This window comes from Euphorbia lathyris, chromosome 2, assembly GCF_963576675.1.
Source record: "Euphorbia lathyris chromosome 2, ddEupLath1.1, whole genome shotgun sequence".
In the NCBI taxonomy this organism is placed as follows: Eukaryota; Viridiplantae; Streptophyta; class Magnoliopsida; order Malpighiales; family Euphorbiaceae; genus Euphorbia; species Euphorbia lathyris.
In genome coordinates, this window is record NC_088911.1 from 137,164,606 (window position 1) to 137,236,694 (window position 72,089).

The following is a 72,089-nucleotide window of genomic DNA, read 5'->3' on the forward strand; positions in this document are numbered from 1 at the left end:
ATGTTGGGCATGTTAAACATGACACGAAAGCATAAACTATTAACTAGAAAGCATAAAACTATCATAAGGAAACAGTAAAGACACAACTAAATAAAAGTGCGGAAATAAATAAAAGTGCAGAAATCTAAAGGTAAATTCTATCCGTTTATCCCCTCCTCACACTTTATACATGCATTTACTCCCAAAAATGAATGAAAGTAAAGTGTAAAAGATAAGTGAAAAGAGACGGATAGAAATACTCCATCAGCCTTGCCAATCCCAGCCATTTTGTTGAGCGGTGAAGTTTATGAACCGCTCTAACTATTGGTGTCACTGGAGTGCATCCACCCTAATTCCTTGCAAGTCATGGTTTAGGCTTGCAAGCCTTTCAGTGTTTTGTTGGTGGAGGGACATGGAGTGTGTGATCCCTACCTCAATCCGAGCATTTTGCTCTTCGATTCCAACATTAGATGCCTCTAGTCTCTCAAATCTTGCCATGATGGAATTCATGTCCATGTTTTGAGGTGGAGGCGGTGGGGTGCCTGTCGGATGGATGGACCGGCTAAGGTGCTTGCCCTTGCACTCTGGTCTGATGTCCTTGCAACATTCACCTCATCAGGATCAACATGTTCATTGTAGAGGATGCATTCCTTTGTAATGATATGGGCTTTTTGAAAAAATTCAAAGTTAAGCAAAGCAGTCTCACAACAAAATAAAAGGGCAAGTCTATATTTACACCCAAGATAATGGGCAAAGTGAGTCACAAAGTGCCTGAATCCTAAGCTAATATGCAGATTGCCCAATAATTCATTCATGAGAAAAAAAATACTATCATAGGCACGTTAGCAACAATACCCTCTTTTAGACAGTGAAGTAAGAAGGGTTCTATGTCTGAAACCTTGTCACTATCGCCCTTGCTAGTGATTGTGTAACATATGAACTTATGCATAAAGCACCATGTGGGGTCAATAATATACTTGCTTTTAATTCCATAGGACCTCGACATTGTACTTGAGGAGATGTGATGCCAACACAAAGTGTGGGGAGGTTGTTAGCACCATATTATAGAGTTTTAGGTATAGTTGAGGCCTCATTTATGTGCTTTTATCACCTCTATACCCTGGTTTATGGTGTCTTCTCTCTATTATCTGTCTGATGTATGCTTTGAGTTGTTTTAGGAACGATCGAGCAAGAAATAGAGTAAAATGGAGCAAAAAAAGACTTAGAGAAAAGATAGTGCTCGACGAGTAAAACCATTGTGCTCGGCGAGTAACCTCATTGTTCATCGAGAGCAATCATCAAATGAGCAGTTAAGCTGTGCAAGTCAAAAGCACAAGTAAACAGTTATCAAAACGTGAATTAGACATGTTACTCGACGAGTAAAGCTCCTTGCTACTCGACGAGCAACATTGAAAATACTGATTTGTTCCTACTTCAACTCTAACTCGGGTGTTCTATTCTGAATCCATCTCAATCCTCATAGTCTGAATCTAAAGTTGAAAGAAGACCTAAATAGGCCAGTGATAGGAATCAAAGCACTATAAATAGAGGCTTATGCTATGTAGTTTGTTATTCAGTTTTCATTATTAGTTCAGTTTAGCTTTAGTTTACTTCATAGTTCATTTTAGTTCGTTTTTACATTCAAGTAAGTTCAGATTCGAATTTTGTATAATCAGCTAAGGCACATCCGTTCCTTAGTTGTAAGATATCAATATCGGTTGTCTTCATCCTCTATTCATTCTTTTACTTATTGAATTCAAGTTCTTTTCATCTCGTATTCCATTATTCATCTTGAATCTTAATAATGTATTCGATAAACATGGGCTCACCCTCTATACATCTTTCCCCCATTCTGTGTTTTAACTCAGACATGTGCTAAATCATCTTTGGCTAAGATTAAGGTGAACCGTGTTTAACGAGTATGGTTTAATTAAGCTATTGTTTAAAGTGTGTTGTGAAAAGTATTAAACGAAAGATATAGTTAGGATTGTTTTACTCATCTTATGCTAAGAAACCTAAATAAGTAATTAGAAAAATGAGTTGAATTATCAAACCTAATCAAGTAAATAATTCAACCGAGTTACCTAGTTTTACCTATACCTTAACTGGATAGTACGACTTTATAGTCTAAGTTACAGCTTAGCTTTAGATTTCACCATAATTCATGCTTCTTAGTAACTTAGAGATTTTGCCTAATAGAGTTAGTAATTTTAGGATGAGATTACTATCTTATTAAAGAAAGCTACAATCTTGAATTCACTCTTTATTGCAACACAACATAGTTTATTACTATAGGAGTTAGACACGGAGATCCAATATCTTAGCCTTCCACTCATTCATTAGACAACCGAATATAAATCTTAGCTTTTTAGTTAATTTCAGTATTAGATTAAACAAACAAACCAATCAACTTTACTATTCTTTAGTTAATATAGGATTCTAGTCGAGTAGGGAATTGAAACATAGTCTATGTGGGATCGATACCGTTCTTAGGAACATTTACTACTTGAAACGACTTGCTCTCTAGAGTTAGGTATATTCTATAGCTATCAACATCCTTACTCAAAAGAGACGGATTGCCTTACATATATATATAACAAACCATATAATGTCTAATTAATCAATATTTAACATACCTTAATTATATCCTAAGAAGAATGTTGTCACACAATTTAATAAAATTTCTGACATCATTTTATGACATACATATATCCATAGCACATGTAATAAATCAAAACTCTATATAAATACAAAGAAGAAAAAAACAAAAAATGTTCCATTGAAGTAACATAGCTACCCTATTTATATACATATGTATTTTAGAGAGATTTGAGAGATCTCAAAAAAGACTTTGTATATTTTCTTTGTTTTTATACAAATAGAAAAAAAAAAAATTAAAAATGTTAGTAGAAAAGAAGAAGGTTTTAATTAGAGAATACAAAGAAGAAAGAGATAGAAAAGTGGTAGGGAAGCTTGAGAGGAATTGTGAAATAGGGACCAAAAAAGAGGAGGTCTCTATTTTCACCAACATCATGGGAGACCCTTTACGTAGAATTAGGCTCTACCCTCTTCATGTTTTGCTGGTAAGTTATCTTTTTGGTCCTTGAAGTTTGTAGATATGATTAATTTAGTCCACATCGAAGTTTATGTATTAGAAGTTGATAAACTTTTAGTGTTGAAATCGATTGTATTTGGGGTAGTTTGTTGAAAATTAAACTTCGATTTGGACTAAACTGATCACATTTCATGTTTTGCTGGTGAGTTTTATCTTGGTCCCTGAAGTTTGTAAATATAATAAATTTAGTCCAAATCGAAATTTATGTATCAAAAGTTTGACAAGTTTTTAGTGTTGAAAACGATTCTATTTGAGGTAGTTTGTAAAAATTAGCAAAGTTGATACATAAACTTTGATTTGGACTAAACTGATCATGCTTGGTGGTAGGTATTGTGTTTTGATGATAGGTATCAAATGGTCTACAAACTTTGTAGATATTTTCAATTTAGTCCAAATTGAAATTTATGTATCAATGGTTTTTAGTGTTGAAAACGATTGTATTTGGAGTAATTTGTCAAAAATTAGCAACGTTGATACATAACTTTGATTGAACTAAACTGATAATGTTTGCTGGTAGGTATCAAATGGTCCTTGAAGTTTGTAGATATGATCAATTTAGTCCAAATCGAAGTTTAAGTGTCAAAAGTTGACAGATTTTTAGTATTGAGAGCGATGGTATTTAAACTAATTTATCAAAATTTACCAATTTTAATACCTAAATTTCGATTTGGGCTAAAGTGATTATTTCTGTTTATTTTAGCGGCTATTTTGAGTCTTAATTCATATATTAATCATTAAAGGGAGAAAAAAGTTTCCTTTTTTGGAATATCCAAATCTTAAAATAGTAAAAAAGCTTATATATATATATATATATATATATATATATATAAACTTGTCTTTCCTTTCAATCTACTTGCCTTTTTCTTATTTCTTTCAACTCCTTTTCCATTGTGTTCTTCATAATTAAGATAATTATGTTTTAATTTGGGATTAAAACAGGTAGCAGAGCTGTGTGAGAATGGGGAAATTGTGGGTGTGGTTAGAGGGTGTATCAAGTATGGCAAGACTGAATTTGGAGCTAAGAATGTGAGATTTGGCTGCATTCTTGGCCTTCGAGTCTCCCCTAATCATCAGTACGTACCTTATTTCTTGATTAAGTCGTCGATCTTTAAATTTTCGTACCTTAATTCTTGATTAAGTGGTTGATCTTTAAATTTTAGACATTGAGCTCTTAATTAATTATAAATTATATATTAAGTTTTTGGTGACATTTTAGAGATTTTGGTATTTTTATCTAAGATTGTAGGATATGGTATGTAATTAGTTTGACATTTAGTCAACATGGTAGTTCATACTTTAAGTAGAATGCCTAACCTTTTATTTCTCATTTTGTACCAAGATTTTGGAGTTTGTATTTTTTTAAGAATCATTGTCTTGAGGTTTATTGAATTCTAATTTTCTCTCCTAAAAAAAAGGTTCTGGTGATAAAAAAAAGTTAATTTTGAATAATATAAAACTGGGTTAACAAAAATTATTCATTTTATTTGAAATCGGAATTTATATTTCTAATGGTTCGAAAATAGTTTTTTTTTTATATGTCTGATGTAATTATAAAGAAACGGTAAAAACCTTAATCTAAACTATTAAAAAAAAATCCAATCTTAGATGTAATGAAATGAGCAATACTCTTTAAGATGAAATTAGATGTTTATAACTAACTAATTTAACTAATAATGACTTAATGTGTACGATTACAATTGATTGCAGACTTCATGTGCCAAATTAAAAGACCAGAGACTCGATGAACAAAAATAAAAAAGTTCATAAACTTAAAGATGCTTAATTAACAACAATAAAATAAAATTAAGGACCTAGTATGATTTTTGCAGAATAATATGTATACATATGGAGAAAAATATTGAGATATTGAGCCATCTATCATTTATAAATTCACATATTAAATCTCTCAGGTGATCAAGAAAGTTAGGTTTTAATATAAAAATCGGTTAATATAACGTTATTCATTTTATCTACAATCAAAATTTATGATTTTAATAATTTGAAAGAATTTTTTTTATATTGATATATTAGCACAGATAATTATAAAAAACCTTAATTTAAACCGTAAAAAATACAATTTTAGATGCAGATGAAATGAATAACACTTTTAGTATACGTTACCGACTAACTAATTTAGCAAGTAGAGGCTTAAATGTACAATTATTATTGACAAGGGCTCAATGTGATAAAATTTGAAAAGTTCACGTACCTCAAATTTGGACCTTTGAATGTATAAATTGTTACAAAACTCTATCGGTTTAAACAAGTTTGGAAGACCTAAATCATTCGGTAAATTACACTCATGGCCATTGAATTTTATTTATTTTTACAGTATGACCACTAAGTTTTAAAATGTAACATAAAAATCACTTAGCTTTATACTTTTTAACATTATGGCTTCTAAATTTCAATTAACGCCTCAAAATAACTGTTAATGACCTCAAAATGAAAATTTAACGACTTCAACTTTAATACTTGGACATTTCCATTTTGAGGTCATGAATGATCATTTTGAATCGTTAATTAAAGTTCACTGACCATAATGTTAGAAAATATAAAGTTAAATAACTTTATGTAACGTTTTGAAGTTTAGTAATTATACTGTGAAAATGAGTAAAGTTTAGTGCCCATAGATGTAATTTACTTTAAATATTGTAAGCAAGTTGAGAAAGCTAATAGATCATTTAAAATAATTCGGATAGTCAATAAATCATTTTAAACAAGTTTAGAAGGGTAACGAGACACTTTGGCCTGTCAGAATTTTTTGGACCTTCAAGTTCTATGATATGTTAAGCCTATTGTGCATGCATGTATGTTTTATATCTAGTACTTAAATCTTAATTTACTTTATTTTTTATTTTTTTTTTGTTGATATTTATAGCTTAATATTATTGTTAATTAATTTTTTAATATAAAATATATATCAGTTAGTCCGACTGGATTGGGCTGGGCTGGATTTGAGAATTATTTTTCTTACTTTGACTCAACTTGATGCAAATATAAAGCAAAAACCATTATTAGGTTTCTGATCTGGTTTATTATGCTCTTGGTCTTTTATTCATTTATTTTTTGTCTCACTAAACCATTACTTACCAAATTAGTAAGTTGTAAACATCTAATTCCATTAAAAAGACGTTATTAATTTCACATGTATTTGAAATTATATATAAAAAATATTTTTCACAGAATTAAGGTTTTTATGGTTTCTCTATAGTCACATTACACATCCAAAACTGCTTTCATACGGAGAAAAAAATATGAATTTCGAATGCAAGTGAAATGAATAACACTCTGTTAACCGAGTTTTATGTTCAAAATTGATTTTTTTGGTCATCAAGGGTTTAATGCGGGAAAAAATAAAAGATCAAGACTTAATGTATCTAAATAAAAGATCAACGACTGAATGAACCAAAGAATGAAAGATCAGAGGCCTAATGATGCTTTTTGCCTAAATATAATACGTGCTACATTGGACTTGAGCAAGATAATTTAATATAAAACCCGACTAGAACCCGGCCAGATCCAGCCCGGCCATAAAGAGGTCTAATTAGGCTATTATTGTTAATTAATTTTTTGATATAAAATATAGGGTAAAGTACGAAAAAAATGCTCATGGTTTGCCTTATTTGCAAATAGAGGTCCGTGGTTTAAAAGTTTGCAAATAGAGATATGTGGTATGCTTTTCTTACAAAACAAAGTATTACAATTATACAATTAAGTTCTGATTACAACCAAAGACATTTTTATCTTCAAAAAAATTATTCTGTTTTGCTAATATGTAAGAATAATTTTTTTTTAAGATAAAAATGTCTTTGGTTGTAATCAGAACTTAATTGTATAACTGTAATACTTTGTTTTGTAAATAAAACATACCACAAACTTTTATTTGTAAACTTTTAAACCACATACCTCTGTTTGCAAATTGAGCAAACCACAAGCATTTTTTTTTTGTACTTTTCCCTAAAATATATATGGTTGGGCTCGGCTCGGCTTGAGAATTATTTTTCTTACTTTGACTCAACTGATGTAAATATAATACGTGCTGCATTGGACTTGAGCAAGATAATTTAGTGTAAAATCCAATTAGAACCCAGCTGGGTCCGATCCGGCCATAAAAAGGTCTCATTTTAAACAAGTTCATTAGTCAATAAAGCACTTTAAACAATTTCATGAGACTAACGAACACGTTCTCTTCATAATTGCAGAAGGATGGGGATTGGATTAAAACTAGTAAAATCAATAGAAGAATGGCTAATTGAGAAAGGAGCAACTTACATATTTGTAGCAACAGAAAAGAAAAACATTGCTTCAACAAATCTCTTCATTTCAAATTGCAATTACACCCCTTTCACTTCCCTCATAATCTTTGTTCAACCCACCAAAACTCCCCTCATTAAAACCAACAATGACAACAACAACAACAACAATTTCTCTCACATTAAAACAGAAAAACTCCAAACACACCAAGCTATTTCCCTATACAACACCAAATTAAAAACCAAACACATTTATCCAACAGACATTGACTCCATTCTGCAAGAAAATCTCAATCTTGGCACTTGGGTTTCTTATTTCAAGGAAGAAGAATGGCTCTTTCTGCACGAAAACGGACACGAACACGCGAAAACCCCGAGTTCTTGGGTGGTTTTTAGTATGTGGAATTCATGTGAAGGTGTAAGAAAATCTAGTGAGTGTTTTAAGATTTTCCCATGTTTGAAAGTGTTAGAGAAAGAGCAATTTGGGTTTCTTTTTCTGTATGGGATGTATGGAGAAGGGGAAAGATTGGAGGAACTTATGAAATCTATATGGAGTTTTGCAACGAAAATGGGGGAAAATGTGAAGGATTGTAAGATGATTATTACAGAATTAAGTGTTGGTGATCCTCTGATGGAGTTTGTTCCTCATGATTTTTCATCTATGGCTTTTATTGATGATCTTTGGTACTTGAAGAAAGTTAGAGATGATGATGATGATGGTGATCATTTTCATGTCATGGGAGAAATTGGTAATGTGTTTGTTGATCCTAGAGATTTTTAATTAGGTTTAGTTTGCCCTTAATTATTATTATTGTTATGTTCCATGTAATCTTGAATTAGAAAGCTATAGATTTCTATTTATTTTGTAGTTGTTGAGAAATTCTATTATGATTCGTGTTTTATTCTATTTAATTTGTTGTATAATCGATTCATGCTGTAATATTTCGACTTTAGTTTTGGTCATTTGGTCCGATTAATGGGATTAATGGGTTTGAGGTCGTTCAAATGACCTCTCTTTCAGTTAAAGTTTATTGTGTACGTTGAGATTTGATTTCGAGATTTCTAACTTAAACAATTTTGGATTTTAATACTCTGAGCCAACCTTAATTATTCGTATTATTATTATTAGTATAAATTGAAATTCTGACATTTTTAAAAGTTACAAATGTCAGCTATTTACAATCCCAGAATATTGCATTTAAGAATGATGATGGTGACAGAAATTATTTGAATCCCACGTTGAAAATGGAAAGAAATTAATTAGGTTATATTAATAAAGTATGTTTCTAATACATCTAAATGTGTTTTAAAATCGTGAGACTCATGAAATTGGACTTGAGCCAAAACGAACAGTGTATACATATTAATGAGCCACAGTGTTATAGTTGTTAGTAGGGCCAACTAATATTAGTAAAATGTGTTTCTAATACATAGAGACACATTTTAAAGACGGACAATATCGGACCACATTGTTACAATTGGTATCAGAACCGACTCTTCACGTACGATGTGTTAATCCGGGAAGCTTGTGGGCATGTAATGACCCAATCTGAGGGGAAAGCGCCGAGGTGAAATCCTAACCAAGGTTGTGACCTTAAAAAATGAAGATAGAAGCATGAATGAATCGTATATACATTTCAAAACCGTGATTTGAATCAAAATGAATAATATCTACATGTTATTCAGCTAGACTAAAGAGATTCTGCCCATCTCCTATATACTAATTATCATAATCATTACTGCAGCTAACTATGTTGCATGGACACGGGTATGGACAGACACAAGAAACATTATTCTTAAAACATAACCCTCATTAAAGAGCCTTCGGAAAAAAATGAACAAGGACACAAATCAGACATGAGCATGGACAGGGACACGGAAATGGACACCGGAAGCATTATTTCTAAAACCTTCATAAAAGAGCCTTCAAACAAAAATGGATAAAGACTCAAATCGTACATAGACACGAAACGTAGAAACTTTGATATGGTAAATAATGATTCTGGCCCTAGTAAGCTTATAACTAGAACCCAGTTACCTAGGCCCATTAAAGACCAAGCATCAGCACAACCCACTTAAAAGGCTCTCTTCAGAAGGATGGATCAATGAGGCACGTGAATCAGGAAAAGCTTCGAATTTCAAAAGGCACGCTCAATATTGCTTAAACACGGAATAATAGAGTCTGAAGCCAATGGAAAGCTGACATGTGTACATAACACAAGCCCACTTGTAAGTAATATTTGCCTATTCATAGTTTAGAACTCAGAGCTACAGGTACGTGATTAATTACTCATTCTCTCTTACTCAACTGCTTTCAAGTTGGTATTCTTCTCTAGATACCTCACTGACTTAAGCATCTGAGAGGCTTTGCCAGACTCCGACCCCTATCTGGCCGTTTATTGTATCCTCAGATCACTGAAAGCTGTTTACAAGGAAGATTCTGATATTCCGATATCAGTTACTAAAGAAAAGTGTCCATGCAACATTGACAACCAAAGATTAAAAAATAGTGTATATATAATTTCTTTCATCTTTACCATAGAAAGAACTTTACAAATTGACTTTGTGAGTACAAATTCTTCACTGATTTTCAGAATATGACAATTAAGTAAGTTAATTACATTATTGGCTGCATATTCTTCTTTTCAAGACTTGGCTTTTGATAATTTAGCAGCACTTCTTTTATCTGATCTCCATATTCTTCTTTCTGACACTATTTTCCATGGTTTTGATGTTTCCAAATCCAGCTGAACATCCAACTTACTTGGATCAAGTGATAACCTCTGTTTTATAAAAGAATTTAAGTCCATTTCACTTCCATTTTTCATCACATTGCCATCAAAATTGCTAGAAACACCACTAGTAATTTCTCCAGACTTGTTTCTCAAAGATTCAGTAGTGTCTGGATTCTTATTCATGTTTAAGAATCTCTTTATGCTGTCGAGTGCTGGATCGATCATGTCGAAAACCCCCGAAACCCATGATGCATCATCCACAACTTCAGTCCTCTAATATCATGTAAACAAAGGGTTAATTCAATTTAAAAAGACACCTTAAAGGGTGGGATTGACTCGCACATATAAAGAGTTATATAGCTCTCTTATATCGCAATGTGGAATATTTAACAGAAACGTTTCTGGTCACATTTTCATAGTTTAAGAAAATTGGAAACTTGTTTTTTAGAATTTGAAAACTTGTTTCCTGATATGTAAAGTGTTTTCAGAAGTGGATTAATGGTAATTACATAATCAGAAAATCTCCTAATATTTTCTAATATCATTATAGTGAAAAATTCTCGTTTTCACTCCATTATACAACTTGTATGTATATATATATATATATATAAATTTAAATATATATCCTTATAATTTAAACTGACTCATATACTTAAAATATTTGGGCTGTGTACTTGTCCAGATTATCTAATTGGCCCTGAACTTTGGAGATATCTCTTTAATACTCTCAACTTGCTTAAAATATTTAATTAGCCCCTTAATCCATGTGACAGAACAATAGAAAATTTGGACAAGTTAAAACATATATCACTTTAAGTACGATTCAAGAGGCTAATAACTTAATAAGTCATTGTAACTACTTCTTGGGTCAATAGGTTACTTTAAGCAAATTTAGGAGATCAATAAGTGATTGTAAGCAATTTAAAATATTTAATGAGACATCTCCAAAGTTCAGGGCGAATCGAATGATCTGGACAAGTACACAGACCCCTGAAAAGCATACCTATTCCTTTATTATTTACACATTTTCCCCACATTTTTGTTTCTTATACTTTTTTATAAATATAGCTTCTCGGCTTTCATTTCTGTTTTAGTTTCTACATCCGTTTCTGTTTCCATTTAACATATCATGAGTGCTAGGAAGCACCGATACTTCTAGAAGGTTAATGTACGAGTGTTGGATACTCTGGGAACACGCACCCGACACTCCAAAATAACTCTCTTCTTTTTTTCGTTTTTTAAAATGGGGACACTTCATACTCAAATGTAATGTTAGGGCAGAAAATACAACAGTCAAAAGAAAATTGCAATTACTAACCTGCTGAAAGTAAAGGTTACGAATTTCTTCAGCACGATCAGAATTTCCTTGATCCTCCTCAAATTGAGCCCATGTCATCCATGTTATGTAGCTCTGAGAATTTACGTTCAATGACGTTCTAAACAATCTACGGGCCAATGATAAGTTACCAACTCTTTGTTCTAAAACACCCCAAGCCTGCAATTTCATAGTAATTATACACATACACATTAAGTTATGGAATAACTGCAAAGATAGGTTTTGTATATATTCAGCTTTTCCAACTTGCAACTAAATGGTGACAGATTTAGGATTCACTTACAGGGGTGCTTCTGGTGGTCTTTCGTGATTTTATGGGTGCTAAATTGATATTTTTTTAGTGTTTTTACATAAAAAAATCAAAACCCCATGCACAGTTTTCATGGAATTTTCGTCGTTTTCCGGAGATCAGTGGATGCTCAAGCCCCTCTGAATCCGTCCCTGTAAACGTCTAATGATTCCATAAACTTTCAAAACGAAACTTTTGTTTAAGGCTTGATACATCCCCAGCCCACTCACTGTATTTGTCCAGAAAACAACTACTACTATACTTTGGAAACGTGCTATTTTCCGTTTGAACTTAGACCCTCCTAATTCCACTGCCAGAACAAGTGGAGATTTTGGACAATTTAAAGTGCATATCACTTCAAACAAGTTCAAGGGCCAATAGATTACTATAAGCAAGTTCAAGGAGCCAATTGGTTACTTTAAGAAAGTTCAGTAGTCAATGGATCATTTTAAGCAAATTCAAGAATAAATATGATGTTTTCAAAGTATAGAGTTGACTTTTCTAGACAAGTGCAAAAGACTAAGATGTATTAAGCATTTACTTAATCTTCCATGGCTAACCCTTTATTTCCATGTTTCAGTAGGACACAACACAATACTTACAGTTTAAGCACGTTGAAGTGATAAAAAGGTCATTTTAAACAAGTTGAGATGGCCGAGAAATGTTTTAAGCAAGTTGAGGTGACGGAAAAGTCATCTCAAGCAAGTTGGTGTAATAGAAAGGTAGTTTTAAAAGTTTGAGTGCAAGTCGGAAGAATTGAATATGTATTAAGCCGCAAAGATAATTAGACAGAGCAGAAGATAATATTGTCTCCTTATTCATTACCTGTAAACACCTAGCAGCACTTTCACTGTTGGAATTAATTGAAAGAGCTTTCTGGTATAAATCTCTAGCAATGGGAAGATTTCCTTCTTTCCATTCCATCCATCCCCAACCCTAAACATTTTGAGATTCTAATTAGTCCATTATTCTCCAACTATTATAAATGGAAAAGAAATGTCATAAATTTTAAATTCATAATGAGAAAATAATACTGCTTAACTTTGATTTCATCTATAGTCCTTTTGTCTGAAAACCAACAAATACATTTACCGGAAATGCCACGTGGATGACACGTCATCAAAATCTTGCCAAGTGAAAATAAACAGCGGCATGTCATCCACGTGGCAGGATTTTGATGGCATGTCATCCACACGGCATTACCAATAAATATGTTTACCGGTTTCCGGACTAAAAGGACCGGCTATGGAAGAAACCAAAATTAAACGGGGATTGGGTTTTAACATTTCTGTCCCATTTCTGATTGTTGAAGGACCGTAACCCGGGTTCTTAAAAATGCAGGATAAGATGTCTTACAATCCATACTGGTTGGTGCCTTGGGTCCAATTCAGATGCTTTCCTAAATAAAGCTCGAGCAAGATTTGCAGTAGAGTGTTTATACTCCAGCAAAGCAAGAGACTGAAGTAGAACAGGATCCCTTGGATTGAGTGCATGACCAATCTTGAAGAGTTTTCTTGCCATTTCAATGTTGCCGATATTAGATTCAAAAACTCCCCATACATGCCAAGCAAACCTATTCTTAGGGCTAGCTTGTATAGCTTTCTGCAAAGATGTTGATTCAGAAAGAATGGGAAAATTATAGTACACGTCTATTAAGAAACAATATACATGAGAATGTATTCTAAACTTGTAAAAATATAGGCCTAATACATTTGTTGCCCTGTAATACGCTGCCCCCTGAATTTTTAGAAGTTCTAAATGTCCATATTATTGTCCAATTGTATTCAATAACCCCTATTTCTCAATAGAATTGATTGGATGTAGAAAATGGGAGACACGCTCCGTCATGTGTCAAAGTGATTGCCACGTGTCAAAAAGAAAATAATAGACAAATAATTAGGAGTTTTTGAAAGTTTACGGGGCAGTTGAAATTTTGGGGTTATTGAATGAAATTGGACAAGAATAGAGATTATTGAATTTAATTGGACAAGAATAGGGTCTATTTGGAAGTTTTGAAAGTTCAGAGGGTAATTAAAGTTTTAAGCCAAAGTACAGAAGGCAACAAATGTATTTAAGTCAAAAATATAATTTGACTTTAATCTCATTCGTTTGATTAAGCAATCAAAATCCCTATGATTAAGGAATACAAGCTGTACAAATCTGTAACAAAAGACATTACAAGTTCTGTTCAACACAAGTATAAACAATGAAATAGGCCTAATATATCACTACTAGTCCGTCCAAGTTAAGCATATTGGACTTCCAAACTTTGAAACAACCGGTTAGCCTTTTGAAAATGTTTGAAGTGATGTGACTAACCCTCTAAGTTCTACATGGAAGAGAAAAATGGAGATTTGGAGAAGTTAAAACACATCAATTTAAGTAAGTTCAGGGGGTCAATATGTCACTTTAAGCAAGTTCAGGGAGGTCAATAGGTCACTTTAACCAAGTTCAAGGTATCAATAGATTACCCCAAACAAGTTCAGGGTGTTAATAGGTCACTTTAATCAAGTTTAGGGTCCAATAGGTTACTTTAATCAAGTTCAAGGAACCAATAAGTCAATTTAAACAAGTTCATAAGGCCAACGGGTTACTTTAAGCAAATTTAAGAAGCTGATGTGACATCTCTAAAGTTCAAGGAGCCAATCACATTACTTAAGTTGTCTGATGTATTAAGCCAATAAAATATATTGAGGGATGAAAGAAGAAACTGCAGATCTAAATGAGTAAATGAAAAAAAGACCATGGCCATATAAAAGAATACCTCAAAAAGTTGCCTAGCAGCAATGTTGTTTTCCAGTTGCATCTCCACTTGTGCCCATGCCTAATGACAAATTAATAGAATGTATTGAATACTCTGTTGGAGAATTATAAGATAAAATACTGAACTATAGTACTACTAAGATTATGCGCTTTAACTTTATGTGTGATATAAAAGTTCTTGAATTTTACATTATTATAACATTAAATTATTAAAGTATAATCAAAGAAAATCCATTTAAAAAGATTCATGAAATGATGACCTGGCCATAATTTATGGTAACATGGATTAAAAAAATATTTAATGATAAAGTCAAACTTGTCCAGTTATCATTTCGTTAATTTTTTAAACTGATTTTCTTTGATTTGGACTTTATTATTACAATCATAGTTGTTAAATCGAGATTCGACTCGTGACTCGAAATCTCATTTCACGAATCGGGACTCGTGAATCGAATCGAATCGTAAGATTCGGATCAAATTCAAAATGCTATAAAAAATAAAATATTAATCATATTTAACTTTAAATATTAGTCCAAAAATGTAATTTTAATATCTAAATAGAAATTATAAAAGAAAGTAGAGACAGACCGAACATGGAAAATAGAAAGAATAAAGAGTAGAAGAAGATAATAATAAATAAATAGAAAAGAAGAGGGAAGGTTTTGGAATTTGTAGAGTGAAGAGTCATCTAATTGAAACTATTTGTGTTTCATAACTTGTGTACGTTTTTTTTGTTTTGTTTTTATAAAGTGAATAGTCATCTTCCTCTGCTGTACATTTTTTAGTTGTTAAAAATTGATTTTTTTTTTTTAAATGGTGGCCTGAATTGACCGACTCGGGTGACTCGGTGAATCGGCCGAATCGGTAGTGACTCGGCCGATTCATGAAGCTTCCGAGTCGTACCATAGATACGACTCGAATTCTTCATGAATCGAATCGAATCGTACGAATCGACTCGTGACTCGTACGATTCTAACAACTATGATTACAATAAGACATAACTAGCCCCACGTACTTGTTCAGAAAAGCCAATTGCCGCCATATACTTTGAAAACATCCTATTTACCCCTGAACTTGATGAAACTGGCCTATTGACCCCCCAAAGTCCATGTGGCAAAACAAGGGGAGATCTTGGCCAAGTTGAAGTGCGTATCACTTAAAGCAAGTTCATGGCACCAATAAATCTTTGAAGCAAGTTCAGGGGGCCAATGGTCACTTTAAAAAAATTGTCAATAAGTCACTTTAAGCGTTTAGGAAGTAAATAGGACCTTTCCAAAATATAGGAGGGAAGTTAACTTTTATGTACAGGTACAAGAGGGCTAGAGATGTCTTGAGAGCATCTCCAAGAGACTATTAGTCTCTCTCTAAAAATAATATAAACAATTAACTCTTAGCCATTTAAGACATTAAAATACATATCATCTCCAACAATTATTCCTAGTACTGACTCTTTATTTGTTTTTTTATCATTAGAATTACTATGCATTGATATATTCACCAATAATGAGAGGAGATATACTCCTCGATAATAAATTATTAATAGAGTGGGTTAGGAGGCGAGAGAGGCTACTCTAGAGAGGGAATAGAGACTCTTAGTGATTCGAAGAGGAACTAAAAGGCTCTTGGAGTTGGATTTTGCCACAAACTCCTCAAAATTTAACTTAAAAGTCTGACAAAGGAGTTTCTTGAAGATGTTCTAAGCCTTGCAATAACGTAAAGTTCGAAGAATTTTATATCATGAAATAAAGTTTACCTACTATAATATTAATAACAATATAGTTCAGAGCCATGAATTACCCGAGAATTATATCTAAGACAAGAAGTTTACTTTGCAACAAATGAGGATAATTAGCTAGGATGCAGAGAACTTACAAGCCAACTGGCACAACTTCTTGGATTACACTTAGTAGCTTGTCTGAATAATTGACGGGCTTGCTCAAATCGCTTTGCTTTAGCTTCCAACATTGCTAGTGTTTGGTATATATACTCATTTCCACCACTAAACTTAAGGCCTTTACCAAGCAATTGTCTTGCTTTCTTAACATTCCCCTGTTTTAGCTCTAGAACTGCCCAACCATGCCAAGCAGCAACATGTCTTTTGTCAGCAACTGTGGCTGCATCAAACATTTCCCTGGCTCTCCTTATATTTCCCATCTTATTTTCCATAACAGCCCAACACTGTTACAATTCACATGCACTTGTTAGCTTTAAACACAATCCTGTACCCATATCACTGGTATCACTATTGTTAATATATAAACAAGACAGAATCAATAGGCAATTTGTACTTAGGCAAGCCTATATGTTATGCATATTTATCTCACTAAATTCAATTAAGAGTATTATGTTTCAGTATTGACGTACTGTTAGATTTCCACATTACTTAACTAAGGAGCTATATGGCTACTTATATATAAGAGGCAATCCTCCTTCATTGAGGTATCTTTTTGGGGGTGAGTTAAACCTTTATTTACATAGTAACGGAGCCATATATTCAATGTTAGATCATCAGTTGTCAGTTGATATTTGCTTAGAATGTTCTAAATGGTCTGGACCATGTAATACACAAGAATAGATGGAATAGAGTAAGAGACTACATGAATATATTTTACTTAAGAACAATACATATATATACAAAGTTCTCCTTCAATCAAGGAGACATTGTAGGCCCACAGCAGCCTACAACAGTTCTATACCAGCCTAAGCATGCTTTAGTTGACTTAGGTATGCTTACATTTATCACATTGAATTATTATGTAACAGTCTAGGCGTGAGAAGAGTGTGGTAGATATCCCACATTACTTAATTAGAGACTTATTTGACTCATATATGTGAGGGCAATCCTCTTTCTTTGAGTTTTCTCTTGGGTGAGTTGGGCTTTATTTTTATTTACATGATATCAAAGGCTTGTATTCAATATTGGGTCTTCCAGATGGTTCCGGGTGTGAGAGAGTGTGTTAGATACCCCTTATTGCTTAATTATAGGCAATCTTCTTTAAGGTACTTTTTGGAGCGAGTTAAGCCTTTATTTTACAGGTAGGAAAATAAATAACATCACAGCCAACACTAATTGCCTGTTTCTCAATCCCCAACATCACGCCAATTGGTTCAAAAATCAAACTAGATTTTGATTCCAATTTCAAAACTAGACAATCTTCTCATGGAACATAAGAAATAAATTCAGGAGTGAGCTAGTCAAACAATTTCTATTCAGTCTCTCACACAATATAGAAGTAATGAACACAAACTAGTAATCAATCAGTATCACTGAATAAAGATGATGGATCTTTCAATTCTCAAACTTGTGTTTACCATTAGTAAAGCAATTGAAAATCTGAATTCAAGGCATGTAGATTAACTACGACAAGATTCAATTTTCAATGTCAAAACCTAGAGAACGTAAATTTGAAATCACTTACCTGCCAAATGTAGGCATTTTCCCCTTGAGTTGCCTGGCAACCTTTCTCATACACAGCTCTAGCTTCTGCTGTTTTTGATTGCTTGTTTAGTATCTTCCCCAATGCAACATATGCCCTACCATCTTCCGGCCAATAACTGATACACTTCCAAAACCAAGAATACAAAATTCAATTTCAAAGACGGTTATAACACTTTTAAATAGTGAAACTCAGTCCTAACTATCCAAAAATCTAATCCAAACTCTATTTAACAAATTCCTAATCACTAATATCAAACTCCTCCTAACACACTAATATCATGTTAGTTTTGTGAAATGTACTTATAGCCTTTATTAAAGATAAGATGTTAAAATATGAAATGTAATAGTCTACGATTTACTTAAGTTGTTTAGTCCATAATTTTTGTTCTATTCAACAATTTAGTCCTTATAAAAGGATTAGTCTATTTAATAATTTAAATATTTCAAGACTAATTTTTTGAACATGAAGTTAAAGACTAAAAAATCTATTATTAAAATATGAAGACTAAGCAGAGTGTTAAGTAAAAATATGAAACCTAATAAATTATTTATCCAATTTTATTGACATGTGAAAGTATGAAAAAATATAATAATAATTTTTAATAAATGTGTTATTTTTAAATTTTAAATATCTAACTCAAAAATTTGAATAACAATTTTGTGTGAAGCCAAAAATAATAAAACACTATATATCATTAAATTTGTGTTATATTAGTCAATCTCGAATTAGTGTTAAAATGAATCAATCTTAATTTACGTATCATAATTGTGTTAATCTAATCGAATTAATGTCGAATATGTATCGTGTTTTCGAGTCACATACAATTTAATGATTTTTAAAAATATATGAGGATACTATATATCATTTTTGGTTTAATATCACTAAATGATCGGATCATGTAAGAAATTGATTTGATATTCTGGTTAAAACAAAAATAATAATTTTAAATATTTTTGTTATTTTACGTCATTTCACCTAAAAATTAACATTATACTTTGTCTATTTCACGTTATATAATGGATTCGTGTGTACTCTAGACTAAGAATTTCCTAGATAGAAATGTTACACAAATAATATTCTTTTATAATTAAATCGATCATTTAGACCGAGATTAATACTAGTTCCTATATTGAATTTAGACGGAGATTAATACTAGTTCCTATATTGTAGAAATTCTCAGGTTCGATCTCGAACTAGCTTAAATGTTTAAAACAAATAAAATAAATTTAGTTCATATGTACCTTTTCAAGTATCTCTTCTGCTTCCACATATCTATAACGCCGCGCTAGAACCTTGGCCTTATACAAAGCCAAGTCCATATTCACTATAAGAGGCTTCGCCTGAGAAGAACCTGAATCCACTCTCTCCGGTTCAAAAATCGGCAATTTCTTGGCAAACTTCTCGAGACCGGAATCGATGATACCTGACGACTTCTTCTTCTTCTCCTCCTCCTCATCGCCACTCCTTTGGCCGGAATCTTCGCCGGTAACCTCCACATCTGGCCTGCGGACAACGAGCAGATCTTCCAAAGAATTTTTCTCCGATTCGATACTGCTAACATTTTCTTCACTTAATTCTCTGCTTTTCGACGGTGATTCGGGGGAAACTGGTGGCCTTTGATCGATAACTGGAGAGAATTGCTTGGAGGATGACGGAACTGTGACGATCTGCTTCTTGGTGAGGCTTTTAAATGAGAATTTGGGAGTGCCATTGATGTATTTCTGTTTAGGGTTTTGAGAAGAAGTGAAGAGACTGAAACTTGATTTTGAGGTGGAAGAAGCAGTAGTAGAGGGAGGAGGGAACAAATGCATTTTTTTTCTTTCTAATTTCTGATTAACGGATAAAACTGTTCCTTTTTTGTATGGAAGAGAAGAATGTTGGCGGGATTTATGGAAATGACCGGTATAACCTCCCTTTTGTTTTAGATGGTGATTTTTTTTTTGAAGAGCTTAAAGTGTGAAATTTGATTTAATATACATATATAGAAAATATTTATTTTTTATTGTATAATATTGTTTGTTTTTTTAGAAGAAGGATAATTATAGAAAAATAATATGTCTTGATATAAATAAAATTACAATCCAAACTTGAATCTACATCTCAATATCATAGATCGTGATAAAATAATAATATACATTATTTGAGACTGTTTTTGACACAACAATAAGAAATACACACCATCTAGAGAATAGACTTTATAGGCCCTGTTTGGAAATTAGCTGTTAGCTGATTACATTAGCTGATTTGACTAGTTGTTTGTGTAGACCTGTTTGGTAAAAATTAGTTGATTGATAATAGCGGTTTGTGAAAAAAGACGAATAAGGGTATTTTTTTAATACATAAAAATATACATAAAATAATTAGGGTTAAAGAAGTCCATTAATTTTAATATTGCAAAACGCTAATTGAAAAAGCTCCTAAAAAGAGCTTTTTCTAAATTACTGTTTTCATCCTAAAACTCTCTCCACCAAACACTCCAATCAGCGGTTTCAGTAGTCAAACCGCTAAAGTTGGTTAAAACCGGTCTTTTTATCCCAAAACGCTTTTTACCAAACAGAACCTATGTCTTTTTTTCTACGACTTCATGGTAGTTCAATGAGCCAATCTATATAATGATAAATCAAAACTCTTCTATTTTTCGATGAAGTAAAATATGACAACACTTATATATAGACGATAACGGCTCATATAATGAGACACACAACCACCTACAAAAGAAAAAAAAAACAGAAAACTATAAATAAAAAAGAAACGACAAAATCTAATACAATAGATCAATAAAAAAAAAGTATTCAAAGAAGAGACTTAACAAAAGAAAATTTCAAAACCTTAAAAAAAAGATTTTTTTTATAGTTAGGTTTAAATAGCTATATTAGTATAATTTTGTTGGTTTTTATGGTTGAAAATTTTAATTCAGTTCTTTTTTTTAAGGCTTAATACATCGTTTGCCCTTTGAATTTGTCCAAAAAGTTTGATTGATCCCTAAACTTTCAAAATATCCCGCTAGCCCCCTGAGCTTGCATAAAATGCTCAGTTAGCTCCATGAACTTGCATAAAACGTAATCAATTAATCACTCCATTGTAAAAGAGTAAGTTAAATGCGAAATATATGTTGTACGTGCCTTAGAAAATTATTACATAATTCACAAAATAGATTAAAACATGTTAAAAATGAAGTTCTTATTTGTTTAGTTATAAAACATTTTCTTCTCTAATATTAGAATCGCATACCCTAACCTTGGTCGTTTTGTTTTTTTAAGATGCGTGCAACACATCTTCCATGTTTAACTTACTTTTTACAATCGAGTGATTAATTGATTACATTTTACGCAAGTTTAGGGAGCTAATTGAACATTTTATACAAATTCAGGCCTATCGAGACACTTTGAAAGTTCAGGGAGTCAACTAAGTTTTTAGGACAAGTCAAAGCCCTTCTCGAGTGAGTTTCGCTTGTCCCCGTCACTACGAAAGGGTCGGTCAATAGTATAGCTCTTTCTTTGCCGGGTCTCCTTTCGAAGTAAAGGCCTTCGCATTCCTAATCTGGTAGGGCCGGACGGCTTTGTTTGCCCCAGCTTGGCAGGGCTCAACTAGGCTGATTTGAGAAAGAAGGCCAAAAGACAGGCAGATCCGGCTCCATAATTTGTGGATAAATCGAAATTTTCCTTAAATCTTTAAATCTAAAGAAGGAATAACAAAAAATGCATTCATTTCTATTATGGGACAAATAATGTATTAAGCCTTTTCTTATTAAATAAACAAGACAATATCTTCCTAACCTTCCTAAGTTGTCCAAATACTGCAACTGACCTTTCGAATTTAGACTTGTGATAACTAATCCCCCAACTTGTTTATTTGGAACAAATAACTGTTAGAAGTTTCTTATTTGGAACAAATAACCTCTATTTCTAAAAAAACATTCACCATAATATTATATCAGAAATAAAAGATTTTCAAAATATCGGTTGCTACATCTAACTAATCTACTATACATTATATTTGAGAAGTTATTTATTCAAATAAACAAATTTAAAGCATTACTCCTCACAACTCTAAATTTGGAAAGTCAGTTCCATTGCTGAGATAACTTGGTGGCTGGAAAGATAGTAAGCTAATAAACAACTAATAATAAATGTAAGGATAAGAAAACATCTCTTTCGTTTTGATATGGTAAAAATTAAAATTAAACTGAAAAAAAAATTGCAAGTAAAATTGGTGGGGGCGTTTGGTAATTGTGTCCTCAGAAGTGACTGGCTCAAGAGTGGCCACGTTAGTTCACATTTCATGTGGCCTAGTGAGTCTAGCTGGCAGATTGTTTGACACGTGGAAGCCTTTTGCTGGTGGGAAATCATAGCTCTATCAAGGACGACAAGCTCACCTATCAAATCAATTCCTTTTCCATCTTCTTTTTTAGTTTATTTATGTGATTATTTGGATCAAATATCCAATGAAATCTAAATATTTTAAGGTGTTTTTTTTTTTTTAAATGAAATCTCATATTATTACTAGCTTGAAAAATATTGATCTTTACAAAGAATGTCTGTTAACATGCAAGCCGTGCAATGGTATGGACCACATTATTCGCTAATCTAGGTGCAAAAACAACACAATGCTCAGAACTTTGAGAAATTAGCTTTCGACAATCCTGTATTATAGTACCAAACTCTGAGATATCAATTGTATCCGAATTAAACGCATCAGCAACTTGTTTTGCATCCACTTCAAAAATAACATGTGATAACCTCAACGATAGTACCCATTGAACCGAATTCCGGAGAGCAATTGCTTCGGCAATTTTTGGACTAAGAATTCCGTCGATCCAGGTACTCATCCATGTAATTCCCTCTCCATCGTTGTTCCGAATAATTGCCCCAGAACCACTTCGACCAGACGCAGTGAAGATGGCGGCGTCCAAATTACATTTAACGAAACCCACTTCCGGTCTCTTCCACCGCTCATAAGACCGATCAAGTCCCGATCCGCTCATCCTGTCCCTACCACGTCTTAACCGGACAGCACGCCACTCAGATAGAAAATTCAAGTCCTTCTTAACAGCACGAACAGCCAAGTCCGTTTTTTGATTCCATACCATCTGGTTTCTCTGTCCCCAAATCGACCACAATAGCACCGCCTTCCTGCATACCAAATCTGCTGGATCTGTTCTGATGATATCAAAAAACTATTCATCAATCCGATTCCACTCACCTTCCAGCGGAATAAGATTAGCCGCACTCCAACAATCCTTAGCAAACGGGCACTCCACAAAGAGATGCCAACCAAATTCAACTTCACCATCACAAAGAGTACAATTTAAAGGTAAATCTATATGTCTTTCGAATAATCGATACTTCGTAGGAAGCCAGTTATTGCACAATCTCCATACGAACATTAACAGCTTTGGAGGGAGATCCAAATTCCATAACCTCTTCCAATCGTACCTCACTTCCTGTTCAGAACGACTATTCTTTAGGATGTGATACCCAGACTTCGATGTGTATAACCCATTTTTAGTGAAATGCCAGATCATATTATCTTCAAAATTAAACATTGAAGTACTCATACTAAGAATCAGATCTGCTTCCTCCTTGATAAACCAGTTCAGAACTTTCCCCCTATCCCAAATTTTACTTCCCGATATCCACAGATCACAGACTTTAGCCTCCTCCCTTCCACTCACAACATTTGACCTTACCCGGAAGTCCTCATCCCGTATCAACCACGGGTCAGTCCAGATTCTGACTCGATCACCCGTCCCGATACGCCATCTAAGCCCCTTTCTCAACATATCGATTGAACTCCAGATGCTACGCCAAATATGGCTAGGATTAGAACCAAGATCAGCATTTAGAAAAATACCATGTGGGAAGTACCTTGCTTTGAGAATACGGCTTACCAAAGCATCGGGCTGATTTAGTATCTTCCAACCCTGCTTACCCAGTAGAGATATATTATACTCATGCAGATCTTTATACCCTAAGCCACCCTTCTCCTTTGATGAACTTAACTTCTGCCACCTACACCAGTGAATGTTTTTAACGCCATTTTCTTTCGTACCCCACCAATACGAGTTCATCATTTTCTCCAACTCTTCACAAGTCGATTTGGGTAGTAGAAAAACACTCATGCAAAAAGTAGGTAAAGCTTGTGCAACAAAATGCAGCAGTACGCCCTTTCCTGCAGAGGATAAAAAATTCATACTCCAAGAATTGATTTTTTTTTCCGCATTCTCTCCTTAATAAAACCAAAGATGGCTTTTTTAGACTTCCCAATTAGAGAAGGTAAGCCTAAATATCTACCAGTATCCAACTCGGAATAAACATGAAGTTTGTCGCAAATAGCTTCCCGCAAATCTATGCTGACATTCGGGCTAAAAAAGATACCTGATTTTGACAGATTAATTGCTTGCCCTGAAGCCCTCTCATGTTGATTCAGAATGTCCACCACTTTTTGAGCTTCAATCAAATCAGCCCCGAAAAACAAAAAGCTATCATCTGCGAACAGCAAGTGAGAAACCCTGGGAGCTCCTCTACAAATCCGACATCCATTAATCTCCCCGTTTGCCTCAGCTTTCTGAATAATTTGTGATAATACCTCCACACATAATAAGAATAGATAGGGAGATAATGGATCCCCTTGTCTCAGACCTCTCCCATGCATGATCGGACCATTTAGAGGGCCATTCACAGAAACAGAGTATGAAACAGTAGTCACACAAAGCATCATCCAGTCAATCCAATCCTCATGAAAACCCATCTGCTGCATAACTGCTTTAAGGAATCCCCAATAGACCCTATCGTATGCCTTACTGATATCAATTTTAAGAGCAACTTCACCACCCCTGCCCCTATTCTTCCTTTTCATGTAGTGTAAAGATTCGAAAGCAATAATAACATTGTCAACAAGAGACCTCCCCGGAACAAACGCCGGTTGGTTCTCAAAAATGATGTTTGGGAGGCAAACTTTGAGTCTATTAGCCAGTACTTTTGCCATAATCTTGTAGAGAACATTACAGAGGGCGATTGGTCTTAATTCAGTCATCAGCTTTGGATTCTCGCACTTAGGAATTAACACAATGATTGAATCATTAAGATGAGCAGGGAACTCCTTTTTTCTCAAGCCATTCTTTACAAGCAAGGAATATCTCATGACCAATGAAAGGCCAAAAGTGCTGGAAAAACTCGGGATTTAATCCATCCGGCCCTAGCGATTTATTCGGTTGAATAGAGAAAACCGCAGTCTTGAATTCCTCAAAAATAAAAGGAGCAGTTAATGCTTTATTCATGTCTTCCGTCACTAAACGAGGCAAGATATTGACAGACTGATAATCAGCGACAAGTGATGGTTGGAACAGCTTGGTAAAATAGGAGATAACAATCTGCTCAATTCCCGCAATATCGGTCGTTTTCAACCCCTCATCGCTGATCAAATTAGTAATACGGTTTCTAGCCTTCCGACTCCTAACAGAAGCATGGAAAAATGCGTATTTCTGTCGCCATCCTCCAACCAGAAATTCTTCGCACGTTGCTTCCAAAATTTCTCCTCTACTTCGAGCCAATAATCCAGATTTCTACGTATAGCTTCGAACCGTTTAACTGATAAGCCGTCAGTTTTCTCACTAAGTTTCTTTAACTGCTTCTCACAATTCCGAATCTTACCAGTAAACCTTGCTTTAAGATTTCGACCCCATTTATCCATAGCATCAGAGCAGGTGGATAATTTTGCCAACACCGAAGCTGCCCCTCCAGCAGCCCATTGTCCGCGCACAAAATCAGTAAACCCCGCTTCACACAGCCAAGCTTGTTCAAACCTGAACCGCTTGTGTAAAACACGGTGTGGTCTAATTTCTAATTCAAGAAGCAAAGGTGAATGGTCCGAATAAGTAGAGATAAGAACAGAAATACACGCCCCGGGAAAGCGATCAAACCACCTTGCCGTCGCAAAACCACGATCCAACCTTTCCCTAATCCAAGCTGCAGTTCCACGACTTCGTTCCTAAGTAAAACAACCACCTTGCATCTGGACTTCACTCAAACCTGTATTCTCGATGACTTCTGCAAAATTCCTCATGAGATACGAGGGATAAGCATTACCACCCTTCTTTTCCTCGCTTTTGAGGATGCAATTGAAATCCCCAATATACAAGGTAGGTAAAATGGACACCTCTGACACCGAAGCTAGAAGAGCCCAAGAATCAGCATGTCTATTTCTATCGGCAAAACCATAGAAGCCGATCAATCTCCAACTACCCCTTACATAATCCATCACTTCCATTTCAATGTGATGATCCGAAAAGCTTACAACATTCAAGTCCCAATTTGACTTCCACATAACAGCCAAACCACCACTCCTCCCCGTACAATCAACCGAAAACATATTCTGGAAATTAAATTTCTTCTTCAAGTTATCAATTCTCTTATTCTGAACTAAAGTCTCCATTAAAAACACCAAGGTGGGATTATGAGTTCTTAGTAACCCATTGAGTGCCCGAACTGCCCGGGGGTTTCCCAAACCCCGACAGTTCCAACTTAAGCAACTCATTGGAGCCGGCGGGTCTGATTCTCAGACCTCGCCGAAACAATCTTCGAAGAGTGGACTTGATCCTTTGGTAAAGAAGAAGAACTCTCGTTAATAGTACCTGTAACCTGTTTTTCCTTCGCAATATCATTCAGACCTTCCTTCCCAGTACTCAGGATTTCCTCTTCTTGCCCCTCCCGCCTTCTCTTCCGATCATCTTGTAATTTCAGCTCCTCCTCTTCATCTATACTCTGTTCTACCTCCATATCCTCTCTATTTAGAGAGCTCTGGATCACAGGTTGAATTCGTTTCCCTAAACTGATCAGCTTCATGCGTAATGCTTCTGACCTAGAGTGTTTAAAAACAGTTCCCTGAAAGTTTGGATTATGAAAATTGCCTCCATGATCCCTTGTTGACTCCACTCTTGCTACAATGCTACTTGGATCACGGAGCCATTTTGAGTTTGGTTGACCCCTCCTCTACGCAAAGGTGCTTTGAGCCATTCCCCCCATTCACGCTTCAGGTCGGTTGCTGGTACTCAAAAATTTATTTCACATGTTCTTTCAGTATGACCCATCAGACCACAAAGATAGCAGAAAATTGTTAAGCGTTCATATTTGAAAGTAAGATAAGACCACTCTGTTTCTGATCTCCTAAATTTCTTGACCCTTTTCAGTGGTAATTTGGTATCAATACGAACTTTGATTCTCATAAATTGTCTGCACATCCCAGAATTATTTATGAAATCGTATTCTAGAAAGATTCCAATCGAATTTCCTATATGTCTACCAATATTTTCAGCCATCATTCCCACGGGAAGTTCAAACACCTGAACCCAAAAATCAATCCAGTCTAGGTTTACTTCCTCAGGTGCTTTTCCAATTGGCCATTCATGAAGAACCAAAAGGTGATTGTCAAACGACCACGGCCCTCCAACAAGCACACGGTCCCGATCAAACAAATGAAAGAATTCAAAAATGAACAAATTATTGTTTAATTCAGTAATCGCAATTCCCCTACCCGGTTGCCACAGATCAGCCAATCTTGATTTCATTGCAATCACATTTAATTGTCTAGCAGTAAGGAAACGACCTACAAGGAACATACCTTTATTTCTGTCATCCACTACTGTAGTACTGCCGGAGAAATCCAGGGGTTCTCCTTGTTCCGTATTGAGTAGCGATAGTTGTAGAAGTTCACCATCCATTCTTGCGATAATCGGCGATAAAATCCAGCCAAAAAAGCAGAGTGACCAGAAATTGAGGCAGATCGAAATATCTGGAGGAAAGACTCCGACAAGAAGACGCAGAGTAAAAGGACTTCAAGGAAATTGGTGATAAAGTCGAAATTGCCGGAGAAAAGACTCCGACGAGCGGAGGAAAAAAGGTAGAAAACAAGAAAAGACACTCCTACGAAAAGAGAACTCTCTTACGAGCAGAGACGACCAGATTGAATCTGCAAAATGAATTTAAATATTTTAAGGTGTTGTTATACCCAGCCTTGAATTTCCACCCCTCGTCCCGTGAAAAGACAAAAATGTCACTCCAGAAGTTTTGGATGGGCAAAGGTTTTTTTTTCCATCCTAACACGCCTTGCGGTCAATAATGCTCAAGTCCCCTTTAACACGATCGATAATGCTCAAGTCCGCTTGACAGGTTTGAGGTTTGATTCCCCACTCCTAAGACTCGAACCTGTGACCTCTTGGTCACACGACAACAACGTTTACCGTTGCGCCAAGGCTCGCCCTCAGTAAACTTTCATGAATATCCACCTAAAAACTTTTCAACAACTAGTTTCATGAATAGTTGACAAATACATCCACGGTTCCGCTCGTTTACAGCCCTAGGTAAACTTTCATGTTGTAAAATAAAAGGTATTGCATTGATACATAGATTATGCACCAAAGTCAAATGGAAATCTCACATAAATTATTATATGCACCAATGTTTCTTCCAAGTATATTTTAGAGCATAGCCTCTGAAAGCATTACTACATTTTATTACATCAAGAAAAAAAATAACTATTGATCAATTCCAATTACTGTTTGAATGACAAAAATGTGATAATTAATCTCACCTATATCGAGCAGCACAATAATCATCGGTAGGTCTGTTACGTCTCAGTTATTCTCTCTTTCTGAAACAAATGCAGAAGACATGGATAATCTGAACAAAAACCAGATGTAATAACAAAAACTTCATCTTCCACCCCACTGCCTTTTTCTGGCTGGCCTTTCTTGTTTCTTTCCGACGGTATCAGCTATCAAATCAGTCAGAACCGAATCGGGTTCCTTTTTCGATCCAATGGGATCCTGGAAACGTTGCCTTCGTCTTTCCATTTTCGCTAATGTGTCCTGTATTCGTTGCTCATCGTAGCCCTTGTCAGTTGCATTTCCGGTGTTAACATTTTCACAGTGAAGTCTCTTCTTCATATTTTGCTTGAGTGCTACACTTTTGATTTCCAGTCTTTCCTCTTTGATCAGTTCCTCGGCTACAATCTGACCTTCCTCGATATCGAAATCCCCATTTCTTGCTGTAACTGGAAACTTATCCTGTAGTTTTCCATCTTTTCCACCATCAAGTTTTGCAATGCTACACTGTGTTGCTCTTCTGGTCTGAGTTCCACTGAAGTCCCTTAAAACTTTCTGCTCCTTGACAAACTTTTGATCCATTAATTCGTGTTTACCATTCGCCATCGAACGTGCAGCACCCAGACGTCTTCCAGAGGACTGCAGAATACAGTTAGTCACATGAAAAACGTTATCCAATTACACTTAACACAAAGGAAAAAGAGAAGATATCAGAGCATATTGCAGCAGAATATAAAATGGGCATATTCCACCGCATAAACTAAGTCCTCGAGGTTCAATTCTCTTCCCCGTGGAATGGGCAAGAAGGCAAGCATCACTCTAATTCAACAATCAACAGAAATCCTGACAAGTTCTCAACAAGAATATCAAGGAATGAACTTAACGAAAGAAACGGAATCTTGCAAAAACGCATGCGAGCCAAACCAAAGAAAGGAAGAGTATTCCTAATATAGAACTATGATGTAGGCAAACATTGTAATACAAAAAAAGACCACTTCGATTCGATGTCACTGCTGTCAAGAAAAACCATGAATGATGCAACTAAGGATAAAATGAACAAAAGATCTACAGCTTGAATGTCATTAAGCAATAAATTAGCAAAGACGATCAATCATGACAGGCATCCCACGTTCTGAAGTAAATTCCACATAGCTTGCAATCTCAAAATGCTGTTTAGACAAATTGAGCATTCATTAGGAGAACAGTATAAGGATCAGAGTATAAGGATCAGAAAATAACTCACTAGAGTTGTCCATTTCTCACAGGTACCATAATAAGCCACTAATGATTATTAGTGCCTCAATAAGAGATACAAAGAGCTCCAATAAGTAGGGGTTTCGAAACAAAATGAAGTTACAGTTGGTGCTTTACTGTCTTCCTCAATTGCAAGATATGGAAAGGGGAAAAGAATGTGTCACAAAAAATGGTACATATAATCAGGAAAAGATGCTAAGGCATCAGGTTAGCTTTCAATTCAAACAACGACTAGACTGCAGCCAGAACACAAATTTACTTCACAGCAACAGTATACAGTATGAAATTAGTAAGGAAGTAAGAAGAAAACATATTTAGATGAACATCCAGGGGAAAAAAACTTCTCCCAACTGGAAAGAAAAGTATTTCAGTTTAAGAAAACTCACAACTTACACTGGTGCAGCAGTTCAAACGTATACACAAGTGATGCAGATACATTGACTTCAAGAACAACGCAGGATTCTAAGAACATAGCATTAAACAGGAAATACAAACTTCCGGGGAAAATAAACCTCAAAAGACAAACAAAAATCATTAACTAGATACAAATGCACTCTCTTAAGGTCTGATATATATCTATCACTTCAACATATAATATAAAGCACAGAAAATGGAAAGTTTCAGGAATAAGAGTACATGAAATCAGTAAAAGTATGTCATAAGAGGGAGCAGAACAGTCATTATCAAGTACCACAAATGAAACCACCAACAGTTACAGTCACATCAATTTCCGACTTTGCAGCAACTGCCTTGTCATTGACTTATTAGGTGGATGCACAAAATAAATAAGTCATTTGTTTATAAAGAGCTACCCTAGAAAGGCCGAACCAATTTTTTTTGCTAAGAGCAGCATCCGGATGAAAACTTCACTAGTTTTCAAGGTATATTGTTCTTTGCCTTTTCCTACTAAATTACAAAGACAGCAATAGCATTGACTTTCTGGACCTAGTTGCCCACCTTTGTACCCTTGTAACCTATACATCAAATCCCAAGACATACTAGTCCAAATGAAAAATGTTTTCCTGACAGTATATCAGAAAAATAAATCATCCCTTAACCTCCAAATGGCTCAACAAAAACAAGAACTATGATATTTCACTTCTAAATTTTATGCTAACCTTCAGAGAATGGCAAGGTGCTAACAGAATAATTAACCACAGACTAAGAACTATAGGTACTAGTTAGACAATGTAAGATTAATAAAAAAAAAAATATATATGTTGAAGAATATGTATGTTTCTTTAGCTTGAATGCCAATCAATCGAGAATGTGATTGATGATGACTGAGCCTGTGACTCTGTGAGAACTTCAAAAATCAGACTAAACTGAAAAGGAATTGCGATGCGAAGAGAGATGGAAAGACAAATAATAAGATGGCATTAAAAAGAATAACAAAGACTCGCTTGTAACAGGACTCGCTCGTAACTGGAGCACTTGTACATAAAGTTACAATTATACAAGGTTTTGATAGTCTCTCCAAGTTTACCTTTCCTTCCCCATAAATCAAGCCAACTGGACTATTGTACCTGCAGGCTGTCCGATCATGCTCACCTCTATATGTCATATGAGGTTTTCTACTAGGAAAGGAAGCATTAGTTTCTCCTTCAAATATTTTGTATCTATGCCCCTCCGACTGTATAACTGAAGCGGTATAACCATTGGTAGATCTGTAATTAGACTGAAACCTTTCATGTCTAAAAGTATTTTCATATGAACCTGATGACCGATAAGATATATTATCTTGCTGCTTCAAAATGGATTCACATTCTACTTGATGCAATACCCTAGATTTCCAACTGTATTTTTTCCACCCTCTATAAGCCTGATCATCAGTATAAACAATATCACCTTCTACATTATCATAATCATTGTAATTTTCAACGAAATCACTTTCCCTGAATCTTTCACTATCTAATTCTTGCCCATATCTGTCAGGTAATCTGGGGTCACAAATGTCACTTCTTGGTGACATCTTATTCCTCAACCTTCCGTTATTGGCTGCATAAGATTCTCTGTGAGGCCAATAGGACACATTATGATCATCGAGATCCCAATGCTCATCTTCAATTTCCATACACCACGAATTTTCCAGATTCATTGGGGGCCTGTAACCATATCTATCTCTTCTTTCACGGAGATATGCTTCTCTCCCAACAGAAGGAACATGCTTTTCATACTTTTCATTGAAGGACTCCTTTTCCGAGTTGAACATAACCGACCTCCCATACTTATGTAGCATAGCATAGTCCTCATTTTTATGATCAAGCAAAAAAACGTCATCATTGGTTTGCTTCCCAGACTCAATTCTGTCCCTCTTTCTTCTCCTTTGAATGTTAGTATCATTGAGATTCTTGTACTTGGAATGGAATCTCCTCGACTGTCCATAAGTGAGAGAACTCATGCCCCTAGGAGAGAGAACTCTTTCACCAGAATCCCAATCTTTACTCAAGCCATCTCTATCATCTAACCAAATACGTCTTTCATGAAAGTTTTCCTCAGTCCAGTTCCTTCTCTGACATGGCTCTACTTCATTCCTAAAGCTCTGATTATATCTTAAATGGGGATATTTTCCGTGAAGATCCTGAGTATGGACTTCGGCGAACTTTTCATCACTGTAAATACCAGAAAATTCTCTCCGCTGATCACATGAGAAATCGTGCCTATTATGATAACCAAAATCGTTTAGCCTTTCCATCTGTCTGCATTTATCAATGGATAAATTATCCCTATACATGGGAAAGGCATAACTATCGATATCAGGGTGTGTCTTCCCTTGAGAAACATTGTGAAGTCTCCTGTTCTGCTGCCTCCTCCCTTCCCAAATGGGACTTCTACGCCTAGAAAAGTGTTGGCGATTATCTTGTTTCTTCTTGACAACATTGCTTTTAGGGCTCTTACAGTCAGATGCGTCTGATTCAAGTAGCTTAGCACCAGAAGATTGCCTACTTAAAAGTCTATGAGATGCTTCAGGTAAGTTATACACAGTATCTTGGGATGACTCTGACTCGCTTTCAGAACAGGATAGCGTCAGGCTAAAATGACTACGATCTCCAACTGATACTTCTATCTCGGTCAGCTGTTGATCTGGCTTGCAAATAGTCCTGCCATTTTCTTCCTCCACCTTCTCCACAGTTTCAGTGGCTTCAGCAATTCCTTTTGAAGTTTGAGCATTCACCTTATGGTTTTTGTCAGGATTATCAGGAGCAAGATTCATTTTATTAGACTCTGCCACTGGCAGGGGAAACCTGTTCACATAAAATACATATTTCGTTAGTGGCTCAAGAGAAAATTGTGGAAAACTAAATCAAAGTATACTTCTATATCATCAACCCATATAGAGTGCAAATGTTATGGGCCCATGAATAGGATCACGTCACAGGTCTTTTCACAAGAAAATCCTTGATTTCCCTTGCTTTTTCTGTTTTTCGAATCGCTTATTTGAAGCTCAATTTGGTGATTTGTAAGAGATCACCCTAACTCCCTAATTCTGAATTTTCTCAAGATTAATGATTGATATCTTATTGAAAAGTTAGTGCCTCTTATAGGAGACATAAAACATTACATTAGGAAAGAGTTCTTACTTAGGAAAATGGCTAGGATAATTTTTTCCTAAAATAAAAAACTACTATAACTATATCCAAATAAGATATTAGTGCTAATTGCTAAAAGACAATATTACCTAAATAGTTATGATAAAGTAAATCTGCCTAAATAATAGGAAAATAATGTTAACTTGGTCTCTTATAACAGCAAAGTGAGAAGTTGGGATAAAAATCATCCTTGACTTTGTATTGATTAAACAAATAAAAATTTGAATCTATTTTTATTTCAATTAAATTACATTAAAAGCAAAAGGTTTTTCTTTGAAAAAGAACACTTCATTATTAGTATCACTACCATCGTCACATGGAAAGATAGGGTGTGCGTGTTATGGGCCCACGAATAGGATCTCGTCACAGGTCCTTTCACAAGTAAATCCTTGATTTCCCTTGCTTTTCATGTTCTTTGAATCGCCTATACTTGAAACTCAACTTGGTGATTTGTAAGAGATCACCCTAACTCCCTAATTCTGAATTTTCAGAAGATCAACGATTCCATTCTTATTGAAAAGTTGCTGCCTCTAATAGGAGACATAAAGACATTATGTTAGGAAAGAGTTCTTACTTAGGAAAATACTATTTAGGAAAATGACTAGAATATATTTTCCTAGAATAAAATACTACTATAACTGTCTAAATAAGATAATATTGCCTAAATAATTATGATAAAGTAATCTGCCTAAAATATAGGAAAATAATGTTAACTTGATCTCTTTCCATAACATTATGCCACAATTATATAAGAGAAATGTTGTGTAACTGGATTTTAGATATAGGATATCAGGACCAGTGTTTAATTATTACCCCTTCATGGAAGAAGACCTAACATCTCCCAATGATTCATCTGCACTGGAACTATCACAATCTTTGTCATCTTTAGTATCATCCACATTTAAATTCCTAACAGTTGATGCTCCAAGACCAACATCCTCTACATGGTCAAATTTGTCCTCACTGGAGCCAGAGCAAATCTCTCCAGGATCTTGCACATTGATCTGCTCCAAAAAATACATTATTACATTAAGCATTCAAATAATGGTTAACATTACAAAAGTACAGAAAATTTATATACCAACAATATTATACCTGTATCACAACATCAGAATCCCAAGTTCGTGGACGCCTTACATCCATTTTAGATTGCCGTTCACCAGAGCCATCTTCAACCTGAATTGCTCTGCCTTTTGGCTGAACAAATTACATAAGTCACCACTATAAATAAACTACTACAGGCATCAGGTGGAAACAAATTCAACAAAAATGCATATCAGGAGGAGTACGCAGGAATTTGAAGTTACCAATCCCAACAGCCTCTTTCCAATATCTGCAAATTTTGATGAAGATCCAGCTTGAGCAATACCTTCAGGTGCTGTCCCACTCTCAGGTCTAACATCAGAAGCCTTGTTTTTCACAAAGGCAATATAATTGAAATCCAATACCTCACATCATTCGACAAACAAAAGCATCTATAATCATCTAGAAAGACTGAAAAAAATACTCACCTCAGTAAGGTGTGAAAAGTCGTGATTGTGGAACCTCTTATGCAAATACAACTGTTGTCGCAATTGCTCCTACAATTAAAAGAAAGCAAAGTTCAGAGAGCTCTATTTCATGTGAAATATAATCACAAACTGTCAGATATTAATATAAAAAGTTATTATTGGGCCTTAACTATCCGTTTAAGCTTTTAGTTCAATTGGTTCCATACATGGTATTGATCTAGTGTTTGAATCCTGGCAATCCCATTTGTTGATTAAATTCAACACAGGAAATGGGCCTGTGTTGTACATGCTTCAAGCCCAAGGGGCATTCCTATGTGGGGTGTGTCAGATATTAATATAAAAGCTACTATTGGGCCTTAACTATCAGCTTAAGCTTTTGGTTCAATTGGTTCCATGACACAAACCATGCACATAAACATTGATAAAAATCCAAGTCCATGGGCTATTTTTCCTGGTTTCTAAACCTTGAGAGCCTATCACATCCCAAGCATGTCTTATTTGGTGATTCCCCCCTCTTCCCTACCCCAATAATTCAAAGATGCAGCCCTACAGATAAGATGTATGCATTTTTTTATGCTAGAAGGTCAGCAAAAGAATCCACTAGACTGGCAGAACTCAAGCATACATTATTCAGTGAATAGGTACAACAATTTACCAAGGAGATGCAATATTGTTTCCAACTGTCCTCATCAAAACCGAAATTGAAGAAATCAGATATATCTACTCCAGGATACCTCCACCTTTTCTCTTCAAATGCATCAATATTTACATCTAGAATAGTCCTGAAGTAAATAATAAATAAGACGGTTAACTTCCGACCATGAAGGAAATACTTAAAAGACTATCACAGTTAGAAGAATGAAAATGGTTGATCTAATAAACAGCACTATGATTCACCCTTAATTGTCTGCCTTCGCTGCAATCCAACCCAACAAAATATCACACGCACTTGCTCTTGCTTTGATATTCATTTTACTTGATATACAGATTGCTCTCATTTCTTATGCATGCAGGCCAACAACCAAACCTCTAAATAGAAGTAAAGCAACAGGGATGAAAAGAATAAGGATCATGTTGTATTTACTGACCTATTCCATGGAAGTGAGAAACCATATCCACCATGGGATGCAACAAAATTGGTTGCGGAACGAATACTAGGAAGTTGACTTGTGTTTGAGACCTCATGTTGTTTGTATCTGTCATCTTCCCAAGCACCTCTGACAGACTTGGAGGAACATGATGCCACACCAACAGATTCATTAACTTGATTATTTGGAAATAATGATCTAAACTGTTTTAACTGCAATGCAATATAGACTAGGTTATTCACATTTGGAAAGAATATTAAAAAGTAATAAAAGCCAAAAAGAGCATTAGTTTCATGGCTTTATCACGTAAGAAATAAATTAAATAGATTATCTAGTCTGATTGAACAATCCATCTGAAGAAGGAAGGGAGAAAACAGAGAGGCAGAGGAGCATTTGAACTGCTGATGTTAATGGAGGGTCTAAAAGCACCTAGTTAGAAGATCCCTCTATTTTCAAGTACTTTAGTTGCAATGTCTTCAGTTCTGTTAGCTTCTCATGAAATATGAAAGGAAAAAATACTGGATGCTCAATATTTTTCTTTATCTTTATCTCATTCACCAGCTTAACATAATCAAGTTGAACTGATCAGGACATGAAAAAGTATCCAAAATACACAATTAAATGACCAAGGCCATCAAAATCAAGTCAAAATGAAGTAAACAAAATTCCAAGGCTCATAAATTACATGATATCAGTGTGACAGTGTCAAGCACCAAAAACAGAGGGCTTAATTATCCCAAAGGAAGCTTCATGTTAGAAGCTTATAGAAAGCCCACTTCTCATAAAATGAGAATTATGATAATCTCCTCAAAATTCAATACCTTTTGCTGATACTGCGAGTTATAACTATCATTGACTCCATTCCGTTGCTCGCCTCCATGGCCATTGGCACTGGGATTCAATCCATTCTTATCATAACCATTTTTAACACAGGCACCCTCATCCACATCCTCCTCAAGTCCACTTCGATTTCCATTCCTTTCTGCAGCAACTGAAAATCCTTTACAATCCTCATCATTCAGTACTATATTGAAATCATCCTCGCTGTCACTCACATATTCCTCTGTATTGGACGATTTCTCGCAGACTGAATTCAATAACCTAGGATTCTCCTCGTTTGCTCTAGCCTTAACTTGCTTAGCATTGTTATCATATTTACATTCTTCCCCTTTACCTTCTCCTCCCTCCTGTGGTTCTGTGTACAGTTTATCTAATTTAGATACAGAATTGATGGCAGAACTTGCTTGGAATTCAACATCCGCGTATATATCGCCGAAATCATCATCCATCAAATCACCCATTTCTTCGAGGAAACCTGAAATTAAAGGAGTGAATGATGCATCTAAGCTTTTATGGTGTTTTTGGCAAAGAAACTCTATTGAATTACGAATAGAGAGACTAGAGAGAGGAAATGGGGAATGAAATTAGCGACGGATGTGTTTGATAGAGAAGATATTCAAAAGGAAGGGTTCTATTCTTGAGGCTAAGTGCTAAAACCCTACCTTCAAAAAAGTGCTAAAACCCTAATAAAACCTTAAACCCAGACACGGATAGATTAGGTTGGCTTAACGACTATGGAGCTTGAACGACTTGTCGTCTGCTCAAAACTTGGGCTGGTTTAGGTTATCAAGTATGTAGTATTTTAACGTGGAGAGTTCGAAACATTACGTGGATCAGACAATTATCGTGTCCGAGTCGTGTTCTTATCGTGCCATTTTCGGGTTCGTGTTAAAAAGAGTAAATTTAAATCCTACCCAAAAACTTTCATGTCATAATCGTGTTATCTGTTCGGATTAGTGCCAATTTCTGTCGTGTTTTCGGATTAAATGTAATTTTGTTATGCAGATATATTAATGATAACTTTTAAAAATATGAGAAGATATGATACTATTTTAAATACTTTATGTCATTTTTAGATTAGTATATTAACACTAACCATCGAAAATTCCAATAATATTATGTTAGAAGGTCATGTAATAGAGGTTCGAATCGTATTTGCAAGTAATAATTATAATTTTATCATCTTTGTTAATAAAATGATATATAAAAACACGAGGGAATATAAAAATAATTTTAAATATCCGTGTCATTTTCATATTACCATATCAGACCTAAATCAATCCAAAGATTTGCGTATCAGTTTCGCGAGAACCCAAAAATAACACATTACCCACTAAGTTAACTCAAATACTAAAATTACATGTCGATTTCGTATCGTGTAATCAGATCGTGTGTTATTTTACCATCTCTACGTGGTTTGTCGTTCATTAACACAAAATACTAAAGTTTGTTTGGTTTGCGTCCGTAGGTAAAGAAAAAAATCTATAAAGGAAAACAATGGAAAAGGAAATTAATGATTATGTATTTCCTTGATTGGTTCGATTCTGAAAGGGAATGGTATATAAATTTTCTTTGCGACTACAGTAAAACTTCTGTAAATTAATACTCGATAAATTAATAAACTCTTTAAAATAATAATTTTTTTGGTCCCGACTTGGACCAGTTCAAAAAATGATTAATTTTAATAAATTAATAAAATAATAATTTTTCGGAACAACCCTTTATAAATACATTGTATTATTACCTCTATAATTTAATAATTTCTCAAATACATATGGAAATGTATATAAATATACATACTTAGGATAATTTAGCAAAATATAAATCTATAGTATTTTGTTTTTTCTTGAAATTTAAATCTAGTTGAATTTCATCTCTAATTATTCTCCGTGCATTCAAAAGTTTCGGTGTATCCTTATCAAATCGTAACAAAAAAAATGTAATGAGTGGATGATACTATAATTGCTTCATTTCCTTTGATTGGTTCAAAAGTACCGAATCATCCTCAACTTCATCCTCATTTTTGGCATGATTTGAAACAACTACATTCCATATAAATTTACATATAGTAATTTATTAATTATGATACATTGAATATTTTTAACATAAATACAATGAACTTCCAAGTTCAATTAACTTATATAATGCACATTTAATTTCATTTGTTCATTGATTTTAGATAAAAAAAACTTTATTTAAATTAGTAATTTAAAAATTAACTTTAAAAAATTTAAAATCACTCTATAAATTAATAATTATTAATTTATCGATTAAGTAATAACTCTATAAATTAATAAAATTTCATGGTCCTAATATTATTAATTTATAAAAAATTTACTATATTGGTTCAAATAAAAAAATAACTTTGTGAATTTTTTTAACTACAATTTTTATATCTACATATTTTGCATTGTTGATGGAAGCCAACTTGGCCTCCAACAACAAATGTTGGGACAAGAACGTGGGTCTACATAATGGGTGTTCTCGTCCCTTAGTAGAAAAATACATGATACAAAATCGGTATGTAATTTTAGTATTTAGATTTAGCTTAGTAGATAATGTGCATTTTTTTATTGATACGAAATTGACAAACAATATTTTAGATTGGGTTAGACTTGACATGTTAATCCAAAAACGACATGAATATTTAAAATTATTGTTTTATTCTCTCATGTTTTTATATCTCACTTTATTAATAAAGATAATAAAATTATAATTATTACTTACAAATATAATTTGAACCTCCTAAATTGTGATAAACACATTATATGACCCCCTAACATGATATAGCGAACTTTATCAGAACCAGAATCAAGCTGAGTATATTGTAAAAGTTATTCAGGTGAACTTACTTGTGATTCCAAAGTTGCCTCCGTGCTAAGCAAAACTAAAGCATTAAGTGAGTAATCTAAAAAGGGTTAAAAATTAACTTATAGTTTCATTCACCCCTTTGGAACTACTAATATTATCTCACAATGGACCAATATTTATAAGAGATGAATATAATATGAATGAAAGAAACAATCTTGTGTAAACAAAAAGAAAGGTTAATCATGTCTAGTAGCGTTCACCTGAACCCTAAATAACCAAATGAATTTGCTCATTCATCGTTAGATCTAGGTTCATTATAATCATAGAATGAAGATCCAAAGCATCCTAAGATGTAGATTTAATAAACCTAGATCTAACGGTAGATGACTAAATTCATTTGGTCATTCAGGGTCCAGATGAACGCTACTGTAATCATGTATTAAGGCATTGAAATCATAGTTTTAAGGAATGAGCTCCTGATCATTTAGGGCATATTTGTTTCGGGGGGTTTTAGGAAAGGGAAAGAGGAGATTTCATTCCTTTTGTTGGTGTTTGTTTTATTAATTCAATCATTCCTTTTACCATTTTTTAGTTTTGGGTTTATCCTAACTCCTCTAATCTCATTCCCCCACTCCCATGTGGTTTTCCATTCACTTTCCTCCCTCTCACTACTTTGAACATCTACACTCCTTATAAAATTTTATTTTAGTCTCTATTTTGTTGTTTTGTTTTTATTTTGGTCTATATATTTATTTATTTTTACTTTTTTAATCCTGGAATTAATTTCACTTTTGATCTTCATATTTGTATATTATTTATTTATTTATTCTCAAAACATATTTTTGACTAATTTTTACTTTTTTATTTTTATTTTGATCCTTATATTTATTTATTTATATTTTTATCACTATACTAATCTCACTTTTGATCCATATACTTATTTGTTTTTACTTTTTGTTCTAAAAATAATTTTGATAAATATTTTTCTTTTATCATATTATTCAGTTTTGGTATTTACTTTTAATTATTTTAAAATAATTATTTTCTTTTTAAAATAAAATAGTTATGCATTTTCTTTGATTTATTTTATTTCAGTTTCTTCAGTTCATCGTCTTTTGATTTTAATGGTTGAATAAATTGATTTTCATTCTGATATTTATATATGATTAATTTATTAATATAGACACATGACGTATAGAAATTATTGTTAAAAACACAACTCTAGTTTATTACCTCATTTGAACCAACCAGCTACAAAAGGAATCATGGGTGTATAATTCCCCTTGTGGAACTGAAACAAACAGAAAAGGGATTTCAAGGTCATTCCATTCCTTTCTCTTTGTTTTCCTTTCTTGATTCCATTCTGTTACCCCTGTGCGAACCAAGCGCCCCTTTATTTTTTAAAATTAATCCCCTAATCTTTAATTTTTATACAAATTGAGTTCCTCACCCTGGTGGGATTTTCAGAAATTGTCGTGGTTTTGTTATTGGCTGCTATGCTATTAACCTCTCTAGTTCTTATGCGCACATTGCCGAGCTGGCTGTCATTATTTTTGCAGTAGAATCTGCCTGGGAACGGGGGTGGCACAATCTTTGGATTGAATCGGATTTTGCATATGCGGTGGATATGCTAAACAAAAGGATTACCATGGCTCCCTGGAAAATTAGACAAGACTGGCTTCAGTGTTTATCTAGATTCTCGAATATGAATTGCAGAATCACTCATATCTATCGAGAGGGCAATCAGGCGGCGGATCAACTTGCCCGTTTTGGCAAGACGGCTACGGCTCTTACATGGTGGCATTCGCTCCTCATTTTTGTCAATCGTCTGTTTTTGACGACCTATGTAATGTTGCTCATGTTCGTTTTCCTTGATTTTTCTGTTTTGAACCTTTTTATTTTCCTTTTCCCCCTTTGTAATTTTTCTTTTTTTTAATAATATTTCGGGTTGATTTGGTGTGTTAGGGGTGCCAACCTAGTTGGGATGTCTAGCCACTTAATCGCGTCCCAATCTTTCATGCAAAAAAAGAGTTCCTCACCAACTGCTCTTTAACTAAATCGTTGGTGAAAGGTTCAATGCATATGAAAATTAATGGGTCTAATTTGAATCATCTTTTATCAGTATGCTTGTCTTTAACTTTTCTTCGTATTTAACATCTAAATTCTTCAGATCCAGAAGAATGGAACTGAAATTATCAAAGTGTAACTTTAGGGGTGCACCTTCTGCCATATTGAACATATGAATACGATGCTTTATAACAAGCTTACTGGTGAGGTTTTTGGACATGTAGGGAGACTGGAGTTTCTTCCATAAACCTTATGGAGTCTTCTCATGAATGACTTCACACAGGACCGTGTTTGACAAACATAATTGAATGGATGCCAAAGCTTTAATAATTGTTCTTCTCCTTTGTTAATATGGAAGATAACTCGTCTAATATCACCTTGTTTAAATTAATTATATGTCAAAATAGTCTTCATTTTGCTTGCCATAGGGCCAAGGTGATAGTACGGTTGCACTTTTCAGTATCGTTTTTTTAATCACCTCAGTAGATCCCAAAATAAATACTATTTGGCTTTGATACCGATTTGTTAGGAAAAATCCCGCTGCGGAATAAAAGATTTATTTGAGTATATAAAATGACAAAAAAAAAGAACAACAAACTAAATAACACAGAGGTTTACGTGACTCGACAATGTACCTACTTCATGGGAAAAGAAGACCAGAAACTATTCTATTAGAGAACTGAAAGTGGTACAAAAAAAATGATAAAATAACACTTAAAAACTTGACCCCAATATACTCAAAGCCTCACAATTCTATCTTAGACAATCTCTCAACCAGCAATTAAGTTGTTATTTGCTTTGATGCCTAAAATTTATTCTAAGGCATGTTATTTATAAAAGATGAATATAATATGAATGAGTAATTTTGTGTAAACAAAAGAAAGGTTAAATTTAGAATTAAGTCCTTAAACTTTTATGGTTTTAAAGAATGAGCTCCTGATCATTTATTTTTCAAAATTAATCACTTGATCTTCAATTTTTATATTGATTGAGCCCTCACTAATGGCTCCGTAACTAAATCATTAGTGAAAGGGTCAATGGATGTGGAAATTAAAAATTAAGGGTTTAATCTTTAAATCTTTAAAAAAAAAGTTTGAGAGCTTAAATATATATATGGGTTAAGGTGCAAAAATACCCCTAACGTTTTGGGTTAGGAGCAATTTTACCCCTAACGTCTAAAATGGTGCAATTTTGCCCCTAACGTTTGTAGCCAAGAGCAATTTTACCCCTAACGTTAGTAATTTGGGTCAATTTCAGACACTATTATAAAACACACATATTTTCATTCATTATTTTGCACCAATTGCATATCAATTCATTTTAAAAAAAGGATTTCATGTTTTTTGTAATTTAATAATAGAATTGGAGATTAATATTTATAAATTCGGTGAATTTTTTGAATTTTTTTATCTAATTCGTACAAAAGACATTATATTTTTTTTATTTTTTTATTTTTTTCACATCCCAACATATGTTTATGATTTGTTACTGATAAAATGACACACATGTGAAGTGTAGATGATAAGATTCATGACCGAAAAAACAGTTTGATGAATTATTTCTGAAATTGACCCAATTTATCAACGTTAGGGGTAAAATTGCTCTTGACTATAAACGTTAGGGGTAAAATTGCTCCTGACGCAAAACGTTAGGGGTATTTTTGTATCTTAACCCTATATATATATATATATATATATATATATATATATATATATATATATATATATATTTTAAATGAGCATGAACTAGAGAGCTCACTTTATTATAGGTTAGCTAGTTTAAGACGCTTTTATTTTATATGGTATCAGTTTGTACAACGGATTTTCTTGATATTTTTTTTATTACTCATTTTTTATATGTATAAGTTCGGAAATGAGATGCCATGTTAAATTAATTCAAATGGTATTGTTTAAAAATCAGAAACACAATGTCATCTTTATTGGTATTTTATTTTTCATTTCAATTTTACTTTTTAATTGTTGGACATATATGTATTCAAAATTTAAAGAAAAAAAATTAAAAATGATGTATTATAGTTTAAAAACAATAAGATAATTAAGTAAATAATATCAAAGCACAAGATTAAGCCTCTGAACTATTAAGACTTTATAAATCTCCAAACTTTTAGAATTTTAAAGAGTAAAGTCCCTTTTTTTTTTTTTGTAGGAACAGGAAAAGAAAACAAACAAACAAAGAAAACTAATCTGGGATCAGCCTAGGTAGGCTAACCCCAATTCTATCCTCTAGAAGAAGAGACGAAAGAAAGATGGGAGGATCAGAAAGGGTAGAAACACCTAACATCCCCTCATGCCCAGCTATCGCCAAGCGATCCGCAACCCGGTTCTGCTCCCTGTAAATGTGGCTGAACTTTAAGAACTCAAAGGAAGGGCGAAACCTTAAAATAGCTTTGATAAGATTTTGGCTGTTAAGACAAATAGCCTGGTTATCTGAAATCTTGTTGATTGCCTCCATGTTATCAGACTCCACAGATAACCTCTTTACACCCAGGCTAATGGCAAGCTTGATACCCGAAAGAATACCCCACAGTTCCGCCGAAAAGGAAGAACCCATCCCCAGGTTCTGGGTAAACCCAGACAGCCAGGCGCCACTCGCATCACGAAGAACTCCTCCGGCAGCAATCTTGTCATTGCTATGGCAGGAGTCATCCGTATTCAGTTTCACCACCCCTTCTCCTGGTCTGCTCCATCCAACGAGGTGGACCTCTCTTTTCTGGGTAAACCTGGCAAGGGGATCCCCTTTGAAGCTCTCAGTAATAATAGAGAGTTTTTTCGAGAAGAAATCAAGTAAGTCAGGAATAAAGACAGTTTTATCAGCAAAAATCTCCTCGTTCCTCCACTTCCAAATTTGGTGACAGATGATAGCAAAGAAAATGTCACTATGCTCCATGTTAGCCAATAATTTCCCACTAACACCATCAAAGATTAAAGTCCCTAATATTTAATTTCACATATCCTGAGCTTCCATTAGTGACTTAGATAATAAAACCGTTAGTGAAACGCTTAATACATGTAAAAATTAAAGATCAGAAGCTTAATCTTTACTATTATTAAAATTCAGAAACTTAATTATGGGTAAAAATATTCATTATGTGATTTGATATTGTTTATTTTTGGCCTAATATATCACAAACTCCCTGGACTTGTTCATAATAGTAGATTTGATTCCTTAAACTTTACAAGTGTCTCACCAGTTCCTTGAACTTGATTATTTGGTATCACCAACTCCCTGAGCTTGTCCATAAAAGTAGATTAGCTCATTGAACTTTATAAGTGTCTCACCAACTCCGTCAACTTGCTTATTCTGTAACAACTAAATACAAAAACCTATTAAAACTAAATTCTAAAAATACATTTTCATCAATTCGAGAGGTAATTTTTTCTCTTCTCTTACCTTTCAACCTATTATAAGAGTTAGTGGTACATGTTTGAGAGATCGAATGACTGAATGAGGATTGAGAGTTAGTATTGTGATTTTTGTAGGATATTACTATCTACCGCACCCAAATTACTTATCGCCGCACCTATTGGACTATTTTGCCCTTGGCATAAAATTTTTGTCAAAATTGGGAAAAAAAAATTTTGAGAGAAAATTCAAAATTTAGCTTAAACGGATGCGGCATACATTCCCACCATGGTGGGAACGGATGCGGCATCCGTTCTAGCCATGGTGGGAATGGTATGTCGCATCCGTTTAGGTTAAATTTTGAAATATACAAAATCGTAAAATTGTTAGTGACGAAAAATACTAAATCATTCAATTTTTTGTGACGAAAAATTAAAAATTCTCCTATTTTTTGTGACGAAAAATGCAAAATCGTCATGAAAAATATGTATTATTTTCATGAGTTGTTTGATAAAAAGATGTAAATCTTAATGTTTCCAACTCGTAATCATCCATTTTCGGGGTTCGGATTGTCACACATCAATTATTTTCATAATTTCAATTATTGTTGTTCGGGTTTATGATTTTGGAGAGAGAATTTTCAGTTTTTGATTAAAATTATGAGAATGGCAAAAAAGTCCAAAAGTGGCGGTGAAAATGAATTTGATAGCGGTATTTAGCAGCTCACTTTTTGTATTTATTGTTACCGAATAAGCAAGTTTAGGGAGTTAGTCAAACACTTATAAAGTTCAGGGAGCTAGTCTACTTTTATGAACATGTTCAGGAAGTTGGCGATACAGAATAATCAAGTTGAAAAAGTTAGTGAAATACCCCTAAAGTTTAGGGAGTCAATCTACCATTATGGACAAGTTCATGAGCTAACCTTCTTTAATTATCTGTTACTTAATCCCAAAATTGACACGAAAGTAATAAGACTTGAATGGATGTTTTCCAATTGCAAAATTGACATGGAATGAAACTAATAAGACTTACAAACACAGAATCTACCAAAAAATTTAGAATATTTACGCATTCTTTTTTCTATATTAATTAGTATTTAATCATAATTAAGATCCATTTCGAAACAAATTGATGCAAATTAAAAAGAATACAAACCAACAAAGGAGAGAATTAGAGAATTCAATAGCCTAACAAATAATTTTGCAGTTCCAAAGAGGAAAAAGAAGAAGAAGAAGTTGCAATTAATCAGAATTAATAAAAGAAAAAACCTAATTAACACAAATAAAACCACATAAATTTTTCCTTAATTATCTTTATCTTTATCTTATCTTATCTTATCTTCCTCTTGGATTCACAATCTGTGAAAAAATGTCACTGTTGTTGAAATCATCAGTATCTTCACTCACTGAGCTCTCCTCTTCAATGCTAAGCATTTGTCTATGCAATGCATACTGATCATTAGCTTTGCTTTCTGCAACCAGTTTAGCCCCGGCCGGATTATCCTGCATTTGAAGACAAAATTCGAGGTTCCACAACACGTCCCCCATCGACGGGCGATGAATTCCGTGGTCCGAAAGGCATTTCTCCGCGGTTTCTGCGAATTTCTTCAGGCATTCGGGTTGTATTTCGGCTTTGATATGTTGATCGATGAGGTCTTCGATGATCCCCTTCTTTTGACAATGTAATGCCCAATCGGCGAGAGAGACTTGTTCTTTTGCGAGGTTCGGGTTTAGAGCTGGCCTCGCGCATAATACCTCGAAAAGGACTACTCCGAATGAGTATATGTCAGATTTCTCGGTTAATTGTTGTCTCTTGAAGTATTCGGGGTCTAGGTATCCGAAACTTCCTTTTACGACTGTGCTTACGTGGGCTTGGTTGTTGAGGTTTGGTCCGGTTTTCGATAGGCCGAAATCGGATACTTTTGCTACCCATTTGTCGTCGAGGAGAATGTTTGTTGTCTTTACGTCTCTGTGGATTATAGTGTATTTCGCGCCCGTGTGGAGATAGTGAAGTCCTCGTGCTGCACCGATGCAAATTTCTAATCTTTGCTTCCATGTAAGTGAACAAGTAGGCTTGATTCCTTTGTAGATGTGTTCTCTAAGAGTGCCATTTGCCATGAAATCATAAACAAGAGCCATTTCACCGTCTTCTTCGCAGAAACCGATCAAGGAGACTAAATGTTTGTGTCTTAGCTTGGAAAGCATTTCGATTTCCGTTTGGAATTCGTTTACTCCTTGTTCTGAAGACGGGTTTGATCGCTTGATAGCAACTTTTGTTCCTTGATCGATAACGCCTTTGTAAACCTTTCCGAATCCTCCAACTCCTATTACATTGTTCTCGTCGAAGTTTTTTGTAGCATGTTTGATTTCCGGGAGAGAGAAATGGCGACATAGGCCTTGTGCAAGCGTCGAGAGATGGCTACTCGTTGTACTTTTCCCTGCAATTAGCAACATCGTTACAATTATCATTTTCGTTGCAATTATCGTTACAATTATATATAATATAGACACGATTTCTTAATACATAACCAACTTCTCCAACTTGCATTTGAATATCTAATGATCCCTCAAACTTTTAAAACGACATTTATATCACTTCCAATTTCGTCATCTCAATTTGCATAAAATGATCTTTCTATCACCTCAACTTGATTAAACTACCAGTATCGCATAAAAATAAGAATTTAGAAAGTACAGTTTAAACAAGTTGAGAGATGATCGTTTTTTTAAAGTTCAACAACGCATTTGGATGAGTTGTTTATGTATTAAGCTTATATAAATAACATAACACGATTTTAAAATTGACACTCAAACCTGAAATTGTTGATTTGCTCGTTGATGTATGGGAATGTCCGTACAAAGGCAACCAATTATGACTCCCGGATTGACTTCCGCTCAAACCCCTTTTTTTCCTGAACACAAAAATGGAGATAACAAAGGCTACAGCTAATCCAGCTGCCCCACCGGCGATGCCACCGACTATCGCACTGGTGCTAGAACTTGGCGACGAAAAACCCTTCTTTTCTTGCGCAGCGACCAACATTGGCGACGGAACCGGATTAGGGCCGGCTAGATTTCCATTAGGATCATTTAGCTTAAAAATCTCCAACCCATTCAAAACTGCATCATAATATTCAGGCTTCAAATCAACACTAGGATGCAATGCCACCCATAATTCCTCATCTCCAGGCTGATCAGCAACATAAACGGTAAAATCCTTATACACCGGAGCCCCTTGCGACGATGACCATCCGATCACATCTGCATCCGCCTGAGCCGTTTGATTGTTAATGAAAATATCAAAAGGTCTCTGATTCGGTTTCGTCATTAGAAAATCGCAAAAATGGAATCTCAGAAGATAGGTAAAATTAGCATCAACATCAAATATCCATGTGAGATTGTAATTCTTGTTCACATCGTTATCCGGCCCCATAGATCTCGCCGTTTTATAAACATCCAACGGCGCAATCGATTTAGGAACATCCGTCGTCGGATATTGAATGGAACTGTTAGCTTCCCTTGTTATTCCGATTGCTGCTCCGAACAAATACGGCGTGTCATCGTACCAAATCCGTGTTAAACCCGAATCATTTATCGCTGGAATAAACTGACCACCGACGTTTAATCTGAACAATGTTTGGAGAGTATTAGCAGAAATATCAGTCGTTTCGTCGCTAAAACCAACCATGCTTGCACTATTCTGATAAATCTCCGGCATCGGAATTACTTCAATACCGTTCACAAAAGCATACGAATCCTTGTAATTTTTCGACGGTGTAAATTTCAGATCCAGCTTACCAGACTCCGCCTCTGTGAGACTGTATTCCTTGATTATATACGCCATTGTCAGAGCTTCAGCAGTAATCGATGCGCTGAAATTGTTGAGAAGTTGAAATTTATTCGCCGTAACAGCGAAAAACGACGTGTTTGGATTCAAAGAGCTATAAGTGTTAGGATAAAAATGCAATCGGACCCATAGCCGGCTCTTTTTCGGAACCGGAAACGAATAAGTAAAATCAGAGGTAAAAATCCTCGCCGTCATGTACGGTACCGTCGACGGCAAAGAAGGATCCTGACTATCTGCTGTAGCAGTAATAGAATTACCGGAAGAACTTACAAATTTCGAATCAGGCTCCCATTTCCGTCCATCTCCGTCGGTGCCGGTGCCTGAGGCTCCACAATCAAGTACATAAGAGGTTGAATCCGCCGCGGAAATTTTATTGAATTCGAAGAGGAAGAAGAAGATGAATGAAAGGAAAATCTGGGCATTTCGGCTCATATCTATGAAAAAACAGAGGAAATTGAAAACAGAGTGCAGGAAAACAGATGAGAAATAAGATTGAATATAAAAAATTGTCTTCCTGCACAATGAATCTCTCCTGATTCCAGAAAAAAGATGAACAAATTAAGTGATTAAAGTTTGAATTTCATTGAATCTGATTTAGGTTTTTGTGTGTTACTAGGAGGAGGAGGAGGAGCAGAGAAAAGAGAGGAAGGAGAAAGAGTTTCTTCCCTGTCCAAAATTTTCTCCGACTCTCTGAGAATATGGGTGTGCTCTGTTTTCTTTCATTCTTTTGTTTTTTCTTTTTTTTTTTTCGCCAAGGTGTAACGGTGACCGTAGAGAAACGGAAGGGGAAAAACGGTAAGATTCAATATTAACAGCTTTAACCGCCCGTAAAAAATGGAGGTTATTTATGGGGTTTTGAGTTTTTCTTTTAGTAAACTTTTGTAACTTATTTTATTACCTTAATTCCATAGTACTTTTTTAATAATTAAATGAGATTAAATCCATATTTGGACACTATGGTAATCCAAATATCTTTTTTCACTAGTGCCATCAATATTGTTTGTAGGTGATATTTAATCCATTTTTGAATAGGACTTTAATCGAATTGAGCGAGTTTTAATCTGCTCAGACTCGGCTCGTCAGAAAATTGACAAGCTCGAACTTAATATTATATTCGTGCGCTATTCACGAGTTGTTCTCGAACTTGTTAACGAGTTTGTTCATGACCCTTGTTTGCGAGGAGCTCGTTAGTTCAACTAATGAATTTTATTCGCGAACAACTCATTTGTTCATTAATTATAGGGTTAATTTTAAATAAAATGTTATATGATTTTATGTTTTTGCATATCGGCAGGGCCGGCCCTGGGCCTAGACCCGGGGTGCGCCGGCCTAGGGCCCAAGGTTGGAGGGGGCCCCAAAAAAATTTACAGTTATAAATAAATATATTATATTTTAAGTATAACAAACAAATTCAAAGTAGCAGAATGGTATTACCTTGTTCTCCAACTAAAGATGCTATGGTTTGATTCCTAGCTTTGTAATTTTTTTAATATACTTTTAATGTACAAATGAGGGCATGAATTCGCTTCCCACCTCTAATCTTTTTTAATATATAAATTATATATATACAACCATTACTTTGTTTTTTTCACCATTGGATGATGGGATGGAAAATTAATCCAATGATGGGAAAAAAAATAAAGTTATCATCCAATTGTGGAAAATACAAAGCAATAGTTACTTTGTCAAAAATAAAGTAACCATAGTGTCCATCATATTTTTAATATATAAATGATATGGACAGTTAAGGTAAAAAGATAAGTGTCATTTACAGAAGAACACAAGATTTGTTGAAATGAATTTCACATCTCAGATGATCCAGCTATCGCTTCCTTACTTGGCCTTAGCTTCTTTCTATTCCATGTCCATGAGCTTTCCCTTTTCCAAGCCCATAGATGAGAGCAAGAGCAGCGGGATCAGCTGTTTCTGAAAATGCTTAAGTTAGAAAGAAACAAAAGTTTTTGTTGAAAGAACTTTCGCGATTCAAATCAGATATCCAAAGCGAAAGCTAAATAAATCCTTTTTCTAAATTATTCTATTTTTGAAATTTTTCTATATGAGATGCTACTACTGTACTATCAAGACAAGAGGATTTTCTTATTTAGACCTGAACTTCAGAGGCGATGGAGAAAATAAAAGTCTTATTGACTCAAAACTATGAATGCTACCTTAAGGAAGATGCCTTCATCAATCTGGCAAGAAAAGGTGGTTGTTCGCTTCCTTTCTTCAAAGCAGGAAATATGCGCAAAAGGTAGATATTAGATATTCGGGGTAAGATTTTAAAAGATATTCGATTTCTTTCCTAGGTGACCAAGCACTCCTGCACTTGTTCCTTCTTCTCTTCTCTTGCTCACGGATGGCTTCTACCGGCTAGCTTCTTTCAAGGCAAGGGGATCTCATCTATTCATTTCCCTCTTACGAGCCAGCCTATGCTCAGGAAGTTCTTCGCTTGTAGGCTACCCCGTTCTAAGCTTAGATCAAGACCTACTGGTACTGGTTCCATCAATTTTATTTCCTCGGACCTGAGCAATCGAAACTTTTTGAGATCAAGAAAACAAGCCTTTTGGTGCTAAAATAACCCTGGGGTAAGGATGTTTTGGTAAGGACGTCAAGAATATACGGCCGAGGTTTAATAATTAATAAAGAAAACGTCCTACCCGGGCTTAGAAAGCTAGCTTACTAAGGCGAAGGACTTTTTTTTTATTGCACGAGCTAGCCAGCCAATCCAGCTGTTTTCTTGCTTCCATCCACAGAATCCCCGAGGAGAAGCCTGGAGGCTAATGTACGTTCGTTCTGGTGTAGCTATCAATGGTTGGGATGCGGTGGCCGGGCGCCACTCATTACTTTGTTTCAGAACAAAAGGTCAAGAAGCCGGGCGGAAATCACCAAAGTGGCTGCCCTCTGAGCCTTCTCCCTCGCTCCTCTACAGGTGTTCGAGCTGCTTGACGTCCGTGAACTAACCTCTCCCTTTTGCCTAGCCCGATGAAGATAAGTGTCATTTTATTACCTTACTTTAAAAAAAGTTTCATTTTATTACCTTAATTTGATTAAATTTGAAAATTAAAAATTAAATTATGTAATGACATCAATAAAAATCAATTTAAAATTTAATAATAAAAAACAACAAAAACAATATCGATGATAACAATAAATCTAAAAAAATTAATAATACCTCTGTAAATAATTAGAGAAAATGTTTTTTAAAATAAGGAGAAAACAATATATAAGGTATATATTATTATTATTACAGGGGACCTAAATTGTAAATTTTATATTAAAGGGGTCCTTACTGTTTATTTTGTCTAGGACCCCTAAATTGTCAGGACCGGCCCTGCATATCGGTGATTTTTTTTTGTTACAAACCGAACCATATGGTTTGTAAAATTTTCAATTTTTGTGGACTTTGTCAAATTTGACCGATAACAAACTCAAAATGAAAATTTTCAAGAACTAAATGATAATTTTAAGCAACTTTTTAGGTTTAAGATGATTTATGTGTGCTTTTTTTATGAAAGGAAAAGTTAATGTTTAGTGAGATAAACCTCTAAAAATAATGATTTTAAAAAATAAAAAATGTGGTTTCATAGTGAATATGATACTAAACAATTTTAATTCTTGAAAATTTTCATTTTGAGGTTGTTATCGGCAGAATTTGTCAAAGTTAATAAAAAATGAAAATTTTGCAAACCACATGGTTTAGTTTGTAACAAAAAAACCCACAGGTACCGATCTGCAAAAGCGTGAAACCATAGGACATTTATTTAAAATTAACCCTTAATTATATTGATTTGAAATTTCTGTATAAAACTAAATTTTACAAAAGTACGTTTATTTCTTCCTTTATAGATATATTATCATTAACATAATAATCAATCAAGGCTTGCTCATGAGTGTGTTCGTGAACATTATAATCGAACTTCCTCATGGACTTAATTATTTAAATTTTATACAAAACTACGTTCATTTCCCCCTTTATAGAAGTATTATCATTAACATAATAATCAATCCAAGTTTGCTTACGAATGTGTTCATTAATATTATAACCGAGCTTGCTTATGAGCTTGTTCATGAACCTATAATCGAGTCTGCTCGCGAGCTTTGGAGCTGAGTTTCGCGGTGCTCAAGCTCGACTCGTTTATAAATTGACCCAACACGGTCAAGCTAAACACCGAGCCGCTCATGAGCGGCTCGGCTCATTTATAGCCCTAATCTTGGATGGAAAACAAAACGATTTTTTTTGCCACATGATATAAATTTTGACAAATAACATGTAAATATAACAATCTTTAATTTTTTTTTTCTATATACACTTAATAGGTAGATAAATAAAAAAATTATTATTTATCAACGTATTAAATCTATATAAACAAAATTAAATCAATTGCCACATGTATATGTCACGTGTCAAAAATTGTGTATTGTGACAAAAAAATTTAACAAATCGGGTTATTCTTTATCCAAAATGGGTTGTAAATGTTACCAAATGATACCACATGAGATAAATGATAAAATTTTGGATACCACAGAAACCAAATACGAATTTAACCCTAATTGATATCAGACTAAATGATATCATACGCATGACGTCATCACCGCCCTCATTATGATCCAAGCCCACGTATAACAACGGCCCCAAACAGCCCTGACAAGGCAGAATCTCTGGATGCGGTCCAAGCACAAACAAACATCGACCCATCACCAATCACCAAAGGTTTCAAGCCTCAACACTTCAAATGATCTTCTAGAATTCGACAAGACAAGGATTCCTCCCAGGATCTCGAATCCTTGAGAGATACAGAATCTCAAGCTTGTAAGGATTCCTAAGGAGGTGACAAACCTTAATTATACGCTATAAATACACATGTATAGACACAAGGTTCGGTACGTAAACCACTATCTCTAACTAGTCCATTCCCCTCTATTCGATCCTTGTTCATAAACTGACTTAGACATCAGAGCGGGTTTGTTGGCCTCTAATCCCCGTCTGACTTGCTTACTGTTTTATAGGCTCAAATACGATGTCTGACCATCATCATGACGGAAGCACGTGAGCTAATCAAGTAACCAGTTATCACTAATTAAATGTTATTTGTCTTCGTTTTTTATTTAAGGTGAAAAATGATCCTAAAGTTTGAAGAAATGTTACTATACGACCTTGAGTTTATAAATTAGAATTTTAAGTTTATTTTTTAGGGTTAGAGTTCATAATTCTTTTTTTAAAAAAATTCATATTCTTAAGTTTGGAATTTTATATAAATAAATAATTATAAATTATAAAAATAATTATATATTTTTTTTTTATAGAAATTGAGACAAGGCAGACCTTGAGCGGGGAGAGCACCCATGGCCCAAGAACTGTCAAACCCGTCATATATAAATAAAAGAAAAGGTGAGTGTTTGAACAAGAGAAGAGGAAAGAGAACAAACAAGAAGAAGAGGGAAGGAGAAAAGTTAAGGAAAGATCAAGAAAAACGTAAATGAAAAATATTACAGATGTCATCATTGATAAACCTCTGACAAAAAGCAGTAGCAGAAGGCCACCAATTGATGGCAGAGGAAGGGACTCCAAACTTTGCCAAAGTATCAGCAACGCGATTCCCTTCCCTAAAGATGTGAATAAAAATAATGTTCATCCTAGAGCAAATGCTGAGACAATGCAATCACTCTTGTCGAATACTCCAAGGAACATCCATGGAACGAAGTCGAAGCAAATTAACTACGTACATAGAGTCTGACTCAACCCAAAGATGATGCCAATTTTTCTCCCAATCAAGTTCAATTGCGAAAATAGCGGCTCTCAATTCAGACATATAAGCAAAAGAAGGAGGGGTAGAAAAAGCAAAACAACCTTTGGGGAAGCCGCGATAGTTACGAAAGATACCGCTCGCTCCCGCCTCGCCAGGAGTACCAAAAGTAGAGCCGTCCACATTGACTTTAACCCAACCCGGAGGAGGTTTAAGACAATGGACCGGAATAATGTTGGGAGCCGGAGGCGGCCTTGGAGAAGCCAGAAGATGGGATAAGATATCAGCATCTCTCCTCGAAGAGAAAAAACCTTTAGAAGAAGCAAATGACTCTCGAATCATTCGAAATAGGGTGATCTTCGAGTGTTGAATAGAAGGAGAAACCTCCTTAAAGGTCGCTTCATTCCTGCAATGCCAGATTAACCAGATGTAAGAGATATCGGCAACACGCCAGATCATCGACACCTGTGAGCCAAAATGAATGCTACGAAGAGTGCTGAAGAAGTGGATGAATTGGTAATGACAAGGTAAAGCGCAGTCAAAATGAATCTCAAGGGCCCTCCATAGAGAATCTGCAAAAGAACAGCTAATGAATAAGTGGTTAATGGACTCAGCATCCCTACCACAAAGAACGCAACGAGAGGCAAAAGAGAAGCCTAGACGCTGCAGGAGGTCGTGAGTCGGAACCCTTCCATGCAAAACTCTCTAGGATGTGAAAGAATGAGAAGGGGGAGTGTGAGCATTCCAAACAAATTTATACCAGTCCACCGAGTAGGAACGAGGACTGATAATCGAATAGTAATCTTTGGCAGAAAAAATACCCTTCATAGAGGGCTACCAAGCGCATAAATCAAAATCATCTCTACCCCTGTGAATAGATCGAATACTATTTTGAACAACCGAAGGCAGAGTGCTTAAGCCCAACCATTCCGAATTGACCAAAAAATCATCAACAGAATTAAAGCGTGAACGCTTATCCTGATGATCAAGACCCAATCTGTCCACCATCGATGGAATGATCCACTGATCAGTCCAGAAATTGAGCGATGAAGACTGGCCAATCCACCAAAAGGTCAGGTCCTAAATGGATGAATAAACACACTTACAAGAAGACCAAATCGAGGAAGGAGCAATGGTAGCTTTAGGCAAACTAGAGACAGCCATAAATCTAGACTTCATCAGAGAAATAGCAAGATTGTTGCTTTGAATTAAATCCCAACACATCTTCCCCAAGAGAGCTTGGTTAAAGATCCTAAAATCCTTAATGCCCAATCCACCACCCTCCAAACTTTTTAACAAGTTTGCCAGGGAACCGTGATTAACTTCCTCTGATCAATACAACCCGTCCAAAGGAAATTCCTAACACTTCTATTGAGCTTTTTCAACAAACCCACTGGCCACTTATAGATCAAGAATGAATGAACCAGAGAGCCAGTAATAGCAGACTTAATTAGAGTTAAACGTCCTGCAAATGAGAGAGAGCTACCTTTCCATTTGCTAAATTGAGATAGAAATTTGTCTGCGAGGCATCTAAGGTGACGGGTCCTAGGAGCACCTTTAAATAGAGGGACTCCTAAGTAACTGAAGGGGAGAGACTCCAAACGGATGCCAAGACAGTTAGCAAGTCGAACCCTCCTCAGAGGACTCACCTGAGAACCAAAAAAGATATCAGATTTATCCCAACTAACCTGCTGACCGGATATCTGTCCATAGAGCAGGAAAAATCCTTAAGAGCATGCACATTGCTTAAAGATGCCACTCCAAAAATGAGCATGTCATCAGAAAAAGAATATGAGAGGGAAAGGAATTTCCACCAGAATAATACATAGGAGAATAAGTACCCTTCTTAACCATTTTAGTAAGCCAACGAGAGAAAAAATCCTCAGCAATGTCAAACAGAAGAGGAGAAAGGGGGTCCCCTTGTCTAACCCCTCTAGAACAAGAAAAGTAACCCTTTGGAGAACCATTAATCATCACAGAAATACGAGCAGATGCCAGAATGTTTAGGATCCAATCTCTGAAAGTGAGAGAAAAACCAAAGGAATCCAACACAGCCAAGAGGAAGTTCCAATCTAAAGTATCAAAAGCCTCACAAATATCAATTTTCAAGGCCATGTGACCACCAAAACGTTTCCTGTCAAGCATGTTAACTCCCTCAGAAGCCAAGGCAATGCATTGATGAATGCTTCTACCTTTAAGGAACCCATACTGGTTGGGAGAGACAATCCTTGCAGCAATAACTGAAAGGCGATCCGCAAGAATTTTTGAGATGATTTTGAAACCAAAGTTACTCATCACAATTGGACGAAAATTCTCAATTCTGACAGCTTCAACCACTTTAGGAATAAGGGCCAAAATACTAGAGTTTAAACCAGGTAGGATGCAACCATGATCAAAGAAAGCCTGAACCATATTGCAAACGTCCTTCCCAACAATATCCCAAAAGAAGCGATAAAAGGATCCTCCAAAACCATCAGGGCCAGGGGCACTATCAGGATCCATGGAAAAGACCGTGTCTTTAATGACTTCAATAGAAGGTTTAGAAATTAATTCCTCATTTTCTAAAGAAGTTACTAAGTTGGGAATTACCTCATTAATTGGAGAAAGATCGATATGGTCCCTAGAACTACGGAAGAGATTAGAGAAATAATCAATTACATGATCAGATAATCTAGCCGTGTCGGAAGTGAGACCCCCATCGTCGATCCTTCAATGATGAATGCCGGCCCAAGTCTTTCTAACTTTAGCAGACCTTTGGAAAAAACTAGTGTTCCTATCCCCCGCTTTAAGCCACTTAACATGATTTTGCTCTCTGTACATCATCTCTTGCCGAAGAAGTTGTAAATCAAGATTGGAGTAGGCTGCAGAAGTAGCACTACTCAACTCCGGAGAATCACCTTGTTCAGAAATTTGCTTTTGAATATCGGCAAGGTGAACTTCTGCCAGATGGATATTAAATTCAATTCTGCCAAACACGTTTTTATTCCAATCCCTGAGAATAGGCCTAAAAGTGCGAATTTTATGACATAATAGTTGTGCAGGAGGGAGAGAGATGTGGGATGCGAACCAGTGATTCGCAATTACCCCATTTAAGGAATCATTAGTGGTCCACATGGCATGGAATTTGAACCTAGCAATCCTTGGTTCCCCAGTTCTCCATTGAAGAAGCATCGGGCAATGATCAGAACTATACCTTGCTAAAGCCGTGCAGTAGATAGAGTCCCAAGAATCTAAAAAGCCCTCTGACACTAAAGCTCTATCCAGGCGACATTCAACATGAGCCGCCCCATGTCGACCATTGGACCAAGTAAACCTCTGACCCAAAGTATCAATATTAATAAGATCACAATCATCAATAAAATTCCTGAATTCCCTGCAGGATCTAACAGAAGGAGGGGGACCAAGCTTCTCATGGGAGCCCGTAATAGCATTGAAGTCCCTAAGCACCAACCAATTATTAATTGGAAACGCACAACTATAAAGAGAAGACCACAACTCCCTTCTTTCCGAAGCCAGGTTACTACCGTAGACAAAAGAGAGAAGAAAAGATTTATCACCTAGCTGGTGTTGAACAGTAACATGTTGAGCATGCGAAGAATGAAGAGAAAGAGAAGAAGCATCCTTAGTAAGAAGCCAAAGAGTCGGCGAATCCTTATCATTCCAGGCAAAAAGAGAAAGACCCGGAGATCTCCAAAATCTATCAGCAGTGTTGTTGAGCGATTTCCGCAAGTACACGGTATACGCTTGTAGTAATAAAAGATATCGAACCCACAGGGAACGCTTTTTAACTAAAAACTTATTTAATTCAGTTTTATTCACGTCTTTAGGTTTAACAAAAGAAAATCGTTTAATTGATTGAATTGGTTCGGGTAAATTAGGATTAGATAAGAATATTATATTGAGTTTAGAGAACAATTCCGTCTTGAGATTTTGATTACAAGACAGATACTTCCGTAATTGGAATAAATAGAAGGTATAAAACTTATTTTCATAAAGCAAAGAAAACAACTTTAACTTTGGTAAGATTATGGACATGTAATAATATAGGAATTTATTCAATTAAATGGCTTTGAACTGTAGAAATCTCTCTGGTTCGGAGCAGATTTCTACCTTAATCAAATTAGTATTTTATATCCGATAAGCCGCGATCAGCGATCATATCATCCGTAAAAACTAAATCTGTCAAGTGTTCAACAAAGTTCTTATATGAATAAGATGGAATAGAACGTTTTAATAAAAATACCAATTTATCATTTTGAAAATCATTTTGTCAGAACAATATCAAAATAACAACAGAAAGAATGTATTGAATAAAATAAATATATCATTAATGAAATGTGAATCTTCACAAGTTAACAGAGAAGTAGAAACATGGAGAGCATTGCGACGAAAACTTTGAGATCCGGGTTGTCAATCTTTCCCTCAAACTCCGTAGGTTTGTCAGACCCTATACGCTTCAGCCGTTAATTCTTCTCGCTGAATCTTCAGAATAGAGACTGGTCAGTCTACTACCAGAATGAAAACTTGTCTCTGATCTACCTTTGAAACTAAACTAATACTGTGTTTATAACTAATCTAATAACAACTTGTGTACATCAAGTTTGTTTACAGAAATGAAATCTAACTTTTTGATTCTTTTCTGAATCAGAAACTCAACATAATAACTCTCTTCTCTAACTCTTCTAACTTAACCAACAACATTAATTTCTGAAATGGATCACTTATTTAGAGTTGTTGAAGGGTTGTAAATGATGGGTCGTGTCCGTTGGTGAAGGGTCGCTTTTATCCAAACGAACAGACGCGTTTCTCGGATTAAAACATGTGAAATATGTGCAGAATTCTTCGTTGTCGCGATTGAGATTCTGAAAATCTCAGTCGCGACAGGGGGTGCAGGGGCGAGTTGAAGATTCCGTTTTTTTTTCGTGACGGCTTTCGTATGTCACGACTGAGATTCTGAAAATCTCAGTCGCGACAGGGGCTTTTCTCCCCATCTCTCGACTGCTTCTTGTCCTCCTTGAGCGTTCTTCTGACTGATACGTATTCTTGGTACGTTTTTTAGGTTTTTCCTCCATTTTAGCTCTGTTTTAGCTCCGTTTTAGCTCCGTTTTAGCTCCTATTTGGATTTAACCAAATAATTAAGTACCTTGCATCAAAGAAGTAAATAAAGACGTAAAAGTATTCCAAATGAATATAATTAGCACGATTTCAATATAGATTTAATGTATTTATATATGATATTTTAGGTATATTTTGGGCTTAACAAACTCCCACATTTAAGCTTTTGCTAGTCCCGAGCAAAATTTCACTGAATTTATTCTTTAATCAATCTCTTTATAAATAGAACATATATCCATATATTCCTCTTTAAATTAGTTAAACCAAAAGATAAACTTTTCATGGTAAATTTATATGCAAAGTATCAAACTAGCTAGTGTAAAAGAGATATATTATTCGTCTTGTATCTCAATTTTTATATTGAAGTATTCGGGACGGTGTAAGCACGCATGTTTTTGAATCTTTCGTCTCAAGGTATTTAAAAGCACAAAATTTCCTTTCCCAAACCTAAACTATTACAAATATAGATTTATTAAGGACTTAGGTTTAATATATTTGCTTAGTCACGTCCGTGACTTTATGTGAATTAATTTGCTTTTGTGTTCGTTTAAGAGGTACCGACTATGCCATGGGTGGACGCAATCGTTACTTAAAACTTTAAACACGTTTAATTTTGCTTTAATTTTTTAACGTTCCTTTCATACCTCGACCGTGATAAGGGTGGTCGCAATCGTGGCCAAAAGTAAACGGTACTTAATGTTCTTCCCTTTCATACCTCGATTGTGATAAGGTTGGTCTCAATCGTGGCCAAAAGTTAAGAATACGACTACTTGATTTAATTAAAAAAATAAAATTGGGAAAGAAAAATAGCACATTCATCCTATATTGACTTGAAATTCAACATGTATTATGGCTAAAGTTTCCTTAAAAACTTCAATTGGTTTTTAATGTAAGACGAAAAATAATATCGAGCTAAAAAGCTAAAGTTATTAGTTCGATTTATGCCTATAAACCTAATTGAAAATTGAAAATAAGATTTATATTTATCATGAATTCATGATATAAAGTTGAGATTTGAAACTAAAGAAATTTTACTTATACACATTTACTCGAGACGTTTTTGATAAAATCGTATCGGAGATTTGTAAAAATATTTGTAAAAATATTGCCCGTATAGAAATATTATTTCTAACAATAATGATAACCTTAAAATATGTTTAACATTATTTTGAGAGTTAAAGTGTTTGAAACATATGAAATATAGACTAATAAAAAATATATGTTTATGAAAAATAGCTATTATTTTTTTAAAATGTTGCATTTTTGTTTTGAAAATGTTGCATTATATACTTTACGTAAACATTAATAACAACATGCATTTATTCTTAAAATAGCATTCATTCTCATTCGTTGCATTCATTCGTACTTAAAATTAAAACGAAACGAATATGAAATATCTCCTCCCACACTTAATTTGGACCATGTCCTCATTGGTGCAAAAAGCGATAAAACACGAAAAATAGTACGAAATAAACCATACGAATTAGAATTGAAAAATATAGTACCATAACATTCAAACAGAAGAATAAAAATAATTGTACCAGACATAATTAAAAATATTGTACCAAACCGAATAAAACATAATAACGAAAATGAGTGAAAGATAGAAAGGATATAACCTATCAAGGTGAACGCGGCGGGGAAGGCGTAGTCTCAATTCCTTGGCGTCGGAAGAAAGATAGCAACCGGCGACGAGTAGATTTGTTCTCACGTCTCAACGTAGTGATATTGGCATCCACCGTGTTTATCCTTGAACTCATTTCGGTATTGTTGGCAACGACTTCATCTAACCGCAAATTCATGTGACGGTTATGCTCATTCATTTGTGTCAAAACACGTTGCCAACCAACTTGTTCTTCAACATTTGGTTCTTCATTTGCTTGCTCTTGATCATTAGCATCAACATTCTCCTCCTCCTCTTCTTCATCAAATTCCTCATCATGCTCCTCATCATCATCTTGGGCACCTAAACCTTGTGAACTTGAAGCTTCACCACCCAATGTAGCAAAAACACGTCTTGTACGATCTTCATAGGAGATAAAAGCGGGTGGTCCCAATTTCTTCAATAAATTGGCTCTTTGAAGTGCCGTGAGATCCAAGAATGAAAGGAAGAGTAAAAGATAATGGTGGTGATTTAGGGAAAAAGAAGATGAATAGGGTAAAGATTTATGGGGAAGGTGAGTGAATCTTTTTGTTGGGAAGAGTAAAGGATGAGTGATTGGTGAAAATAGAGGTGATATAAATAGGTGTAAGTAATAGGTATTGATTAGGATAGAGTAATCGGCAATGAATTAGAGTAGGAATAGGATTAATTGAAAAAAAACAGCCAAATCCCGTCATAGCAGCCGCAAGTCGCGACTGAGATTTTCAAAATCTCAGTCGCGACAGCAAGCTTGCTAGGGGGACGAATTTTTCCTGAAAAATTCCCCTTTGTTGTCTCATCTGAGATTTCAGAATCTCAACCGAGATTTTGGAATTTCTGGGCAAAAATTGGACTGTTTTGACAAAATCAATATGATCAATTCAAGTCCTCTTGTATTTAAGTGACATTAATGCTAAGTTTTAATTCCTGAAACTACAAAAACAAAACTGAAACATTAAATAGAAGGAAAACCAAAGGTTGTTCCTTAATTAAAAGAAATAAATGAAAAAAAATTAATGCACTTAATTAATCATATGTATATGAATTACTTATTAAACATATATACACAAGAAATAAATCTATATACATGAACATCAATCATATGTACAGAATTTACAATCACACATTGTAAATTTAAACAGTATCCCTATGAATTGGAAAAACGACGTGCATTGGCCCTGTTAATCTTCGTTTGAATGAAGACTTGCCTCTCTGGTGCAGAAAGGAATGTTGGACCAGAACGAAAAACTCGTTTGACAAGCCCCTCGTTCTCCAAGAACTCGTAGTCAAGAATAAGGAATGGTTCTGTATCAGTCCAAGGGACAGAAATGGTTCCCTTAGCTCCTAAAATGATTCCACAAATGATATTGGCAAACCCAATCTTCCGGTTCTTCGAATGGGAAGTGGCAACTAAAGATCAGTATCTTTCACACCATTGCTACTGACTCGACCAAAAAGACTATGATAGAGGAATTTGTGTAGATACAGCATGGAGTTAGAATTTATGGATTTGTTGAAGGCAAGACGTGGATTGAATCGCCAATATCCTATTAACATCCTCCATATGTCTGTAGAAGTCATATCCCGTCCAGGATGTGTTGAGTTGTGTCTTGGGGTGGAAAACCAAACCAATTATGAAGTTCAGGATATCCAAAAGTGAACATCTTCCCTTCACAACGAAAACTGAGACGAACACGCCTCTTATTAACGAACCGAACGGTAGACAGAAACTCTAGAACCCAATTCCCAATTATAGGAAACTTCATAGAAGCAAACTTGGTCCATCCCAAATTTGTCAGATAGCGATTCATGTCATCGCTTATCCCGAGTTCTTCGTTCAGGAACTCATCCAGATACAGCATGCCACAGAATTGTGCATATCTAAACTGCAAATATCGTTTCCCCTCATCATGATTGTAGATGGGAAACCATGCTCCATAGCGTGAAGAGTTATCAACACGCTTCTTTCGAGCAGAAGTGTTTTACCTAACATTTTGCAGAGAGGTAGTCATGTTTGTGAATAAAATTGTGTCCGTAACCTTTAGAAATGAAGAAAGAAATTCAACATTCTGAAAGAGATGAAGTGAAATATAAGAATTCTGATCTTGAAGTTATTTATAGGTTACTTAAATGAAAAAGTTGTGTCTGTTGAAAATGAAAAGGTGACAAACTGATACCTTTTGGATAAAACTGACTGAAAATCTCAACTGAGATTTCTGGAATCTCTACTGAGAATTCCCTAGTTCTAAAACATGGACAATCTCAACTGAGATTTCTGGAATCTCAACAGAGATTTCTAAATACATATTTTTTTAAAAACACTTTATTCTTTATGAGATAAACTTCAAAACATGACTAAATTTGATTTTTATTTTACAAAACTTATTTGTACACAAACCTAGAAGTAAAAATTAATTATATAAAAATGAAAATAAAAATAAAAATAAAAATAAAAATAAACTAAAAATATAAAAAAATAGAAATAGAAATAAAACTTATGAACAAAAGATAAGAAAAACTAAAAATTAAAAATATGAAAAATAAATTAATTTTCATAGAACAAAAAATATCTTATTGAAAATTATGCGTGTCATGATCGAGAAATTGGAATATCGATCGCGACACGTATTGCCCATTGGCAAGGAATGCTTTGCAACGGTCCTCCCTAGTTTTATAGAGAATTTTAAAATCTCAATTGAGAATTAAAAAGTTCTCAGTAAGTTTAGAAATTTATAAAACGTCAAATAAAAATCACTGTAGAGATTTGTTGAAAAATCTCTATATAATCAGAAACTCAAATTATGTGTGATTTTAATTCAATTGAGATTTTTTTAAATTCAATTGAGATTTCTTTAAATCAAAAGACACTTGCCTCATTAAGTACAAATATTTAAGATACATAGCATATTTTCAATATCTTTCAATGAATTTTTTTTTTATTTCTAATCTAATCATTATTGCTAAGCTAAAGACGAATATAAAAATTAAACTAAAAATATAAAAATTAGAATATGAAATACTAAAAACTAAAAATGTGATAATCCTTAAGAATTTCAAAGGAGAATCAAAATCATGGACAGAATCAATTACCTAGACCGGTTTTAAATAATGGTCCTGTCCATTTAACTTACCTGGAATAAGATGTTTTTTTTACGTTTTCTCAATATAAGGATCTACTGATTGCGATTGAATGCCCAAACTTCTAGTTTTGTGCACGAACTAGAACTATGCACATGAACCGAAACTGTTGAAACTATGGTAAAAATTGACAATTCCTTCCTGGTGGGTAAGATAATTTCAAGGACTATATTCCTCATTCCTACTTTCTAATATATCCGTCTGAGAAAAGTTGATCGGCTATTTCTTAGAGAGAATATGTAGGTGTTTAAGGAAATGATATGATAAAAGAAGAAATTATGTGGGTGTCATGTAGGAATTAAATAAATTTTTGTACAAAGAGAAATGATGTTTTGGCGAAGGGTTAAGTTTATGGAAAAGAGGTAAATGTGTTTGGGAAGAGGTAAATTTTCTGAAAAAAAATCATCTGTCACGTCTGACATCCTGTTTCATAAATTTTCTTTTCCTTCTGATGTATCTGTACTGGATTTCTTTTCTGTAGACTCCTTCTCTGAATTTATATTGATGATCAAATCTCCAGTTTATCTTTGAAAAAAAACTTGGATTTTTTTTATCTGCAAACATCTAAATGCAAACGTTAAATAACAACGAGGATTTAGTCCTAGTGACCATCCTCAATAAATAAAATACTATATAAAAATAAATAAATAAATACATATATTATAAACCAAGGTTCGGAATAAAACACGAAAAACATAAATTTTTGTTAAAAATTTGGCGTTCCCCGGCAACGGCGCCAAAAACTTGTTGAGCGATTTCCGCAAGTGCACGATATACGCTTGTAGTAATAAAAGATATCGAACCCACAGGAAACGCTTTTTAACTAAAAACTTATTTAATTCAGTTTTATTCACGTCTTTAGGTTTAACAAAAGAAAATCGTTTAATTGATTGAATTGGTTCGGGTAAATTAGGATTAGATAAGAATATTATATTGAGTTTAGAGAACAATTCCGTCTTGAGATTTTGATTACAAGACATATACTTCCGTAATTGGAATAAATAGAAGGTATAAAACTTATTTTCATAAAGCAAAGAAAACAACTTTAACTTTGGTAAGATTATGGACATGTAATAATATAGGAATTTATTCAATTAAATGGCTTTGAACCGTAGAAATCTCTCTGGTTCGGAGCAGATTTCTACCTTAATCAAATTAGTATTTTATATCCGATAAGCCGCGATCAGCGATCATATCATCCGTAAAAGCTAAATCTGTCAAGTGTTCAACAAAGTTCTTATATGAATAAGATGGAATAGAACGTTTTAATAAAAACACCAATTTATCATTTTGAAAATCATTTTGTCAGAACAATATCAAAATAACAACAGAAAGAATGTATTGAATAAAATAAATATATCATTAATGAAATGTGAATCTTCACAAGTTACCAGAGAAGTAGAAACATGGAGAGCATTGCGACGAAAACTTTGAGATCCGGGTTGTCAATCTTTCCCTCAAACTCCGTAGGTTTATCAGACCCTATACGCTTCAGCCATTAATTCTTCTCGCTGAATCTTCAGAATAGAGACCGGCCAGTCTACTACCAGAATGAAAACTTGTCTCTGATCTACCTTTGAAACTAAACTAATACTGTGTTTATAACTAATCTAATAACAACGTGTGTACATCAAGTTTGTTTACTGAAATGAAATCTAACTTTTTGATTCTTTTCTGAATCAGAAACTCAACATAATAACTCTCTTCTCTAACTCTTCTAACTTAACCAACAACATTAATTTCTGAAATGGATCACTTATTTATAGTTGTTGAAGGGTTGTAAATGATGGGTCGTGTCCGTTGGTGAAGGGTCGCTTTTATCCAAACGAACAGACGTGTTTCTCGGATTAAAACATGTGAAATATGTGCAGAATTCTTCGCTGTCGCGATTGAGATTCTGAAAATCTCAGTCGCGACAGGGGGTACAAGGGCGAGTTGAAGATTCCGTTTTTTTTCGTGACGGCTTTCGTATGTCGCGACTGAGATTCTGAAAATCTCAGTCGCGATAGGGGCTTTTCTCCCCATCTCTCGACTGCTTCTTGTCCTCCTTGAGCGTTCTTCTGACTGATACGTATTCTTGGTACGTTTTTTAGGTTTTTCCTCCATTTTAGCTCCGTTTTAGCTCCGTTTTAGATTTAACCAAATAATTAAGTACCTTACATCAAAGAAGTAAATAAAGACGTAAAAGTATTCCAAATGAATATAATTAGCACGATTTCAATGTAGATTTAATGTATTTATATATGATATTTTAGGTATATTTTCGGCTTAACAAGTGTCATTAAAACAAACAAGAGGTTCTGCAAGACACAAAAAATCAGGACGATGTTGTAGGCACAAAAGCTTCAGGGCTCGTTGAGTGCGATCATTACCGATGCCCCTACAATTCCAATATAACACAATCATTGAAATCGCACGGGCGGCTTGCTATGCTGTTTACCACTGACCTCAAGGGGGATGTTGTTGTCTTTTTGCTTCTTCCTTTTCTGGACTTTAGTCCAAGTATTTTCCTCTATAACATTAACCACCTGCAAACAATCCCCGTTTCCTGAATGCTCAATGATTTGCAAATTAGGAATATCAGAAACCTGAATATTGGGGTGAGAGGATTGCCAACCTAAGACTCCCAGCTCATTATCAAGTTGATAAGATGGAAAGCCAAGAGTAGGAGAGGCGGGGGCCGTGCCAGAATCAAAGTCAAGAACCGACTCATTAATCCTGACCGAACTGTGAAGTACCATCTGCAAGTCACAGTTATTAAGATTGTCAAATTCCCCATTGGTAGGAGCCCTTTTAGAGGATTCACCAGTATCCATGTGAACTTCTGGCTTCTGTTTCCAAATCCTATTAACAGGCCTACCTCGGGGCTCAAGAGATCCCATCTTCTGCTTTCTATTTCTTTGCTTTAGCTCAACATGCTCTTCACGCCGAATGTTCCTCCTACAAGCTCCAGCAGAATGACCAATGGAATGGCAAATGGAGCATAAATTCGGAAGTCTTTCATATTCAAGAGAAATCCAATGCATTGAGGTGTCAGTATCCACCCTAAGCTTGTATTGAATTTCCTTAGAAAGCTCCACATCAATCAAGATACGAGCATAGTGACCTATTTCACCATCCACAGTATTCTTATCAAAATGAAAGGGCACCCCAATCGCTCTTGCAATGCTTGTCATGATCCGCTTATCCCAGAATTCCCAAAGAAGATTGTAGAATCTTACCCACACTTGAGGAGAAGTGGATTTGTGAGAGTCCGGGTTAAATCCCGGGCTCCAAGGAATGAAGCGCATAATCCCAGGTCTAAGTGCAATGGCATCACGACTCCAAACAGATTGAAGAGTCTCTGCGGACGAAAGAATGATATGGTAAAAACCTCTACCCAGAGAAATCAATTTCCAATTAGGAGAACAACCCCAAATAGATGAAAGTTTGGCTTTCAAGTCCGGCTGTTTCCAAGGAGATTCCCCTTTAGCAAGAGTGATATGCCCAATAATAGAATGCTTACAAAGATTGAGTCTTTTATTGTAAATATCCTGCTGTATTTTGACAATTTTAAATCCGCCTTATTCGGTTATAAGAGATCGATCCACAGTGGGAGGATCATCCGGAGAAATGGCCGCAGAAGAAGCATTACCAACAAGGGTAGCCGCATAGGACCTAGGTCCAGAAGAAGGCCCGGGTCTCGAAGTAGGACTAACCGTAACATTACTAGATCCAGATAAGGCATTTTTCAAAAAAGAGGTTCTAGAAAAAAGGTGTGCAATGGAACAATCAATCTCCATCAAATCGGCTAGAATCAACCAAGCAACAAGCCTTCCAAACCCTAGCAAACAAATCAAGCCAAGCAACAAGCCGTACAAACCCCGCAGACAAATCAAGCCACCAAGCCAAAATTTAAAGACAATCCACTTGTTTTTGGGTTTATTTGCTCATGTAACCTAATTATATTATTATTATTATTATTGATTTTATTAATTAAAAAGTTTTAATTTGCAACAGCCGCAGATCCTGCAAGAGAGAAAACTGCGGCAAACGAAGGGGCCGCAACACGCTCACTCTCCCTCTCTAAATTCTAGCTACTTCAATTCTCCGTTCTCGAGCATTTTACCGTCCAATAAAGTTTAACGAATATCATATATTCCAAAAATGTAAACAAGGGTCACTCATAATATAAACAAGGGTCTTTCATTGCCTCTACATGATCATAATATAAACAAAACTGAAGTCACTTTAGGTTTCGTTTATCTAGTGTGGTAACAATGAAGTTTGCAAAGTTGGGAATGTTTTCAGGGTTTATGGTGTTTGCTTTCATGGCTTCGTTTTCCGTAGCTAATACCAATTTTGGTTATGTCTACATTGATATTCGAGATGGTAATTACTCTATTTTGCTCTTGCTCTGCAACTATTATGTTCTAATAAGCATTTTCTTTGTTGATCCTAACGTTTTTGCATTCACTAGCTTAACATGCAATTTTTTCATTCCAGTTGAGGCGATGAATGGATTATTTGTTTCATTGAACTTTCCTGATTTGAGAGGGTGGATTTCTGTTGTAGACCTTTGTTTAGATAATTTGGAAGGTGTCAACTGCAAAATGTCAGAGAACGGAGAATTGAAGTAACTAGAATTTAGAGAGGGAGAGTGAGCGTGAGCATGAGTGTGTTTAGAGAGAGAAAATAGAGAGAGTAAGTGTGTTTAGAAAGAGAATGAAACTAAATTAAAAAGAGATGTGAGAGAAGGAGGAGACTCATTTGGTTATCGTCGTTTTCTTCATTGGTGGTATCAGAATTCATTGTTAGACTTGTCATTTGAATGTTGGTGGTACTAGTATCGGCTGGTGAGGGGTGGGGATAAGGTTGAGAGATGGTGATGACGGTGGGGGTGGGGATGGGGGTGTTTTCATTTTTTGAGGAAATCGTGGAAAATACTCCGACACAACAAGTACAAAAACACCAAAAACCAGTAGCCAGCTATATACCTATATAGCAACCGGAGACACGTGAAAACCCAGAAATTTATCGGGGGAGACCTTGTGAAATATATTTACTCCAACATTGACGAGCATCGATATAGTGGCTATCGATCTCGAGCACGAAGATAAACCCACCAGGAAGCAATTCCAAATACATCGTTGAGAAAAAAGTCATAGTAAAGTGGATCACATTAATTAAAGCTATGGACTTCGCCCGGCTGGGCCCATTCAAAAATTTTGACATTCATTCACCAAGTAGGTAGGAAACATCAACAAGAGAGACCCTCTAGCTAGAATAATTTCAACAACCTTAAAATGTTTGGCTCCTTTATTAAGAAAAACGCAACTAACGGTTAATGCAAAGAACAGTGATAGCCTGTGAGACGCTAATTTTGAGTTAAAAGTGTGAAATGCTTTCCTGATATCAATTTTTAGGGCCATGTTAGCTCTAAAGCTTGTCTTCCCTAATACATTAACCCCCTCCAGTGCTGCTGTGATGTAGTGTTGGATATTCCTCCCTTTAAGGAACCCGGATTGATTAGGAGAGATGATTCTGGCAGCTATAACTACCAACTGATCTGCAAGGATTTTGATTATAATTTTGTAGTTGAAGTTGCTTATTACAATCGTTTGAAGTTTTCAATCTGATTGACATACGAAGATTTTGGCAAGAGCGCCATCAAATTAGAATTTAATCCCGGAAGAATACAACTTGTATCGAAGAAAGCCTTTATAGTACTGCATACATCATGGCCCACCACATCCCAAAATGCTTGAAAGAAGGAACCACCGAAACCGCATGGACCCGGGGTGACATCCTTATCCATCTCAAAGACTGTGGCTCGTATTTTCGCTTCAGACAGGTAGACGGTTAACACCATATTTTCCTCCTCAATTGCCGAATTAGGGGAATGACTATGCAAATATGATCCAAGTTAGAGCAAATAGCATTCCCGCTGAACAGACATGAATAAAAGGATACTACATGTTGGGAGATGCTTTTAATATCGGATGTTAACTGACCATCAACTATCATCGAATGAGATTCTGCAGAAGATGACCAAACCTTGGCTGCCCTATGATAAAATGATGTGTTGCGATCCTGATGGGAGCCGCAGAGCGACGATGCACTCGAGGTGATCTCCACTACTATAACTGCTCAAGTAAGGGATAAGTTTACCCCGTCGTTTTCAAGTAATAAATCTGACTAAGTCCAAGTATCGAATCCACGACTCGGTTCTATGCGTTATCTAGGCGGTGAATACTTTAGGTTGGTTTGGCGACAATTATAAATTATTCCTAAACTATAGGTGAGACATTTTTTATATGAGTAACAATTTACGGATGGTGTTAAGTTATAACATGTGATAAACAATGTGATAATGATGGCGTTAAGTTACAACATGTGATAAACAATATTTCAGAATATATACAAGTAACAATTTACTCTTGCAAAGATGATTATATGTAAACCGACCAACTCTATGAAGTACTTAGGTCGTGGTTCCCTCTTAAGGTGACTCTAATTCTTAGGTTCAGAAAATAGGGCCTGTAAGTTCCATGGCTCATCAATTCCTACGGTTTCAGGGTTGTCAATTCCAGTAAGGCAACATCTATGTGAATCTTAATGGATTTCGGAGTTTGTAATAAACCTACACAATAATCAATTATGTGAATCAAAGCAAGGAATAAACGTTAACAAGTATAATGAAGCTAAAAACCGTAATCATATATTATTACTGTGAAAAGTGTAAATATGGAATATAACCGAATCTAGCACATAAGAAGAGTACATACTAGTTAACAAGGAAAATGGGAAGAAGAATCAGCCCTTAAAACTAACTAACCGGACTCAAGGCCATTGCTTCGGATTCAGAGGTGGAACTCTCGAGCTTGGGGAATGCAGATGGAATGTGACTTCATAGGAGCAACAGGAGAATTACAACAAGCTCTCAATGTGTAAGGATTTTATTACACAAAAACTGAATGTCTAATTGAGTGCCAAGCACTCCTATTTATACAGAAATCAAGATTGGGTATAATTATAATTACATTTCTTTTCGGTCATTTCACACACAAAATATTGAAAAATGGTCCCACACTGCGTGTTGGCTTGCTTCTGGCCGAATTTGAGCGAAAATCATTGAACAAAAAGTTGTTTCAGGCTTCCCACACGCCGTGTGGGGGCTTCCCAGACGTCGTGTGGGACAGCCACACGGCATGTGGGATGCCTGTTGACCAGGGAACATATCTGAAAAGTGTCTGTTTGATTGTTGTTCTTGTCCCCCTCACACCCACACGTTGTGTTGATTTCCCACATGTCATGTGGGATTTTGAAAGGGTATTTTCTTCCTTTCACATGGTGTGTGATGCATCGCTTCTGTCTTGTGCACCCTGTGTGCGTTCATTGAGCCTAGAAAGGACATATTATACCAATCTAGTCTGTAAAATTGACATGTTTCAACATTTGGAGATTTAAGCCTCCTTAGGGTGAATTTCAAAACTTGGATATAGCAAATGTCGTCCTAGACAAGTCGATGCCCTTTAAAACATGTTATATAAGCTTGAGTTCAAAGTACCCTTATGATAGAGTTGAA

The 72,089-nt window shown here is 35.1% G+C and overlaps 4 protein-coding genes across 4 annotated transcripts; 1 reads left to right on the forward strand and 3 right to left on the reverse strand.

Moving 5' to 3' along the window:
* Nucleotides 1-2,842: 2,842 nt before the first annotated feature.
* LOC136217020 (probable N-acetyltransferase HLS1) lies at nt 2,843-8,209 on the forward strand. Its single transcript, XM_066003588.1, has 3 exons — nt 2,843-3,062; nt 4,034-4,167; nt 7,300-8,209. Exons 1-3 carry the CDS (start codon nt 2,880-2,882, stop codon nt 8,129-8,131), a joined length of 1,149 nt encoding a protein of 382 aa, XP_065859660.1. The 5' UTR covers nt 2,843-2,879; the 3' UTR covers nt 8,132-8,209.
* A 1,578-nt stretch (nt 8,210-9,787) lies between these two features.
* On the reverse strand, nt 9,788-19,738 carry LOC136220064 (protein high chlorophyll fluorescent 107). Its single transcript, XM_066007741.1, has 8 exons — nt 19,155-19,738; nt 17,893-18,036; nt 16,346-16,651; nt 14,475-14,534; nt 13,067-13,312; nt 12,536-12,646; nt 11,404-11,580; nt 9,788-10,358 (listed from the first exon to the last, which is right to left on the reverse strand). The coding sequence occupies exons 1-8, from the start codon at nt 19,722-19,724 to the stop codon at nt 9,996-9,998; spliced, it is 1,977 nt and encodes a 658-aa protein (XP_065863813.1). The 5' UTR covers nt 19,725-19,738; the 3' UTR covers nt 9,788-9,995.
* An 8,579-nt stretch (nt 19,739-28,317) lies between these two features.
* On the reverse strand, nt 28,318-37,463 carry LOC136220065 (FIP1[V]-like protein). The gene is made up of 9 exons (XM_066007742.1): nt 36,778-37,463; nt 35,957-36,168; nt 35,524-35,650; nt 34,869-34,937; nt 34,665-34,766; nt 34,453-34,554; nt 34,171-34,361; nt 31,254-33,012; nt 28,318-29,152 (listed from the first exon to the last, which is right to left on the reverse strand). The coding sequence occupies exons 1-9, from the start codon at nt 37,255-37,257 to the stop codon at nt 28,622-28,624; spliced, it is 3,573 nt and encodes a 1,190-aa protein (XP_065863814.1). The 5' UTR covers nt 37,258-37,463; the 3' UTR covers nt 28,318-28,621.
* Nucleotides 37,464-46,371: 8,908 nt separating this feature from the next.
* Nucleotides 46,372-49,482, reverse strand: LOC136217021 (receptor-like protein kinase ANXUR2). The gene is made up of 2 exons (XM_066003589.1): nt 47,851-49,482; nt 46,372-47,474 (listed from the first exon to the last, which is right to left on the reverse strand). Exons 1-2 carry the CDS (start codon nt 49,313-49,315, stop codon nt 46,372-46,374), a joined length of 2,568 nt encoding a protein of 855 aa, XP_065859661.1. The 5' UTR covers nt 49,316-49,482.
* Nucleotides 49,483-72,089: the final 22,607 nt, after the last annotated feature.

Coding starts and splice junctions, on each gene's coding strand:
- LOC136217020 (XM_066003588.1), top strand. CDS start 2,880: ATGTTAGTAGAAAAGAAGAAGGTTTTAATTAGAGAATACAAAGAAGAA. Junction 3,063..4,033: donor ACCCTCTTCATGTTTTGCTG/GTAAGTTATCTT, acceptor GGATTAAAACAG/GTAGCAGAGCTGTGTGAGAA. Junction 4,168..7,299: donor CGAGTCTCCCCTAATCATCA/GTACGTACCTTA, acceptor TCATAATTGCAG/AAGGATGGGGATTGGATTAA.
- LOC136220064 (XM_066007741.1), bottom strand. CDS start 19,724: ATGCATTTGTTCCCTCCTCCCTCTACTACTGCTTCTTCCACCTCAAAA. Junction 18,037..19,154: donor CAGAAGAGATACTTGAAAAG/GTACATATGAAC, acceptor TGGTTTTGGAAG/TGTATCAGTTATTGGCCGGA. Junction 10,359..11,403: donor GTAACCTTTACTTTCAGCAG/GTTAGTAATTGC, acceptor ACATGATATTAG/AGGACTGAAGTTGTGGATGA.
- LOC136220065 (XM_066007742.1), bottom strand. CDS start 37,257: ATGGGTGATTTGATGGATGATGATTTCGGCGATATATACGCGGATGTT. Junction 34,938..35,523: donor AACAATATTGCATCTCCTTG/GTAAATTGTTGT, acceptor TTTTAATTGTAG/GAGCAATTGCGACAACAGTT. Junction 33,013..34,170: donor AGGTCTTCTTCCATGAAGGG/GTAATAATTAAA, acceptor TTATGTGAACAG/GTTTCCCCTGCCAGTGGCAG.
- LOC136217021 (XM_066003589.1), bottom strand. CDS start 49,315: ATGAGCCGAAATGCCCAGATTTTCCTTTCATTCATCTTCTTCTTCCTC. Junction 47,475..47,850: donor GAGCAAATCAACAATTTCAG/GTTTGAGTGTCA, acceptor TGCTAATTGCAG/GGAAAAGTACAACGAGTAGC.